The 65,593-nt window shown below is 49.8% G+C and overlaps 3 protein-coding genes and 1 long non-coding RNA gene across 6 annotated transcripts; 1 reads left to right on the top strand and 3 right to left on the bottom strand.

The window, feature by feature from the left end:
- Nucleotides 1–5,686: 5,686 nt before the first annotated feature.
- On the bottom strand, nt 5,687–6,487 carry LOC138439831 (taste receptor type 2 member 134-like). Its single transcript, XM_069588904.1, has one exon. It carries the CDS (start codon nt 6,485–6,487, stop codon nt 5,687–5,689), a length of 801 nt encoding a protein of 266 aa, XP_069445005.1.
- A 31,803-nt stretch (nt 6,488–38,290) lies between these two features.
- On the bottom strand, nt 38,291–40,726 carry LOC138439595 (uncharacterized). The gene is made up of 2 exons (XR_011256779.1): nt 40,646–40,726; nt 38,291–38,374 (listed from the first exon to the last, which is right to left on the bottom strand). It is a non-coding gene; the product is annotated as an uncharacterized lncRNA (long non-coding RNA).
- EPHA1 (EPH receptor A1) lies at nt 39,631–55,266 on the top strand. 2 transcript variants are annotated; one of them, XM_069588627.1, is made up of 18 exons: nt 39,631–39,951; nt 40,955–41,022; nt 45,690–45,971; nt 46,948–47,353; nt 47,591–47,746; nt 48,065–48,409; nt 48,541–48,668; nt 48,915–49,065; nt 49,514–49,610; nt 49,830–49,897; nt 50,652–50,777; nt 51,640–51,825; nt 51,994–52,055; nt 52,180–52,386; nt 52,557–52,706; nt 52,965–53,158; nt 54,695–54,850; nt 54,932–55,266. In XM_069588627.1, exons 1-18 carry the CDS (start codon nt 39,861–39,863, stop codon nt 55,008–55,010), a joined length of 2,952 nt encoding a protein of 983 aa, XP_069444728.1. In that variant the 5' UTR covers nt 39,631–39,860; the 3' UTR covers nt 55,011–55,266. The 2 variants fall into 2 exon arrangements, with proteins under 2 accessions (XP_069444728.1, XP_069444729.1); XM_069588628.1 differs by lacking the exon at nt 40,955–41,022 and having other exon boundaries at nt 39,775–39,951.
- Nucleotides 55,267–55,573: 307 nt separating this feature from the next.
- On the bottom strand, nt 55,574–65,274 carry ZYX (zyxin). Of its 2 annotated transcripts, none has more exons than XM_069588630.1 (10): nt 64,616–65,274; nt 63,821–64,034; nt 63,133–63,332; nt 62,884–62,976; nt 62,284–62,778; nt 57,995–58,115; nt 57,658–57,827; nt 57,352–57,530; nt 56,730–56,850; nt 55,574–56,186 (listed from the first exon to the last, which is right to left on the bottom strand). In XM_069588630.1, exons 2-10 carry the CDS (start codon nt 64,020–64,022, stop codon nt 56,088–56,090), a joined length of 1,680 nt encoding a protein of 559 aa, XP_069444731.1. In that variant the 5' UTR covers nt 64,023–64,034; nt 64,616–65,274; the 3' UTR covers nt 55,574–56,087. The 2 variants fall into 2 exon arrangements, with proteins under 2 accessions (XP_069444731.1, XP_069444730.1); XM_069588629.1 differs by having other exon boundaries at nt 64,182–64,627.
- Nucleotides 65,275–65,593: the final 319 nt, after the last annotated feature.

Genomic DNA, 65,593 nt, shown 5'->3' with positions numbered 1-65,593 from the left:
CGCAGAAGATGTTAAGAAGAGGTGGCAAGAATACACAGAAGAACTATACAAAAACGATCTTCATGACCCAGATAATCACAATGGGGTGATCACTCACCTAGAGCCAGACATCCTGGAATGCAAAGTCAAGTAGGCCTTAGGAAGCATCACTACAAACAAAGCTAGTGGAGGTGATGGAATTTCAGGTGAGCTATTTCAAATCCTAAAAGATTATGCTGTGAAAGTGCTGAACTCAGTATGCCGGCAAATGTGGAAAACTCAGCAGTGGCCACAGGACTGGGAAAGGTCAGCTTTCATTCCAATCCCAAAGAAAGGCAATGCCAAAGAATGCTCAAACTAACCCACAACTGCACTCATCGCACATGTCAGCAAAGTAATGCTCAAAATTCTCCAAGCCAGGCCTCAACAGTACATGAACTGTGAACTTCCAGATGGTCAAGCTGGATTTAGAAAAGGCAGAGGAACTAGAGATCAAATTGCCAACATCCACTGGATCATCAAAAAAGCAAGAGAGTTCCAGAAAAACACCTACTTCTGCTTTCTTGACTACACCAAAGCCCTTGACTGTGTGGATCACAACAAATTGTGGGAAATTCTTAAAGATATGGGCATACCAGACACCTGACCTGTCTCCTGAGAAATCTGTACGCAGGTCAAGAAGCAACAGTTAGAACCGGACATGGAACAACAGACTGGTTCCAAATTGGGAGTATGTCAAGCCTGTATATTGTCACTCTGCTTATTTAATTTATATGCAGAGTATATCATGAGAAATGCTGGGCTGGATGAGGCACAAGCTGGAATCAAGATTGCTGGAAGAAATATCAATAACCTCAGATATGCAGATGACACCACCCTTATGGCAGAAAGCAAAGAAGAACTAAAGAACCTCTTGATGAACGTGAAAGAGGAGAGTGAAAAAGCTGTCTTAAAACTCAACATTCAAAAAACCAAGATCATTGCATCTGGTCCTGTCACTTAATGGCTCCAAAATCACTGCAGATGGTGACTGCTACTGCTAAGTCACTTCAGTCGTGTCCAACTCTGTGCGACCCCATAGATGGCAGCTCACCAGGCTTCGCCGTCCCTGGGATTCTCCAGGCAAGAACACCGGAGTGGGTTGCCATTTCCTTCTCCAATGCATGAAAGTGAAAAGTGAAAGTCATGTCCTTGAAATGTGAGGCTTTGTTTCACCCTTCCTGATTATTTGATATTTCTATGCACATGGTGACTGCAGCCATGAAATTAAAAGATACTTGCTCCTTGGAAAAGCTATGACCAACCTAGACAGCATATAGAAAAGCAGAGACATTACTTTGCCAACAAAGGTCCTTTTAGTCAAGGCTATGGTTTTTCTAGTGGTCATGTATGGATGTGAGGGTTGGACCATAAAGAAAGCTGAGCACCAAAGAATTGATGCTTTTGAACTGTGGTGTTGGAGAAGACTCTTGAGAGTCCCTTGGACTGCAAGGAGATCCAGCCAGTCCATCCTAAAGGAGATCAGTCCTGAATATTCATTGGAAGGACTGATGCTGAAGCTGAAACTCCAACACTTTGGCCACCTGATGTGAAGAACTGACTCGTTGGAAAAGACCCTGATGCTGGGAAAGATTGAAGGCAGGAGGAGAAGGGGACGAAAGAGGATGAGATGGTTGGATGGCATCACCGACTCGATGGAAAAGGGTTTGAGCAAGCTCTGAGAGTTGTTGACGGACTGGGAAGCCTGGTATACTGCAGTCCATGGAGTCGCAAGAGTGGGGCATGAGTTAGTGACTGAACTGAACTGAACTGAACAGTCACTATCTATGGATCTTTGGACTAGTCATTTAATCTCTGTGAGCCCCTATTTCTTCACCTGTAAAATATGGATCACAAATAAACGTGAATATATTATATGCATATATAGGGATGTGTATATGTAAACTATAAATCTCTACACATTCATAAGAAGTAAGTAAGGTGATGATGACAATTGTTATTATAATGACCTCCATCCCATGGTGTGACAAGTAGTCCTAGAAGAATTCAGGAAAGCATCAGGGGTGCAATAGAGGTCCAAGGCACCAAATATTGGACATGTACTTTAATTAGAGGTAGGTGGAATAAGCAAAAGCCACATTTTCAATAGGAATGACATTCAAAGAATTTTTTAAAAAAGCAATCAGGTGAGTGCTTACATACTCAGGTGAGTGTAAGCAGGTTAATATGTCACAGGGAGTAAGGCAAGTGGAAATTCTTCTGGGTCAAACACAGCAATGGTGAAGGCTCATGATCAAGTAACAGGAGAGAGAGGGGGTATTTGATAGTACACTCACCTCCTGACCAGCACCATATCCTACCAGTTCCAAGCACAGAACCCCATCAAGAGAGAAGAGAATGCAGATCACTAGCATCTCTTTCTGGTTCCCAGTTTACCTGGGACAAAGGTCCAGGTGGAATTGTTCTTCAAACACAGAAGCCTTGCTGCAGTGAACACTGTGTTCCTGGGGAAAGCCGAGGTGAGCTTAGGTAACTCATTCACTCTGCCTTTCTGAGAAGATGCAAAACTGCATGGGGTAGAGTTCCCAACTGCTCTCTACCTTGCCACCCACATTCATCTGGGTGGCATTCGGCTGTTTCCTACTGAAACGTGGAGAAATAAAGCAAACTTTGAGCTTATAGCTCTGGAGTCTGACCAGCCACAAACCTCTCAATATGGAAAACTCATATATTTCCCCATCTGCCTCCTACATCTCCGTTGGCTCATATACTGAGAAAGATGCACTGTTATTCTTCAATTCGACTAACAACAATTAGTAAGCATCTCCAATATGCTGTAATGACCCTGTGAAAGGTGCTAGGCTGTAACAATGAGCTCTTAGTAAGTATCTGCCCTGAAAGTGTTTTCATACCCTTATCATAAACCACAAACATTTACTAGGCATATATATATACTAAGTGAGGGTTAAGTTAATCCAAAAGGGTGAATAAGCACTTGTATTTTAATAGACAGTTGTGTTTTATGGCGATTCTTTTGTTGTTTGTGCTTTCTGTTTGTTACACTTTGCTTTCTCATATTCAGACTTTCTTATCTGGTAGAAGTCAAGTCTGAGAACATTGAAATTCTAACAGGCAGTCTTTATATATATGATCATAAGGGTGATAGAGGTAGGAATCCTGAGTAGATTCCCGGAATGGAAAAACAGCTCGGTTCTGTCTCTCAAAGGACAAAAAAGGAGGACACCCAGACTGTGGTTCGAAATGTATGTGTCATCCTATTTCCATCCCAAGAATTCTGAGAGGGATTCAGTAGCAGCCACAGCCCCTTTATGTGGAAGAGCAAAGACATGCCTTGTATGTTGAAAGCACAGAGAGATGACATCAGTAAAGGAGGTGGAAGTGTGAGTATGTCTAGCACAAGGATAAGTTTGGCTACAGCAGAGGATTTCCATAAGGGAATGGTGGCATATCAGGCTGAAAAGGTAGACTGGGGAGAGATTCCAGGTCTTGAAAGTCAGGATGAGATATTAGCCTGTGTCTTTGGTCAAGATGAAGCCACCAAATGTTCATGGGCTCTTATGAACTAGAGCCTAGGAAAGGGAGGATGAGAACATCAACCAATTAAAAAGTCCTGAAATAAGCCCAGTGGACGTGGCATAACTCAAAAGACTGTGAAAATGCTGCAGAACATGGGAGTCACACGACCATCCCCTTCCCACCCAAGATATTTAAGTTCTGGAGCTCTGACCAAGGGAAAGCCACTGTTCCAGGTGACATCGCTGATGCCTCTGTCTTTGCTGCCTCCACTCAGCCCTCTGTGGCTTAAGTTCCAAAATTCAATCCATGCAGTTTGCTATTGCTTTCCCAGCTCACTCATGTTGCTGCTTTTTTTAAAAAGGAAAAGATTTCTTGATGATAGTTCCAGCTTTCCAGTTTCCTGTGTCCAACTTCACCCTTTCTCTGGGAAACCCTTTAAGCTTCTCTCCTGCAATTTAGGGATCTTCTCTTTTAACACCTTAATCTTCTTTTAAGTGAAAACCCCTCACCCTCTTAACTCATCTCTTCTAGCTCCTCTTTCTCTCTCCTTTTGCCGTATTTCAGCCCTTAGCTAGTATTATAATGTCTTGAGGTCTAAGTTTCCCACGGTTCTTGGACAACTTACCATAATGCAATGATTTCTGTTCTGTTATTCCTGTTTTGATAAGCTTGGACATATAAACCTGTTAACCATGTGGGGTGCTTTTCCCAATCTTTTCTTGTCTCTTGATCTCCAAATTTACTTATAGGAAACTCCATCAGTTAAAAAAAACTATGAACACGAATTCCACCATATGCATATTTATTTAATTATATGCTTGTAATACACTGCTCATTGTATTAATATATCATAAAATACATATTAAATTGCAATTAAAAAGATGAGAGTAAAAATATATTGAAGTTGTCATATTTTCCTTTCTCCATCCAGTGGATCATTCTGCACACACTCTGATATGCAAACAACGTAATTTATAGACTGCCATCCTAGACATCAGCATCCGGGGCCAACGTCCTGGTTGAGTGGACAGGAAGAGTAAGATTCTAAAAATTAAGAACTATAGCAAATTCCCTTTGTTTTCCTTTTCTATCTTCTACTGGCCAAGACCTAAAAGCTTTGCCACATCAGACAATTTGCTTTAATTCAACATACAGCAAACACACAGAATCACAGGCAGGGTCTATAGTGGCACAAAACTCATATATGCCCTCAGACTTCAACAGTTCAAAAAAGTTCCTTGAGTGGGACTGATCTTAAGCAGGGCACAAAAGAAAAGAATGGCAAAGAATGACAGAGAAAGGAAAGAAGGAATTTCCAGATGGACCGAGACACCAGGCAGCGGGGAAGAGTCTGTGGGGAGACAGGAAGAAGCTTGGGAGACAGGAAGAAGCTTCCTAGGCTGCAGTAGAGGCACCGAGCTCTGAGAGCAGAGAAGGGAGGCAGAGGGCAGTTGATGTGGACGGGACAACCTATGTCACCATTGAAGTGAAAGTGAAATTGCTCAGTCGTGTCTGACTCTTTGTGACCTCACGGACTATAGCCCACCAGGCTCCTCCATCCATGGAATTCTCCAGGCAAGAGTACTGGAGTGGTTGCCATTTCCTTCTCTAGGGGATCTTCCTGACCCAGGGATTGAACCCAGGTCTCCCACACTGCAGGCAGACGCTTTAACCTCTGCACCACCAGGGAAGCCACCATTTAAAACAACGACAAAACAGAAAAACCCTTTAGGCTGACCACAGGACAACTGAGCACCATCACAGCTCTCTGTAAAGGCGGTGTGGACTGGAGAATGTTATTAGGGCTCCTTGTGTAGAGAGTGAGAGAGGCCTGTGTGGAAATGAGGCCACCATCCTAGTCCAAGCTGGTTCAGGACCCAGGCAAGAGACTAGGAGCAGTGGAAGGGACGGTAGAAACAGAGAGGGATGGAAAAAGAATTAATGGGATACAGAAAGAGTGAGGAAGAAAGAGGGAAATGAAAAAGAGTGAAAGCGCCCAAACCTTGTGCATTCTTGCCACTCAGGGCTTGTTTGGTGATAGTAGCTATTGATACTAATAACTGGAGACAAACTGGTCCTTGTCCAGGGCTCGCCAAAGCTTCTTCTTCAGGGCCTTTCTCAGCTTGGGGATGCTGTGCATCAAGATGCTGGAGTGCAGACAGATGCCTGCTTAGGTCACCACCTCACAGGCCCAGTGCCAGTGTTTCTGGAAGGCTGGGATGTACACAATGATAACCAGGGACAGGAAGTGCAAGGTGTAGAAGATGAGGAAGAAGGCAAGTGACTTCAGGGCCATGGTGTGAGCCCAGGTACTGGGATCACGTGGGCTGAGTCTGTGGTCCTGTATCTGCCCGAGGTGCCGGCGCAGCGAGACCATGAGTGAGAAGGTGGACACCAGAAACAGGAGGAATGGAACCAACCTCATGAGAATTACATGAGGTAGAAAACAGTGCAAATAGACAGCGTGTATGCTACCAGCCAGGGCGTTTCCATGGGAACTCTTGGCAGCCATCATCTGGGCAAGAATTGTATTCCCAGCAGCTGAGGAGATGACAGTCAGACCAGATAAGATCAAGGAGCCCAGCAGCAGCTGGAGAACCAATCGAGAAATCCTCCACTTAATCCAGAAGAAGACGAGGTGAGAGAAGAGGGAGATCTTCGTGCAGTAGAAGACAGCAAGCCAGGCAGTCAGCCAGAAACTGAGGGAGGTGATGAAATCCCAGGGGATGCTGAAATAGTAGATTTTGGAACAAAAGCCAGAGGAGGCCATGAGGTTGTTCAGGAGGGCCATCCCATGCAGACAGAACTGGGAGGCAGCCAGGCAGGCCGCAATCATGTCACTGGAGGGCAAAGTCCGGCTACACGCCCACTCCCCGCTCATCATGGGAAGTATGAAGCCATTCTGCAGCATGGCAACCAATGACTCCAGGAAAAAGGTGACCTTGAAGATCAATGTGGGCGAAGGGGACATCTTCTCCAGGTAGGCTCTGCTCAGACTCAGCTTCTACTCCAGGTACATCCACAGGAGAGCACAGACTTTCTGGCCAAGCCACTCTGTTGAGACCAAATTCAGAGGCTCTCTCCTTGGATTCAGGCAAAAGCAGAGCTGCCAGCAAACATCATCACCCCACCCCATCCCCTCCTCCCATACACCCATCACACTTCCATCCGTCCTCCAGGATTTAAAAAGAGGTTCCCTGAGATTGGCATGCAAATCACTCCTAGCTCAATGACATCCTGTCTGTTTACTGCTGCTGCTGCTGCTGCTAAGTCACTTCAGTCGTGTCCGACTCTGTGTGACTCCATGTCTGTTTGCATAACCTTTATTTGCCTGTTTTTTATCAGAGCCAGATGTAGGGAAATGGTAACCGAATAGAAGCTCCAAGGGTGATTGAGAATATTCGTATTTTGTGCTTTACTTCTCACTATACTATTTCTTCGGAGAAGGCAATGGCACCCCACTCCAGTACTCTTGCCTGGAAAATCCCATGGATGGAGGAGCCTGGTAGGCCACAGTCATGGGGTCGCGAAGAGTCAGACATGACTGAACGACTTCACTTTCACTTTTCACTTTTATGCATTGGGGAAGAAAATGGCAACCCACTCCAGTGTTCTTGCCTGGAGAATCCCAGGGATGGGGGAGCCTGGTAGGCTGCCATCTATGGGGTCGCACAGAGTTGGACACGACTGAAGCAACTTAGCAGTAGCAGCAGCATACTATTTCTTTCCTAACTTTTCCTTAAAAGATGTCCTTATGCTTGTTTTCTTCCCATAACCACAAAACTTCCATGACCCTTCCAAGACCCATCTATATGCACAAGTGGTGGAACACTAAGAAGAGGCTATGTCTCCCCTCCAGTGACTGCTCTTGTGGCCTAAAATTTCACTGGCAGGCTCCACATTGGAGTTCAAGTGGTCTCGACTCAAAACCTGAGTTGCTCTGATGTGTTAACATCAAATCTGTTAGCCATTAACACTTTAGCGTCAATGTGTTTAGAAACCCAAAATCAATCATTTCCTAAGAAGCCTCTGAGGATATGCGAAGGAATAGATACATCATATGGAGAAGGCAGTGGCACCCCCCTCCAGTACTCTGCCTGGAAAATCTCATGGACGGAGGAGCCTGGAAGGCTACGGTCCATGGGATCACTGAGGGTCGGACACGACTTCACTTTCACTTTTCACTTTCCTGCATTGGAGAAGAAAATGGCAACCCACTCCAGTGTTCTTGCCTGGAGAATCCCAGGGACGGAGGAGCCTGGTTAGCTGCCTTCTATGCGGTCGCACAGAGTCGGACACGACTGAAGTGACTTAGCAGCAGCAGATACATCATAATGAGAAGGGAAAGACAGAGGAGGTCAACAGGGAGATGAGATCCAGAGTGGACATCACAATAGGAGCCAGGGGAGCAAGAGCTGGTAGGAAGGTCAGTGGAGCTGAGAACAATGCTCAGAATGAGCCCTCAGGGAGAGATGGCTATCTGTAGGATAAACCACACGCAATAACAATGCTGAAGATAATAACAACCAACTTGTTAGAACATCACCTTGCCATTTATAAAGTGACTTCACGTATGTTACATTTTGCCACCGCCAGCTACACAAAGGGACATTGGTTCAGATCAGCCAACCCAGGGACAGGTAACCATTAAAAAAGATACAGTGGGTTTGCAGCTAAAGTGGATTGTAAAAGGCAAGAATGCCTATGCACGTGAAAAACAAACAAAAACAACAGAGAGGAGGTGCAGGAAAGCAGAGGTATAGGCGGAGAAGCAGGGAAGATTCTGGAGTCAGGGTCTTTCCGCCCCTCCCTGCCCCGCCCTGAGACAACTCATAGCTAATAGCCTTGCTTCCCACTTTACATAGTCTCACTCAAGATTCCACAGGGGAGTGGTCTGTGTGTAAAAGATTTAAAGTAAATAAAACCTTGGTTAACTATTTATAGTGGAGACTTTGGGGGAAAAAGAGATTATGGCACTTGCTCGAAGAGCTGCTTCATTTTTCTCTGAAGATAATCAAAGAGCAGATCATCCAATCTGATCAATGGTTTTGCAGCACAACTTCAGTGACTTGATTTAGTTCTTTGACGGTTTTTCTCAAAGAGAGCAACAATGAGTGGCTTCTGCATGTTTCACAACATTTTGGCTCTTCTCTGAGTCCTTTGGTGAAAGGCCAGCTTCATGATGTCATCGAGAAGCAAGTTGAGGCCATGGCGCACACACCCTGTTGCGGTCACATGTAACCAAGTGTTCCAGGCTTTCTTTCACAGGCAACCTTCATGTGACTTGCACAGTCATTAAAGCTTATGCTTTGTCAAAAACAGTCTTTCCCAAGGCTTCTCCTTTTCTACGTTAAAGACTCTACATAAAATGAATGTTTTCTCCCATTTCAATACTCTTCTATAAGAAGATTGAAAGGATACCATTCTTCAGGTTCCTACTCATCCATCTCTCAGTGTTCCACCAGACATGTCTTAGAGAGGTCCCATGTCTCCAATAAATGGAATATTGCCTACCACATCAGTGAACAAAAGATGTCACTGTCATCAACGATTATAGCCACCAACCGATAACGAGCTGGCGAACCCTGAGAAACTCAGGAAGGAAAAGAATACCTGCCATCTAGCAGTGATCAGAGGAAACTTAGAATATGAAAAACACAGGATACCGGCCCCAGAAGCTGAGGTGCGAATCAAAGGAATGACTTCAGTGAGCCCAGACTCTTGCATCTTCCCGTGTATAGAAAAGCGTTAAATTCCTTAGCGTGAGATATTTTATTTTGTTTAACAATAATCTTTCAATGTTCAAACTACCTGCCCTTTGTTGCAAAACTCCTATATATCCTGCCCCCACCCCTTTCCTCATAGCAGTTCTCTCAGGGTACTTGAGATCCTGCTTCCCACACTTGAAGTCCTAAAAACTCCCACCTAATTAAGCAAAACTCTCGACTTTTAGGTTGCTGTTGTTCAGTCACTCAGTTGTGTCCTACTCTTTACAACCCCATGGACTGCAGCACGCAGGCTTCCCTGTCCGTCACTAGGTTGTGAGTAATTTTGAACCGACATCCCATTCATGGCCTGCCTCCAAAAGAGGCCACAGGTAGAGCAACACTTCAAGCTGTTTTGAGAACCCTTCCATTACACAAAAGTAATCAAAATACCAAGTGCTTCTCACAAGTTTTGGTCATGTTTCTTCCTTCTAAAAGTGTCTCATGCTTGCAAATAAAACTTAAAAATCCCTTCTTATAGCACAGTTGTCAATATTTTTTTTAAGATGATGCCTGAGTCTTCCGTGAAATTATGCTAGTGTCAAACCAGTAACATTGGAAGGTCAGATTCCAAATGGGTGATTCTGAAAAGATCTATTTGCACTTCTTTCATTTTGGTGGTCTACACTTATAAAGGAATTTTTGTGGTTTCTGTTAATTATCTTACATATTTTTTATTTCTTCTTATTACATTCAAATAGCCATTGAGTCATCTTAGAGACATGGGAAAATACACATTTTATTTGGCAAGTTTTTAAGTCTTTGGACCTTTGAATGACTCAGTATGCAAAAACTCCCATATTCTTCCATAGTTTCATCAGGTAATTGATGGTCTATGCCACAGAAGGGTGGAAAAGGAAGGAAATAACAATGCTTTTGATGATGAGACTGCACATAAATATGAAGCTAAATCATGCACAGTTTTAATGCTGTTCATACACAATAAGCTCTAATTTTCTGACCCTACAGCCTTCCTTTTACTCTTCTATTTAGGGAAATAATTTGGGATAAAACATTGGATCTGATAGCAATCCAGTATGAAACAGCATTTTAGCTCTCTGAATGTAATTGGGGAATTTCCAACATCCTCAATTAGCAAAAGGTATAAGCCAATTGGGCTTCCCTGATAGCTCAGTTGGTAAAGAATCCACCTGCAATGCAGGAGACCCCAGTTCGATTCCTGGGTCAGGAAGATCCACTGGAGAAGGGATAGGCTACTCACGCCAGTATTCTTGGCCTTCCCTTGTGGCTCAGCTGGTAAATAATCTGCCTGCAATGCAAGCGACCTGGGTTCAATCCCTAGATTGGAAAGGTCCCCTGGAAAAGGGAAAGGCTACCCACTCCAATATTCTGGACTGGAGAATTCCACGGACTATTTAGTTCATGGGGTAGCAAAGAGTCACACACAGCTAAGCGACTTTCACATTCATAAGCAAGTTAAACATTGCTTAATATTTAGATAAATTTACACAGTTTCCTTTCAAATAAAAGTAACAATTTAAAGTTGTTTTTATGATGATGAGTTTAGCCCACAAGGAAGTGCAGAGTCCAATTTTATTCCAAGTCAAAAATTTTTGAATATTTCTTTCTGTCTCTGCCATTTGAGCAAATTGGAATCAACACAACTAATCTCTTAAGGAATAAATCAATGCTCCTTCCATACTGCCATAAACTTCACTCAAATGTCTACTGGAGAGAGAAATCATGTTCAACAACTTCTAATCTGTGGTTTACAAGCCATGCCTCCCATGGGCTCCAGATAGCAGTGAAAGGGGAAAGGAGAAGTGAGAAGGCAGAGGCACAGTTTCTCATTTTGGAGACAGAACTCCACTGAAAGAAACAAATTTGACACTACAGTTCTAGATCAAAAGTTACTGAAAAGAAAAAGACAGATGGAGTCAATACGTCATCTTTCACTCCCTTCCAAAACTCTTCTAAATTGACTGTAAGAGAATTGTTAAAAAATTATTTTCAAGGCACCAACTCATAATGACAGCACAAACATTTGAGAGGCTGGAAAGTGTAGATGGAAGGGTAAAATAGAGCAGAGCTGAGGAAAGTGAACTCTGCGTAGGCAGAAGGGAAAGTCAAGAAACAAACTTTCACTCAGGATTTTTAGCACCAGGAACCATCAAAGAAAAATGGCAAAAATCAGCAAAAAAAATCAATTTAAGATTCAGATTCTGAGATCACCTCTCCCCTTTGGTGTAATTGGACAACCACTCCCGCCTATCCCAGGAAAACACTGGAGGTATATTTTCTGGGGAGAGTGAAACAGGATCTCTGAGCTGGGTGTATACCAAATACATATGAGGCAAAGATATATCAAAAGCTGGAAATTTTGGTAGAAAAATACTACTCACTTTACAGTGAAAATCAGCAAGCCCCATTCATGAGCTTGGTTCCCAACCAACCTCTCCATCCCTTATTCAACAGAACAGACAATGAGGAGTTTGGGACATCTGGGGAAAGATGGGAGATAAAACTAAAACAAAGAAATAAAGCAGCTACTTGGAGAAAAAAGCAAAGTAAGATAACCCTCCCTCCGCTCCCCAATATCAATATTCCCAGAGAATTAAGAGAAAATGACAAAACCATAAAAAAATAATGCAATGTTGTTTAAAAGAAACACTCAAATTTTTCAAAAATAGAGCTCTTTTTAATTAAAAGCACATCTGAAATGTAAAACTCAGTAGAAAAGTTGGAAAATAAAATCTATTAAGTATCTCAGAAAGTACAGCCAAAAAAATATGTAGCTGAAAAGCAAGAGAACACCAGTCCACAATATCCAATGCCCACGTAATAGGAATTTTTAAAGAGAGAGAGAGAGAGAAATAATAAACGGAGGGCAGCAAACCATCAACAAAATAAGTGAAGAGAAATTCCCAGAACTGAAGAATATGGATCTTCATATTAAAGGATCCACCAAGTATCTAGCACATCATGATAAAATTTCAGAATACTGACAAGATCCTACACACTTTAAAGAGGGAGGAGAACACCAAATCCAGAATATTCGGAATTGAGTGATTTCAGTCTTCTTGAAAGCAATTTTTTAAGATAGAAAGCAATGTAAGAATTGTCTCTAACCTAGGCTCTCTATGTGGATATTCAAGTGCAAGGGCGAAATAAAGACTTTTCTGACAAGCCAAGTCTCAATAAAAATTTACTTTCTCTGGGAACTACTCTTCCAAAGTGAGTGAGCACACTATGGTAAAAGAAGACATGGGATACAGACAATGCAAGATCTGAAATAAGAAAGACATAAACGAGTCACAGGGATGAATGAAGACAGATCTCAAAATGAACACGGAGGCACACCAGGCATGGGGGCATGTCCATGTAGAAGCAGGGCATGAGGCTCCAGGAGAGACTTTCTCAGACAAATAAAATCTTGGAATATCTGATGAGCCCAAAATCGTTGAGAAAGATTTAAACCACTGATAAAGAGTTTGAGAGCAAAAGCAAACAAAACAAGGCAATTACTAGCTGAACAGAAAGCCAGAGGAAAAAATATTGTTAATATACGGTTCCATCATGAATAACATTTACATAAACATGTAAAGAAAACATGTTTCCCCACTCACCACACTTCTGACATTAAATTGAGGCAGTGGGGTGGTGAGAGAGGGTCTCATACCAACCAGTTTTCCAGTCTCCAGTGGTCATCTGGAGATTTTACAGTTGAATTCTGACAGGGACTACTTAAAGCTAGTGCAGACCCAAGGGTTAAGAGTTTAGTCCCACAAGACTGCTCCTCACTTGTCATCTGTACTTCTGACCAGCCAGCTATAAATTAGGGGCTCCCGCACCACCACTTTAGGTTTAATATATGCTCAGCCACTCAATCGTGCCAAACTCTTTGTAACCCCATGGACTGTAGCCCACTAGGCTCCTCTGTTCATGGAATTTTCCCAGCAAGAATACTGGAGTAGGTTGCCATTTCATCCTCCAGGGGATCTTCCCGACCTAGGGATCAAACCCACAACTCCTGCCCTGCAGGTGTATTCTATACATCTGAGCCATCAAGAAATTTGCTTTAACAGCTCACAGGACTTAAGGGAACAGTTAACTTACATTTATGGGTTCATAAAGGATTCAGATGAACACCTAGATGAAAAGCTACATAGGACTGTTAAAAAAAAAAAAGTCATCAGAGTAAAGTTTAAGATCTAATTGAATGAAAGTTTTTTGAAAAAAACTCAAAAAATTGCATTTTTTATTGAACAATGAATCAGACAGCATGCCATCTATTCCAGCAGTAGAAAAAATTTCCACCCAGCGATAGAGAAGTAAAGGTTTCTAAAAGTGGAGAGGAGGAGGAAAAAAGGAAAATTATTAACAGAAAGAATGCATTGTTTCAGGCAAAGTTGCCCTCCTAAGGAAAACACAAGGGGCCCATCCAGTGGAATATCTCATTATTGTTGACCAGGTGATTCCAGGTTGACTGGTTAGAGGTTAAATTTCTGGGAAAGGTTGTAACTGTGGTTAGGTTAGGTACTTAAGTCTTGGTTTGCTGATATAGGGCCTTAACACAATGACTCCATTCGGGACCTGTTTCTTCTTAACAAGATGCGATGCAGACAGCTGCTGAGTGTGGTTGCCCATTGTTCCAGCACACGGGAGGTTCTGTTACGTGGGTTCGTGTGCTCAGTCATATCCCACTCTTTGCAACCCCGTGGACTAGAGCCCACCAGGCTCCTCTGTCCATGGAATTATCCGGGCAAGAACACTGGAATGGGTTGCCATTTCCTTCTCCAGAGGATCTTCCCAATTCAGGGATCAAACTCTCGTCTCTTGCATCCCCTGCATCGGCAGATGGATTCTTCACCCTTGTGTCACCTGAGAATCGCTTTATATGGGTAAGATGGATTAAATCTTTGACCACTGGTGTTTAACTCAATCTTCAGCCCCTCTCCCCTCCCTGAGGTTGGAGATGGAGCTGAAAATTCCAATCTTCTAATCAAGCCTGGGTCTTTCTGGTGACCATTCCCATCCTGAAGCTGGTGCACCTGGTCATTCTCATTAGCATACAGAGTCACTCTTATCACTCTAGAGATGCCAAGGATCTTAGAAACTCCTTTGTCAGGAATTGGGATCAAAGACCATATATGAGAACAAAATATGCTCCTAGCACCCCTAACACTCAGGACATTACAAAGTTTAGGAACCTTGAACAGGGTTTAGGAATCCTGTGTCAGGAACTGCAGGCAGGGACCAAATATGTATTTCTTATCGTGTCACAGACATAATATTTCAAACACTGAAAACTGATCTAGCCAACATCACAAATTATATTGAAAAGTGGGATGAAAGGGTCTGCCATGGAAATGAAAGAGAGAAGGCATTCCATAGTGGAATGAATGCCTGAGACTGAAAAATCAAAAGTAGCAATGCAAACATTTAGTTTAGAGACAAGGACAGAAACACACACATAAACATACATACGCACACATGTGAAAGCAAGTGAAAGTAGTTGCCTTGGGAAAGGGGGAATGGAAGAAGATGGAGCAAGAACCACTATTTTTAAGACAAATTGGTAGAAATCTGGCTCTTTAAATGAGACATACTATTTTGATGAAATTTTAAGGAAAAGTGAGAAAAGGCAATAAGTAGAAGGCTATAAACTAAAACAGCCAATGCTTCTTCCTTGGTTTTTGTAAATGGCAGTGCCTCTTAGAAGCATGGATTCATTTTCCTCTTGCAATTAAGTATTGGACAGCTGTCCTCCATAAACAGGAATTAAAATGATCTAATATTACTCATAATTTTATTAAAATCTTCCAAGTATGTGTTTTTCATAATCTTTTGGAGGCAGAAAGGGTAGAAGTCAATATGAGTCATGTTTCTAACATGGCTTAATCATTTTGCTTCAAAAAAATCATAATCTAAGATTTCCATTTTTCAAATGGTGATTTTTCTCCTGATTTTTTTCTTTCCAACCCCCTTCCATCTTGTGCCTCCTCATGTTCTTAAACACCCCCACCTCCACCATTCAGCACCATTCAACTTCCTGGAGGTGTAGGGTGAAGGGAGTGTTGGTGGCAGAGACTGTGACACACTTCTTGGGATGAGGCCAAAAGGTGCTGACCTATATACCACCATTAGTGGGAATTTGGGGATAAAATAAAGAGACAATAACACACTGTGTTCTTCCAATGTGTTCCCACATGATATGGAAGCTCACATATTTCCTCTTAGATTCAATGGAGAAGAGAAAGAGTTTTTAAAAAAACCATAGCCAAGATATGGAAGCAACCAAAGTGCCCATCAAAGGATGAACAGATAAAGAAAACGTGATATATCTAGTGGAATATTGTTCAGCCATTAAAAAAAAGTTGCAGTCTTCTCTGGTAGTTCAGTGGTTCAGAATCCACCTGCCAATGCAGGGGACACGGGTTCAATCCCTGGTCTGGGAAGATTCTACATGCCGTGGGGCAGCTAAGCCTGTGAGCTCTGAGCCCATGGTCTAACAAAAGAAGCCACTGCAATGAGAAGCCCAGATACCACAGTGAAGACGAGCCCCATCTTGCCACAACTAGAGAAAGCTCAAGCACAACAGCAAAGACCCAGTGCAGCCAAAAATAAAAAAGAATGCTGCCATTGGCAACAACGTGGATGGGCCTAGACAGTACTATGCTAAGTGAACTAACTCAGAGAAAGACAAATATTGTATGATTTCACTTGTGTATAGAATCTAAAAAACCAAAACAAACATAACAAAGTAAAACAAAAGTCATAAGTACAGAGAACAAACATGGGATTGTCGGTGGGGATCGCGAAATAGGTGAGGGAGGTTAATAGGTACAAACTCCCAATTACAAAACAAATGAATCACAAGTATGAAATGTACAGTGCAGGGAATATAGTCAATAATTACATAATATCTTTGTGTAGTGACACATGGTAAGTAGACTTATCATGGTGATCATTTTGAAATGTATAGAAATATTGAATCATTATGTTGTGTACCAGGAACTAACCTAGTGTTGTAAGTCAATTATACTTCAAAAACAAACTCATAGAAGAGATCAGAAGTAGTTACCAGAAGTGGTTGAAAGGTACAGACTTCCAGTGATAAGCTAAACAAATGCTAGGGATCTAAAGTAGAGCACAATAAATACAATGAACACCGCAGTATGTTATACATGAAAGTTAACAGAGTAAATCTGAAGAGTCCTCACCACAGGAAAAAAATTTCTCTATTTCTTTAATTTTATATCTATATGAGATGATGGATGGTCACTAAACTTAATGTGAGAATCACTTCATGAGGTTTTTATGTCAAGACATTATGCTGTATACCTTAAACAAATATTAATACAGTGTTGTGCACAAATTATATCTCAATAAAACTGGAAGATAAAAGGCATTCCCAGTCTTCCAGCTCCTCCTGACATCCCCACAGAAAATTCCCATCACTTTGTCTGCATCTGCAGAAATGAAAGAAAACAAGGGATTTCAGCTGGCAGCCATGATAGCTTCCAGCGGGGTTGGAAGGTAGGGAAGGACTGAAAAATGGTGGCAGGAAGACTGGGTGAGTGCAGAGCCAGTAGGGAATGGGCACCGGTCTCCCAGGCAGGTAGGTTACTGGATTAGATAGTTTTTCCCCATCAGACCAGTAATATAAGTAAGAGGAGCGGGAATTCCTTAGTGGTCCAGTAGTTAGAACTCTGCTTTCACTGCCAAGGGCGAGGTTTCAGAACTAAGATCCTGCAAGCTGCGAGGCCAAAAAAAAAAAAAAAGAGAGAGAGAGAGAGAGAAATATTTTTCTAAATCACAGATTATTAAGTAGGGAGTTCTAGGAAAGCAATATAACCTCAGATTGAACCAACATTCATTGAAAACCTAATTTGTGGCTGGCATTAAGCTAAGCACGTTTGCATACAGCGTTTTCTCATTCAATCTTATTTAAGGATGCCATGTGCACTCCAGATTTTGCTCTTTATTATTAGATACACTGTCTATGCCTTTGTGGGTTTTGTTTTTCTCCCCCTCAGGAAAATATTATGACACTCCTATAACGCTGCCTTTACCCTGGATGGAAAATCAGAAAGCCACGTTGCTTGACATTGTTTCCCATTGCCCAATGGGGCCAGAAGAAACCAGCTCTATCTTACTTGCCATTTTCAGTGACTGAATCTCAAATTTCTGAACCAAGATTGCTGTTTGGAGTAACTAACAAGTGCTTTGTAATCTCCCTGTTTCTCCTCTTCCCCATAATCTTTCTTATTTACCAACAGGGGGCAATGAATAAATATGCCCAAGCAGGCAAACATGAGAGAGAATCTAAGAAACTATCATGACATTCCAAAGAAAGTTACGAAAATAAATGCTCATCTTGACACTCTACAAGTTAAATTAACATAGAGCCAGTTTCTTGTAAAGGGCATATAATTAAGTTTCAGAAGACCTGGGCTTGATTTTACTTCTGTCACTCTCTCAACATGTAACATTGGATTAAATCTCCTCGCTTTCAACCTCAGTGTGTACAATTTAACAATAAATACTCAGCAAGTTTGTGAATTTTAGACCAAGCAATATACCTAAAAATATTTTGTCCATTGCTGAGGCCTGCATATTAGTTATTTAGGAAAACAAGCACAACCCAGAACTAAGGAGGCAGACAAAACAGCAGAAACAAAATGCAAACTCAACTTTTCTACTGTTGTCCTTTTCTGAAGGGAAACCTGTTTTCACAACTTTCCTGTTCCAATGCCTTTCTTCATTAAAAATAAATAAATAAATAAAAAGCCTTTTATGCTTCTTACTAAGGAACAAATCTCAAATCTTGCACGATCTTCTTTGTAAGGTTCTGAAACTGCTGCTTTCCCTCATAACATTCAGCAGCACCTGCTTCATCAAGGCTTCCTAAGGGGTCTCTCTCGTGGAATGGGCATCAAAGACTCAGACAAACTCTCCTCAAAGTTCTCTGCTGGTCTGAGAGTCCCTGTTCCTGACTCTTCTTTCTCTTTCCCAGTCACCGTGGGAGAACTTTTTACCTCTTTCTTTTCCATCAGTCTCTCTGAGAAAATGTCCAACTTTGCCCTCTCTCCAAGAAATGCCTTACAGCGACTCATCAGCACCAATATGCACAAGGAAGATACCTCATTAATCCAAAAATCAATCTGATAATAACAAATTCTGTTCATATTCTGAATCTGACACATGAGGAAGAGTGGGGCAAACTCCTGGAAATCATGAAGGTGCTGCCTTTGTTAGAAGGACAGGAAAGAGGACTTCCCTGGTGCCACAGTAGATGGGAATTCACCTGCCAATGCAGAGTACACAGGTTTGAGTCCTGGTCTGGGAAGATCCCACATGCCCAGGAGCAACTAAGCCTGAGAGCTGCAACTACTGAGCCTGCGTGCTGTAACTACTGTCCATGAGCCCAGGAGGCTATGCTCTGCAACAAGAGAAGCCACTGCAATGAGAAGGCTGCCCACTGCAATGAAGAGCAGCCCCCTCTTGCCACAATTAGAGAAAGCCTGCACACAGCAACAATGACCCACCACAGCCAAAAATAAATATATAAAATTATTTTTTTAAAAAAGGACAGGTAAGAGCAGCTGATCCAGAGGAGGGCTGTCTTTCTGGAGATGGAGGGGAAGCCATGGCTCTGCATTTTCCCAGTGAACAAGAATCAGCTCTGTCCCAGGCTGGGGGTTCCCTGGGAAGGAGAAAAAGTGGAACAGAAAGGGCCATCCTGCAGAGAAGTCACACCTCACACCCCAGCCAACCCGTGAGGGCACCTCAGTTGAAGTGACTTGGGGATTTATCTTTCTGGGAAAAACTGTTCTGACATGTGCATAAGACTGAAAATATAAGGATTCTCTTTACTAGTTTGTTTATAATAGCAAAAATCTGGAGGAAAAAATAAAAGCATAAATGTCTCCATTAAATGACCAGAGATGTTTAGGAAATTTATGCAGGTGTTGACTGTCATGATCTTTGGGGTTACTATTGGTACAGATTGGTTGGGGGCCACAGCGTATCTCATGCAATGAAGAATTTTCCCCATCCATCAAGGATTCTGGGTGTCCTGTCACAGCCTTGTGGGTGAAAAACATCTGAGCCAAAAACTGAATTCCACTACATATAAACACAAATCAATTTTTGCACAATTTTAATATATGATGATTTCTAAGAATGGAACCACCAAATAAACTGAGACACATTGGAACTCTGTTTAGTTTGAATCTTTACCATGAGTCGTTCATCATCTCAGAAAAATCATGAAGTCATTGGCAATGTCATCCAGAGTATTTAATTTAGCATCGAATCACACCCAAATCTGTCTGCACTGGGGACTGTAGCACTCACTTGAGTCTATAAAGAGGTACAGCATCTGTCTACTTGATGATGTCATCTGCTTCAGTGTGCCCAAGTCATTTGCATATCAAAGTATATGTTAATTTATTATACATTGTTTTTCCTTGAATCCTTTTATTACAGTTAGAACATTATATTGCTTTTTAATCTTATATTATATAACATATTACGTATGAATTTCATTTCAGGACAATATGGAGGTGTTCTCCAATATTTTCATAAAAAGGGAGCATTGGTCCAGAGTATCCTTGATATATTACAGAATACTCTGCAATAGTTAAGAGAATTACTACTCTAATGGCAGAGAGTAAAGAGGAACTAAAGAATCTTTTGATGATGGTAAAAGAGAGTGAAAAGGCTGGCTTGAAACTCAACATTCAAAAAACTAAGATCATGGCATCCGGTCCCATCACTTCATGACAAATAGGAGGGGAAAAAGTGGAAGCAATGATAGATTTTCTTTTCTTGGGTTCCAAAGTCACTGCAGACAGTGATTGCACCCATGAAATCAAAAGACGATTGCTCCTTGGAAGGAAAGCTATGACAAAATTAGACGGTGTGTTAAAAAGAAGAGGCATCACTTTGTCGACAAAGTTCTGTACAATTGAAGCTATGGTTTTTCCAGTTGTCATGTATGGATGTGTTGTTGTTATTGTTCGGTTGCTCAGTCATTTCTGATTCTTTGCAACCCCATGGACTGCTGCATACCAGGCTTCCCTGTCCTTCACCATCTCCCCCTGGACAATAAAGAAGGTTGAACACCAAATAATTGATGCTTTCAAACTGTGGTGCTGGAGAACACTCTTGAGAGTCCCTTGGACATCAAGAAGACCAAACCAGTCAATCTTAAAGGAAATCAACCCTGAATATTCATTGGAAGGACTGATGCTGAAGCTGAAGATTCAATATTTTGGCCACTTGATGTGAAAAGCCAACTCAATCGAAAAGACCCTGATGCTGGGAAAGATTCAAGGCAAAAGGAGAAGACAGTGGCAGAGGATGAGATGGTTCGTGTCACTGGCTCAGTGGACATGAATTTGAGCAAACTCTGGGAGATAGTGAAGGACAGGGAAGGCTGGCATGCTACAGTCCGTGGGGTTGCAAAGAGTTGGACATGACTCAGTGACTAAACACACATATACTGATTGGAAAAACTGCTAAGATAGTTGAGTGAAGAAAGTATTTCAAGGAAGTTTATACAGCATGTACAGCTGATACTAATTACACAACCACAATGTGTGGGATGATATATGTATATATAGAGAAAAAAATGCACGGAGGAAACATCTGAAAGTCTATAAAATCAACTGATAATGAGGAGATGGAATCAGGAATGGTAGTCAAGGTGGATTTCCACTTTGTGAAGCTTAAAAGTGTACAGAGAGTGTATGCAGGAGTCCATTACATAATTTAAAACAGCTAAAATTAAAATTTTGTAAAGAATTGCTGGGAAAAAAGCCATGCTTGAGTTCCCAGTGTTGTCAGCCCCATGTGGTTGGCCTAAACTTCAGGGAGGCCAACAGCAGGAGTAGCCTTGGCACAGCTGGGCCACCACCCCAGGAGCCAGCCTCTCATGTGGAGGAACTTCACCCATGCCAGGAAATCTGAAGACTCTGTGGGTCCCTTGGCAATAGTTGGCCGCATCTAGATACCTACATCTTGCATGGAAGACTGGAAAAGAAGACATTTGTCCTGGGTCCCACTCCTAGCCCAGGAGAAGCCCTCCATGGAGCCCAGCACCAGTGGGAAATGGGTGTTCCAATCCAAAGGATTCCCCTCCAGGGAGCATCACTGCATGATCACCATCAGCCATGAAGGAGGCCCTGGCACAGGCCTCCTGGCTTTGCGGCTTTCCACACCAGAGAGTAAGGCCAACTTCATGCAGTCATCAAGAAAGGACTGAGCCAACCTGGGTTCCCTCCCTCTGTTGCATACCAAAATTCAATGAAGCATCAGGAGATCCCAGTCTCATGACAGGAAGGGGACAAGAGCATCCGAGAAGGGTTACAATGAACCCCTGGGCCTTCTGCCATCACCAGAGGGTCAAGGACTCAATGTCCTCCGAGAAAGAAAGTGCGTACCTGATCCCACAGTTGAGTCACTCAGTCATGTCCAACTCTGTGACCCCATGGACTGCAGTATGCCAGGCCTCCCTGTTCATCACCAACTCCCAGAATTTACTCAGCCTCATGTGCATTGAGTCAGTGATGCCATCCAACCACCTCATCCTCTGTCGTCCCCTTCTCCTCCCGCCTTCCATCTTTCCCACCATAAGGGTCTTTTCAAATGAGTCAGTGCTTCGCATCAGGCAGCCAAAGTACTGGAGTTTCAGCCTCAACATCAGCCCCTCCAGTGCCATGTGACTAACTCATAATGCTTGGTGGTCAGCACAAAGGGCCCCCTCTCTAAAGTTCACTGGACTCACTGTACATCCTAAACACAATGGGAAACTTGGAACTCACCTTGTGGAAAGGCAGCTACAGCAGTAGAAGAGTACACTTAGCCCATTGGGAGGAAGATGTTCTAAACATAACAGATCCATCTGCATGCAGGGTAACAGTCATTTCCCCAAGTCCTAGCCGCCTGGAGCATAGATGACACATCGCAGTGGCACTAGGCTCTGTGTGCCCTGCCAGCCTGCTCTGCGGATCTCCACGCCCGGCCCCGTGGGCCTCCACGCCCCCAGACAGCTGTGCAGGGTTCTGCCCCCACAGCTGTCAGGCTCCCTGCTGCTGCCGTCCATCCGGCTGCTGCTCTGCCTGCCCGTGTCCTCACCTCACCACCACACCCTGCAGTTCCCAGGGGAACGGTCCTGCCTCCAAGGAGCAGCACGCTCTTAACTTCAACCTTCAACCTTAGACATGCTTTAAACAGATAGTTCAGGGCCAGAACACCTGAGAAAGCTTTCCTGATGGCAAGACCAGAGTGCTACGAGAGCTCACACACCTCTACCCTCTCCAAACCCCTCTGCCCTCCAAGCATCCAGTTAGGTGACATTCTTTACGGATTCTTAATTTTTTATGCACGAGTTCCCAGAACCTAGCCATCACTAACAGACTTTTCTCATAAATAAGATTCCCGGTGTCTACACAGAGAGACAAGCATTAAATGTGATTTAGAGTGTGAGCGCTGGTGTCAGATCAACTGAGTTTGAAGATCATCTTTACCATTACTTAGCTTGAGTCAGTTAATTTCCTGGATTTCAGCTTCCTCGTTTCTAAATGTGCACACCACGCAAGTTTCGTTGAAACATTAAACGGCAACATATATGAAGTGGTTAGCACAGTCCTGGTTCATATAAGACTTCTGTCCCAGGGTCACCTGGAGAAAGAGCTATGAAGCCCCCACTGCAACTGTCCAACGCAGTGATGCACATTTTAGAGACCTGTATTCTGATGTAGGGGCTTCTCTGATGGCTCAGTGGTAAAGAACCCACCCGGCAATGCAGGAGATGAGGGTTGGATCCCTGAGTTGGAAAGATCCCCTGGAGGAGGAAATGACAACCCTCTCCAATATTCTTGCCATCGCCAGAGATGCATGGTGGGCTACAGTTCGTGGGGTCGCAAAGAGTCAGACACAACTGAGTGACTAAACAACAATAACATTCGGATATATTATCTCATTTCTTTAACACTGTTTTCTTATCTCTTAAGGCTTCCTTGGAGAGTAGGATTTCTGAAGTTCTGCTGGACTTTTACTTTGTTTTGGGGACCTTCGAATAAAGAATATTCATAGAATTGTGGAGTTTAGTATCCCGAAAGTGTTAGAGTGGTATTTATTCCCAAAGCTCCTCACAGACTAAATGGCTCTGAGGGGCCTTCAGAGATCACGTGGTCCTGCTGCTGACATCAGGTGCATGCATGCTAAGTTGCTTCAGTTGTGTCTGACTTTTTATGACCCCATGGACTGTAGCCTGCCAGTCTCCTCTGTCCATGGGATTCTTCAAGCAAAGAGTGCTGGAGTGGGTTTCCATGCCTTCTTCCAGGGGATCTTCCTGGCCTGGGGATCAAATATTGGTTTCTTATGTCTCCTGCATTGGCAGGTGGGTTCTTTACCACCAGCGCCAAATGGGAAGCCCCTGACTTCAGATAAGATCTCATTATCCCTACTTGAAGCCAAGAGAGCTCAAGAGACAGGCCTAGAGTCTCAGAGTAGAAGACAGAAAGAAGTCAGGATCAACCCCCCAAAATTAGGACATTTGGTCACTTCCATTGTATATGAGTGTCCATGGTTCTTGGTATCAAACCCTCAATGCTCTAAGAAAAAAGTGAAAGTTGCTCAGTCACGTCCAACTGTTTGCAACCCCATGGACTGCAGCCCACCAGTCTCCTCTGTCCATGGAATTCTCTAGGCAATAATTCTGGATTGGGTAGCCATTCCCTTCTTCATGGGATCTTCCCAACCCAGGGATCAAATCTGTATCTCCCTCATTGCAGGCAGATTCTTTACCATCTGAGCCACCGGGGAAGCCCAAGAACCAAGGGCATTTCTGTATGAAAACGATGCCTGTTCACTGTTGTCACCACAGGCCAGTTAATACAATTAGATGCTTCCTCAAGGGAATGGTAATTACAATAATAACAGGTTAGTACCATTTTCCTATTGGCTTTCTTTCTAATTTTGAGAATCACAAAATGACAGTGAGGTACGTATTTCAATCTGGAAAGGTGACGAAGGAAGAGGAAACAAAAACAAATCCTCACCAGGAAGCAAAAGACAAGTGAAGGACCGAGTTAACTGTGGCGCCTCTCAGGACGAATCCCTGCTTTAGGCAGAAGGCCAGACTTACAGGGAGGCTGCGGAGCCCAGCCCGAGGGAGCAAGCTGGACAACAAAGGAGCAGGAAGACTTAGCTTTTGTTTCTGGCCCAGCTGGATGGCTGAGGGACGTAAACTCACTGCCTCATAGCAAAGCAGGAGCAGGAACAGGATACATTAGCGAAAATTACAGCATGCGGCTGCAATCTCCACTCACTTCATTCTCCTACCAGGATCCTGGCAGCAGAGCAAACAAAAGGCAGGTCTGCTCCTGGGCACCTGCCTTTGGCACCCTCTCCTCTGAGAAAACTGAGGTCTGAATCCAAAGCCCCATAAGACAACTTTACTTCCACAGAGCCTCTCTGGGGAGACAGAGAAGGCGGCTGCAATCCCCACCACAGCTCACTGCACAGCCTCACAAATGCCCCCTTGAAGTATCTGGGCCGTTTTTAACCAGCGTTCTGCCCCAGAAGGATCACTGATTAACAATTCTTAGGGGAAATAAATAGGCTCTGGGTAATAAGATAAAACCTAACCTTTCTTCTCTTCTTTGTGCTTAGTCTGGTTTCACGTGCTCACAGGGGGCCAAGTGCAGAGGGCTTCAGACCAGAGTTCCTCCTGCTGAATGGCTATGCCAACACCTCAGCTAGGTGGTTTCAAAGTCCAAGATGGCGGCTGGGGCCCGTGTGCAAAGTCTGCTCACGGCACTGCAATCCAAGATGGCGGCTGAGGGCCGTGTACAGAGAGGCTGCTCACGGCACTGCAATCCAAGATGGCGGCTGAGGGCCGCGTACAGCGAAGCCGCTCAGAGCACTGCCATCTGGAGCCCTGAGCAGTACCACTACACTGGACGGAGGAGAACTCTGCCCGCTTCCCTCCCTTCCCTTCTCCACTGAGGAAACCCATATAAAGCAGCCCCACCCACCAGCCTGTAAGGGGAGCGTGTGTACTCTAAAGCAGAACTCACATCTTTCCATTTTTGATCGGAAGCTAAACTTTCCTTTGCCTTGGAACCAAACTTGGCCTCATTTTATCAGCTCAAGAGACACCAGAGAAGAGAAACTTTGTTGGGAATGACGCAGGAGGGTAACAGAAGGTGCTGCCACATCTCTGCTTGCTCTTTTGTTCTCTCTCAAGCCCCTTTTTCCCAAGGCTTCTCGGTCGCCACCGCCAGTCCGGTTTTTTGGTTTCTCCCACTAGCATACCCCACTTAGCCAAACAAAATCCCAGCTAATGACTCTTGGTCCAGCTATGGTTCTGCACCCAATTCCTATGTGTTTTTTCCCACACCACCAAGCGACTCCTCAACTCTGGTTGAATGTCCCACAATTCAGGTGAATGTAGACACTATTTAGCCAGGGCCAGCATCAGATTCCACAGGGTAAGGGCTCATTCCCTCCAGACCACACCCCCCACTCCAACTTCAAACACCTGTAGCAAGTCTATAGAGCAGAGGCTTCCACAACCTCCTCCTCAGGTTGGATTAACTTGCTAGACCGGCTCAGAGACTCGGGGAAAGAATTTATTAATTAGTTTCCTGGTTTATTATAAAAAGATACAATTCAAGAACAGAAATCAGCATTTCCATTACCTCTCCAGGCACCACTCTCCCAGAATCTCCAAGTGTTCACCAGCTCAGAAGCTCTCCAGACTCCATCCTTTTGGGTTTTTATGGAGGCTTCATTACCTACTCGGTCTTCCCAGGTTGCGGTTGTTGTTGTTCTATTGCTCAGTCGTGTCCAACTCTTTGCGACCCCATGGACTGCAGCACGCCAGGCCTCCCCGTCCTTCAACATCTCCCAGAACTCATTCAAATTCATGACCATTGAGTCAGTGATGCCATTCAACCATCTCATCCTCTGTTATCCCCTTCTCCTCCTGCCTTCAATCTTTCCCAGCATCAGGGAGTCAGTTGAGTCTGTTCTTTGTATCAGGTGGCCAAAATATTGGAACTTCAGGTTCAGCATCAGTCCTTACAATGAATATTCCAGGTTGATTTCCTTTGGATTGACTGCTTTGATCTCCTTACAGTCCAAGGGACTCGCAAGAGTCTTCTCCAACACCACAGTTCAAAAGCATCAACTCTTTGGCACTCAGCCTTCTTTACAGTCGAAGTGGAGCTAATGGTAAAGAACTTGCCTGCAAATGCAGGAGGTGTAAGAGATGCAGGCTTGAATCTAGGTCAGGAAGATCCCCTGGAGACGGAAATGGCAACCCACTCCAGTATTCTTGCCTGGAGAATCCCATGAATACAGGAGCCTGGCAGGTTGCAGTCCATGGAGTTGCAGAGAGTCAGACATAACTGAAGCAACATAACACACACATTACATAGGCTCGATAAAGGACAGACATGCTATGGACCTAACAGAAGCAGAAGGTATTAAGAAGAGGTGGCAAGAAATCACAGAAGAACTGTACAAAAAAGATCTTCATGACCCAGATATCACAATGGGGTGATCACCCACCTAGAGCCAGACATCCTGGCATGTGAAGTCAAGTGGGCCTTAGGAAGCACCACTACGAACAAAGCTAGTGGAGGTGATGGAATTTCAGTTGAGTTATTTCAAATCCTAAAAGATGATGCTGTGAAAGTGCTGCACTAAATATGCCGGCAAATTTGGAAAACTCAGCAGTGGCCACAGGACTGGAAAAGGTCAGTTTTCATTCCAATCCCAAAGAAAGGCAATGCCAAAGAATACTCAAACTACTGCACAATTGCACTCATCTCACATGCTAGTAAAGTAATGCTCAAAATTCTCCAAGCCAGGTTTCAACAGTACATGAACCGTGAACTTCCAGGTGTTCCAGATGAATTTAGAAAAGGCAGAGGAACCAGAGATCAAATTGCCAGCATCCACTGGATCATGGTAAAAGCAAGAGAGTTCCAGAAAAACATCTACTTCTGCTTTATTGACTATGCCAAAGCCTTTGACTGTGTGGATCACAATAAACTGTGGAAAATTCTGAAAGAGATGGGAATACCAGACCACCTGACCTGCCTCTTAAGAAACCTATATGCAGGTCAGGAAACAACAGTTAGAACTGGACATGGAACAACAGACTGGTTCCAAATAGGGTAAGGAGTATGTCAAGGCTGCTCCTGCTTACTTATATTGTCACCCTGCTTATTTAACTTACATGCAGAGTACATCATGAGAAATGCTGGGCTGGAAGAAGCACGAGCTGGAATCAAGATTGCCGGGAGAAATATCAATAACCTCAGATACGCAGATAACACCATCCGTATGGCAGAGAGAAAAGAACTAAAGAGCCTCTTGATGGAAGTGAAAGAGGAGATGAAAAAGTTGGCTTAAAGCTCAACATTCAGAAAACTAAGATCATGGCATCTGATCTCGTCACTTCATGGGAGATAGATGGGGAAACAGGGGAAACAGTGAAGACTTTATTTTGGGGGGCTCCAAAATAACCGCAGATGGTGACTGCAGCCATGAAATTAAAAGATGCTTATTCCTTGGAAGGAAAGTTATGACCAACCTAGACAGCATATTAAAAAGCAGAGATGTTACTTTGCCAACAAAGGTCCATCTAGTCAAAGCTATGGTTTTTCCAGTGGTCATGTATGGATGTGAGAGTTGGACCATAAAGGAGGCTGACTATCAAAGAATTGATGCTTTCAGACTGTGGTATTGAAGAAGACTCTTGAGAGTCCCTTGGACTGCAAAGAGATCCAACCAGTCCATCCTAAAGGAAATCAGTCCTGAACATTCATTGGAAGGACTGATGTTGAAGCTGAAGCTCCAATACTTTGGCCCCCCTGATGTGAAGAACTGATTCATTTGAAAAGACCCTGATGCTGGGAAAGAATGAGGGCAGGAGAAGGGGACGACAGAGGATGAGATGGTTGGTTGGCATCATCGACTCAATGGACATTAGTTTGAGTAAACTGTGGGAGCTGGTGATGTACAGGGAGGCTTGGCATGCTGCGGTCCATGGGGTAGCAAAGAGTCGGACACGACTGAGCGACCAAATTGACTAACTACATAGTCATGATTGATTAAGTTGTGGGTTATCAATGACTAATCCAATAACCAGCCCCTCCCTTCTTCCCAGAGATTGGGATGGGACTGTAAATTCCTGCCTTCTGATCACTAGATGGGTTCTCCTGGCAACCACCTCCTCCCCTCCCCGACCATGAGACTACCCTGGGGGCTTTTCACCAGTTGTCTCATTAACATAACAAAGACATGTAAGTCACCCTCTGCATAAGAAATTCCAAGAGTTTTAGAAGCTTGCCAGAAGCAGGGACAAAGACCAAATGAATATTTCTTATTAAATTACAATATCACACTGATTTATCACCATTATCTCTAAAGCATTTAACCTGGATGGGGGGGAGAAGGAGGAGAAGAGCAGGCATTCATTCTAGCACACGTACTTGCACACTGAGATATGTTTTTTAATCAAAAATATGCCCCTATCAATGATTATACAGTTGACCCTTAAATAACCTGAGTTTGAACTGCCCAGATGCCCTTACACGTTGATTTCTTTTTTACAATGAGTATGTACTACAGTCGCAAAGAGTCGGACACGACTGAGCAACTTTCACTTTCACTTTCACAGCACTACACCATCTGAGGTTGGTTGAATTCTCGGGTGCAGAATCGCAGGTATGTAGATCCAATTATAAAGTTATATTTGGACTTTTTGAGTGCATGGTGGGTTGGTGCCACTTAACCCTCGTGTTGTCCAAGGGTCAACTGTATATCAGTTGGTAAACTTCCCTCACTTTGCTGTTGTTCCACTGGTGAAACATCACTCATACATCCTTTCTGCTCACTGCATAAGTCTGAACCTTATTCTTCCCAGGACCATTGTCTCTAATTCTCTGCTCCCTCTGTAGTCTTACCTCCATTAGCCACCAGAGCTCAAAACCCTGTCTGATCACGTGGCTCTTATGTACAGAACTTTGCTGCCTCTGTTTATACAGAGAAGAAAGTTCAAACTCTGTAAGCTGTTCACCAAGCCAACACCATCCTGCCTTCCTGAGCTTGAATCCCGTTTCTCCCTCCTCACCCCAGCCCAGCACATCACAACGCATCGCGGGCCATTTCCTGGACAGAATATCATTTTCCCATACTGTACACTTATCCAGCTGCTGCCTGCCTGGACCTGAAACACCCTTGCTACACACCTGACTCTCCCCAACACAACCCATCAACACCCTGCCTCAAGCCCTCCCATCTCTTCCTAGGACTAAGACCAAGCCTCCTAACTTGACCCTGATTCTGCCTTTGGCCCTCCTCCTGAACCACACCCTTATCTAGTCTCTGCACATGGCCCAGAGTGACTCCTTGAAAAGGTGAGCCACAATGTTTATCTCCCTTAAAGGGAACCCTCCCACACTGATGGTGAGAATGCAAGTTGGTACAACAATTATGGAGAACAGGGGCCTGGAAAATCCCATGGACAGAGGAGCCTGGTGGGCTGCAGCCCATGGGGTCGCAAAGAGTCGGACATGACTGAGCAACTTCCCTTTCACTTTTCACTTTCATGCAATGGAGAAGGAAATGGCAACCCACTCCAATGCTCTTGCCTGGAGAATCCCAGGGACGGGGGAGCCTGGTGGGCTGCCGTCTATGGGGTCGCACAGAGTCGGACATGACTGAAGCGACTTAGCAGCAGTAGCAGTATGAAGATTTCTTTAAAAACTAAAAATAGAACTACCATATGATCCGGGCTTCCCAGGTGGCGCTAGTGGTAAAGAACCTGCCTGCCAATGACTTAAGAGATGCAGGTTCGATCCCTGGTTCAGGAAGATCCCCTGGAGCAGGGCACTGCAACCCACTCCAGTATTCTTGCCTGGAGAATCCCATGGACAGAGGAGCCTGGTGGGCTAGAGTCTATAGGGTCTCGAAGAGTTGGACACGACTGAAGTGACTTAGCACAGCACCGCATGATCCAGCAATCCCACTCCTAGGCATGTATCCGGAAAAAACTATAATCCAAAAATATATATGCAGGACTTCCCTGCTGGTCCAGTGGCTAAGACTCTGCTCCCAGGACAGGGGGACCGGGCTTGATTCCTGGTCATGGAGCTAGATCCCACTTACCACAACTAAAGTCATTGCCACATGCCACAGCTAAGACCTGACACAGCCAAATAAATAAGAAAAGAAAAGAAATCGTGCCTACCTTTAAAACACACACACACACAAAGATACATTCAGCCCTGTGTTCACAGTGGGCTTCCCAGATGGCACTACTGGTAAAGCACCCACCTGCCAATAAAGGAGACGTAAGAGATGTGAGTTCAATCCCTGGTTGGTAAGATCCCCTGGAAGAGGGGATGGCAAACTACTCCTGTATTCTTGCCTAGAGAATGCTATGGACAGAGAAGCCTGGAGGGCTACAGTCCATAGGGTCGCAAAGAGTCGGACACACCGGAAGTGACTTAGCACACACGCCTGTGCATCGCAGCACTATTCACAGCAGCCAAGACACAGATACAGCCTAAATGCCCATCAGCAGAGGAATGGAGTAAGAAACTGCGGCACACAGCCATGAGGGAGTGTTATTCAGCCGTGGAAGAGCTACATAATGCCGTTTGCAGCAACACTATTTTGTGCGAGTTGCCTTTCCTTCCCATCTGGATCTATCTGGTACATTCCCTCCCCTCCTTCAATTCTCTGTCCCAAACTCACTTATCAATATGAAATCAAGACTTTCTGGTATAACACCTATCCCCTTACCCTGTTTTAATTTTTCTCTGAGAGTTTCTTACTATCTAAAAAACATATATAGTTCATTATATGTGTGCAATATGGCTTCTCCCCCTAGAATGTGAGCTCAGTGAGGGCAGGGCAGAGTTGGTTGTTTCTTTTTCCTTGTTTACAGGCGTATCCCCAGCACCTAAAGCGATGTCTTGCTCGTTACAGGAGCTCCATAAATTGTGACTGAGTGAATGAACAAAGTGCCCTATTGAAGTCACACTACCAGCCCCAACGCAAAGGCCACTCTTTCCCCATATTATTCCTGTCAACATCAACATTGTGTATTCTATGGCTGTTTGCTTCTGTCTCCACCTTAGGGCTTAAGGGAGCTGCCTCCCACTTGGGGGCACCACCCCCCAAAATTAAAAAACACACAGAGAGGTTCTCCTAGAAGGTAAAGGAGCCATATGCGTGTAAGGAAACTGAGTCTTAAAGAGGTTAGGGAAAAGGCACACACACCCCTCCTTGCCTTACGCCTGGGAGGCAGAATGCCAAAATTCTCCTCTAGGTCAATCTGGACCTCAGTTCAGTTAAGTTGCTCAGTCGTGTCTGACTCCTTGCAACCCCAAGGACTGCAGTATGCCAGGCCTCCCTGTCCATCACCAACTCCCACAGTTTACTCAAACTCATATGCATCGAGTCAGTGATGCCATCCAACCATCTCATCCTCTGTCGTCCCCTTCTCCTCCCACCTTCAATCTTTCCCAGCATCAAGGTCTTTTCAAATGAGTCAGTTCTTTGCATCAGGTGGCCAAAGTATTGGAGTTTCAGCTTCACCATCAGTCCCTCTAATGAACACTCAGGACTGATTTCCTTTAGGATTGAGTGGTTGGAGCTCCTTGCAGTCCAAGGGACTCTCAAGAGTCTCCTCCAACACCGTAAGTTCAAAAGCATCAATTCTTCAGCACTCAGCTTTCCTTATAGTCCAACTCTCACATCTATACATGACTATCGGAAAAACCATAGCTTTGACTAGAAGGACCTTTGTTGGCAAAGTAATGTCTCTACTTTTTAACATGCTGTCTAGGTTGGTCATAACTTTTCTTCCAAGGACCAAGCGTCTTTTATTTCTGGACCTAAAGTGTACTAACTAAACATCCCATAGTCTGGATCTAAACATCCTTTCCAGTAACCCTCAAGTGCCTGTCAAAAGGAATTTTCAAATTTAAGCACCTAGGATAATGAGCACAGCTCTTTGGTCTCACAAATGGCACTTTCCAAGAATTATTTTAAAAGAAAGAAAGAAGGGACGGAGGGAGGAGTGGCAGAAAGAAAGAAAAGGAAAAGAAACCATGCTGCCACTTTGGCTTAGTAGGTCCTCAGTCTTGCTTCAGAGACTCAGTCCAGAGACGGCAGCTTCGCAGTAAGAAGGTGAAAGCAGGCTAAAGCCTCTCTCCCCGCTTTTATCAACAGACACTTGCAGATAATGGTCTTTCCTTCTTCCCAGCCAGTATCTCCTAGACAATTTGGTTTCTGCTCTTTTGTGTGTCTTGAACTGAAGCCTGAAAGTAAGACCAGCCCCTCATCACACCACTGCTAGCCCCTCCCTTTCTTTCTTTCCCGGCTGGGTCTTACCTTCCCTCCTCTTAGAGGCCATCATTACCGGCGTAATTCGGACAAGCTAAGAAAGCTACTTTCTAGCCTAAAGCCTACCCATTATCATTATCATAATAATTACAACTTTTAAAAACATCACTGTCACTTTCATGTCACGTTGATGAATATTCCCAGGACGTTCTAAGATTTTATAAACAGTAATTATCTGTTGATCGCATACTTGAAGATACAGAGGCAGTTACCCACTTTCCTCACCAGGTGGCGCTCATATTTTATGGCCTGGGGTCTGGGTACCGTCCAAACTCAGCGATGTATTTGGAGAAGTGTGCATTAACTTTTTATAACAGAGGAGGTTGGTAACTGTACCGTTCAAACATGTATGCTTCTGTGTGCATACATTTCCAACAGTAACTTCATAACTAGAACTTGTTAGAAGATGTTATAGATTGTCCTATTAGAATCCCTCTATTAAGAACTTCATCAAAGCAAAATTTAAAAGGAATCAAATTTGCGCTCAATTAACAGGCCCCATACTTATCAAATACTTCTTTTATAAGACAACAATAAGTATTGCCTCCAGGCCACAGGATCAATAAGTGAAAAGCATAAGAGTGGGTTTTGACTATCTACAGCCCACTCTGGAGGTTAGTTCCCCAGAACTCCCAGCCTAGGCTAAAAGTAAAAATGGAAGTTTTGCAAATCAACTCTGTTAACCAAATCTGATGATTTCTTTCGACCTTCTCCCTCCTACTAGCTTTCTCTTCCCTTCCTGCAGTCTAACTTGCAGACATTTTTTGACAAGGACCAACCCTATCTCTCTTCTCTCAGGGGATTCTGGTTTAACACTTGTCTCAACTTGTTCTTATTAAATTTCTGACATGCCCCAGTTCACTGAAACTCATTTGTTCTCTTCCTTCGCTCCCTCCCTCCTACCTGCCCAAGCATTCACGCAGAATATTAACTTCTGAGGTCAACAACACCAGTTTCTCAGGCAGTCAAGCCAACAAGGTAAGGTAGAAGCACCACCGTTTCTCATGAGACACACGTACTTATGAGTATACAAGGAATTCTGAGTCAGGGCCCCTTCGTATGACTGACCCCTCCACAAGTTCCTGTCATTGCTCCAGTAGCCAAAGGAAATAATAGGATGGTTGTGAATTGCTTTTATTTTTACTTTGGAGTGAGATCAGCTAAGAATGGGAATGAAGAAGGTGTGGTCAAGCTTGTACCTAAGTATGCACTTGGATGGAATGTATAACCCCATGAGAATTCCCATTTCACCCACTTTGTCTCTCCCAACAGCACCAGAAACAATCTGACTTCCTTCTTGGTGGCTGCTACTATCCATTCTTCAAGTTTGCGCTTCTCTGTGGCCCTTGCTGCAATACAATGGAGGCTCACAGCTTCTCCACCACCTTCTTTCCTCCAAAACAAACAGAATGCTTTGGAGGATGTTAACATTGCAAAGAGAGATAGGATTTTTTTTTTTTCCTAAGTGCAGGGAGAATTGTGACATAGCCGGAAAGTATTAGAGTGGTATTTATTCCCATAGCACCTCACAGTCTAAATGGCTCAAGAGCAATTTCTCCTAGGTCTTTATTCTTCTCTTGCCTCTTCTTGAGATCTGAACTTCAGCCAACCATTCTTATTAATCCAGGGACTGACACTACTCAGACTCTTCCATCCTCCAGCAGACTTATCCTTTGATTCTCCCAAGTCTGTCTTGCAAATAACCCTGTATTTTTTGTTGTTGTTTTAGTCACTAAGTCATGTCCAACTCTTTTGCGACCCCATGGACTGCAGCCCACCAGGCTTCTTTACCCATGGAGTTTCCTAGGCAAGAATGCTAGAGAGCATTGCCATTTCTGAACCAGGGGATCTTCCCAACCCAAGGATCAAACCTGTATCTTCTGCATTGGCAGGTGGATTCTTTACCACTGAGCCACCAAGAACCCTGTAAAGGAGGACACAAAATTGGAAAGGAAGTATCCTTAAGTTACATGGTGCCAGGAAAAAACTTTTGTGTGCTATATCATATTTATACTCTCATTTATCATGGGGTAGAGAAGGAAATGGCAACCCACTCCAGTGTTCTTGCCTGGAGAATCCCAGGGACGGGGGAGCCGTCCATGGGGTCGCACAGAGTCGGACACGACTGAAGCGACTTAGCAGCAGCAGCGGCAGTTTAGAACCAACATCATGATCACCATTTCTTCCATTTTGTAGATGAGGAAGTTGAGGCTCAGGAAAGCTAGACGATTTGCCCAAGATCACACGACTATAAGGGTTTCCCTGGTGGCTCAGTGGTAAAGAATCTACCTGCCAATGCAGGAGACACAAGAGACCGGGGTTCGATCCCTGGGCCAGGAAGATCCCCTGGAGGAGGACTTGGCAACCCACTCCAGTATTTTTGCCTGGAGAATCCCATGGACAGAGGAGCCTGGCGGGCTACAGACCATAAGGTCAGAAAGAGCTGGACAAGACTGAAGGGACTGAGCCGCACAGCATGGGACTATGACGCGACAATATTAGAACTTTCTAGTAGACAGCTGTGCTCCTGGCATCCCAGAGAAAACTTCAAACTGCCTTTATCTCGAAACAGTCCTACTTCTGGTACAAAGAGCTGCAGCTCCTTAAACAACGTCGGGTGTTTTCCTCTTGGCAACATGACAAGGAAGAAGGGAGGGGTCAGGGGTGGGTAGGAGGCAGAGGGGGTGACTGGGCCAGTGGTATTGCTCACAGACCACTTCTGCATGTATTTAATCAATTAAGGAGCCATGAGGCTAGTAAAACTTCTTCTTCGTAAGCGGAAGTACCTTCTGGGCAGATTAAGCCTCTCTCTGAGACACCCAGACAAGCCGGATAAACACTGGGAGTTGCCCAGTGTTCAAGTGTAGTACTTTAACCACAAGTCAAGAGGTCTTCAAAAATAAGATGTTCTTGATACATGAATACCACACAGCAAGAGGAATGAACCAGCACACAACCACATGAAGAAATCTCACAAACAGCAGAGGAAATGAAAGAACTCAGACACCAAAGAATACATATCAGATGGCTCCACTGTATGAAGCTGGCAACAGGCAGACCTAATCCGCAGTGTTCTCAGGGGTGGAGTGGGGGATGGAGGAAAGTAAAGCAATTTAGGGGTCCCCTACTTTCTTTGCTTCTGGAAACCCTGAGTAGAGGCCACGGGCCCCAGAGTCAGGCAGAACTAGGTTCAAATCCTAGCTCTGCAACTGAGTGATTTTAAACAAGTAACTTAAATCTCAGCGCCTCGGGTTTTTGCCTCTATAAAATGGAACTAATAATACCTTCCTCAAAGGGTTGGTGTGAGAAGTAAATGAAATAATGTATGTGAAATGCCCTGGCAGCATGCGTAGGTGCTGTAATAAATGGTAATGATGATTATCCTGCCTCTGTTACCTGATGGTAAAGCAGGATCAGAGAACAGATGGGGAAGAGCCCAGACACAAGCAAAGGGAAGAGCCGAACTAGCCTGGTGATCAAAGATGTGCAGAATCTGCTCGAATGCCACACAGAGAGGGCTGTTTGTTCCCTTTCCTACTGCCCACACGGTCTGCGGATCCGGCTGCCGACAAGCGCAGGCCAGCCCCTTGCAACCAAAACAAAAGCTGCTTTGGCCCCATCGGCGCTGGCCCTTGCTAGGGACCTGATCCTAATCTGATAAACCAACTTGTACTGATGCTGTCACAGTGGTTGCTGGCAGCTCACTGGGTTCCCCTCGTGGTTAAACTGCATGTTATCCAGAGCATTATGGATGTCCAAGGCCTTGACCCAGGCTGGGTGGATCTCACCGAATGCCAATGTCCCCAAGGAGCCAGATGAGCTGGTATGCAGGGAACAACTTCAACAGGATGGTGTTAAGGTTGGGCTGTAAGACAGAAGCCAGGGCACACAAGTCCAAGGCTGTAGGGACATGCAGACTTTCCGTCCTGATTGCAGAATGAGAACAGAGCCAGATAACTTGGGTTCCCTTCACCTGAGAGAAGGGACAGGAATCCCTCTGGGAAGGCCTAATCACTAAAAGGCCTACAGCTCGCAGGAGAACAGAGGAGGGGAACGCCTGCATGTTGCATTGTTAGCTGACATCACAGGGTATCCGTACAGGAGAAGCATACTGCTGATACACATAACACACACGCCACACTGAAGGGAGCAAACCAGACTCTGGAGACTACGTGAAACTTCAAATCAGGCAAAAGAGAAAGCCTGGAGCCAGAGGTGGGCCTGACTGCAAAGGGCACGGATGTTTTCAGGTGAAGAAAGTGTTCTGGAACTTGACTGAGCCAGGGCTTACCAGGGTATGCGCATTTGTCAGAACCCATTGACCTGTCCTCTCAGGTTGGGTGTGATTTATGCAAAGCATCCTGCAATAAAGTCGCTTTTAAAAGAAAAGAAAAATTGATGTCTTAGTCATTGTGGTTGTTCCACTCTGGGAATAACCTGGGAGGCCGGTAAGAGAAGGTCAGCCAAGTCCTGGCCCTCTGTCATTCTCCAAGCCCAGTAATGTTTGCTCAGCACCTTCCAGTTAGCAAAGTACTTTCTCCTCTTAGGATCATCACATCCACCCTAGGAGGTGGGAATGGTTAATTGCATTTTGTAGCTAAGGAAACAGAGACACATAAGGCTGAACGAGCTGGCGTTCATCTTCTGACTCTATGTCCCATCGTCTTTCCTGGAAATGGTCTCAGAGATCATCTGGGTCTAAGAAAACTAAGGTCCAGAGAGTGGAAATGACTCCAAAAAGCTGCACTGTTAGTTAAGGACAGAGGCCAAAACTGAAGGCGTGCCTCCTCCCACAACAAAGGGAATGAGGAACCGTGATGTTGGGGTTCATCCTGAATGCAGCTGGACGTGGGCTTTCCTTCCCCCTCTTCAACACTTCCCAGACTCTGTCCAGAGAAACAGTCTGACCACAAAAGCCAGGTTCCTCTGGACTCCACCTCTCCCTGCGTGGGCAGCCCCCACCCCACCCCCCTTGAGTCCCAAGGGTCTTGTAACTTTAATGAACCACACCACGGAGCACATGCATGACCTCACCGCAGTCTGGCTTATTTCCTAGCACGATTGTCCAAAGTTTGCTCCATTTCCCCCCTCTGTTGGCTATGCACCCTTCGTCCATTCCTCCCCGCTGAAATCACAAAGCTCTGAGCCTTTGGAGCCTGCAGGAGCCTCCCCCTCTTTCCCAAAGTCCTTTACTTTAGAAAGAGGCCCCTGGTGCAGAGCCTGCGTATCCTATGGCTCCCTCTGTGTATATATCCTAAAAGCACGTGTATGTGCTGGGTTGAGGGGTGGAGTGGCCACGGGAGCAGGAGACTAGAGGGAGGTATATGATGGTGTGGCCACAGGGGCAAGACTTGAATTTGAGCAAATTCCAGGAGATAGTGAAGGACAGAGGAGCCCAGCATGCTGCAGTCGCAAAGAGTCGGATACGGATACAACTTAGTGACTGAACGACAACAACAAAACCATAGAGAAAACATCTTGGGTGAACAAGAAACAATTGATGGTGGGTAACTCTGGGGTCCAGAACGGGAGGGTGGGAAGAGAGAGGATTCTACTTTCCGTTTTGTTTCTTTTCTGTTCCATGTGAATTTTCCAACCAGTGTACTTGGATTCCATTTATTTATTTATGCCAATGAGGCTAGCCTGGGCCAGGAAATTATGAGCCATTTTCCTCCTGTCCTTATCTGTATGTAAAAAAAGAAACATGAGAAGGATTAGTTTTTTGAAACAAAATAAGCACCTAAAACGCACCACCTCCCTTCCCCCACGATGACCAAAACATGCAACAATTCAAACGATAGAAAAACCATGAATGAGTCAGCCAGATGAGATGGAGCCAGAGAAGGCTGCAGGAAGCGGAGGCCCCAGTCATGGACTGACCACCGGTCCTCAGTGGGCAATCACTCCCTTTGGAGCTACTGTCACCCCTAATGTGTGCCTCCCATCTGTCACTTTAGCCATCTCTGCTCTTGCTTTATGCCCCAGCCCCTGCAAACACTCCTCAGACAATAGTTTGTTTAGAGCAAGGATTCTTCTTTGAAGCTTTCAGAGCTTGTTCGCAAGCAGAGTGGAAACTGAAGAAACATGTATTGAATATACTGGGAGGCACTCTCCAACAGGGGCTTCCCAGGTGGCTCAGTGGTAAAGAAATCGCCTGCCAATGGAGGAGATGAGGGTTTGATCCCTGGGTCGGGAAGATCCCTTGGAGAAGGAAATGACAACCCGCTCCAGTATTCTTGCCTGGGAAACCCCATGGACAGAGGAGCCTGGCAAACTACAGTCCGAGGGGTCGCAAAGAGTGGGACACGATTGAGCAACTAAAACAACAAAGTCTCCAACAGGGGCGAGGGCCGTTTGTCTACACCAGTAGCTCCTGTTACCACTTGCGTTCAGAAGCCCTCACCAGTTTCTCCCATCGCTCTGTAAAGTGCGCACTAATGTGCAAACTCCTTCACGCGTTTACCAAGATCTTCCCTGCCTGGGCCCACACCTGCCTTTCCCGCCTGGTTCCCAGGACGATAGTCCTGAGCCCAGCAGTCAGACTGGTCCCTTACCACTCCCAGAGGCACCTTGAGGCTCCCTGCCCTCGGGCCTTCGCTCACGCCTTGCCCAATCTCTGCCACCCAGAAAACCCAGCTCACCCAAGTCTCCTCCCTCAAGACTCACCTACCAAGCCCCCGCCCGGACTTGCTTCCAACCGACCTCGCCTTACATGATGGTCACCTAAGCCTCCCCGATGGGAACATCAAGACGTGTCTCTTTACCCTGCTTTCCCCCTCCCGGTGTCTATTACAGCGCTGGGCCCTGAAGAAAGGGAGAAGGGAGGGGACACCAGGGTGTAGATAGGCCAAAGGCCGGTTGGAGACAGGGATGGGTTTAGGGTCCAAAGGAGCACGAAGCCAAGTCGATTCCCAATCCCACCCACTAGGCGGCGCCCGCTGTCTCGTTCCGGTCAAGGCGCCTCCGGTTTTTTTGAAGTTTATGGCCTGTTTTACAAGTTTCCTTCCTGCCCTCCTGTCCCTTTAAGAAGGTGATCCAGGTGAGGCCGGGACTCCGCCCCGGGCGTTGGCCCCTCCCCCTCCCCGCCCCCGCCCGGCCGGCCGGGCTAGCCTAGTTCTCGCGACCTGGCCCCGCCGTCCGGGCCGCGGTCCCAGGTCCCGGCCCAGCGCCATGGAGCGGCGCTGGCCCCTGGGGCTCGGGCTGCTGCTGCTGCTGCTGCTGCTCTGCGCCCCGCTGCCCCCGGGGGCGCGCGCCGTGGAAGGTACAGACCCCCGCCCCGCCCCGCCCGCCCCCTCCTCCTCCGGGAGCCGGCATTCCAGAGAGGCCCTCTCCTCGAGGCCCCTCTCCAGTGCTCTTGTTTTGCCCGGCTGCCAGGCGATCGACTGGCCAGGCCAGTCTTTGGCCTTTAACCCCAAACAGCTGCTTTCCCGGGTCACTCACCCCATTCCGTTCTGGCCAGCAGTTTGCTCCTGGTTGGGGTGGGGGTGGAGAGTGAGTTTCTGCTGAAAGCAACCTCCCACCCCAGCAATCTTGGGGACTCTCCATTCCCAAGCACTCCCAGCCTCAGGCTCCCAACCCAGAGATCTGAACCTTCGGAAGTCGGAGGTGGAAGTCCCCTTATGCCATCTTAAGCCCGGGGACAGAGGGACCTGCAGTTGGGGGTGGGTGAGGTGCAGGGGCTCCCGGCTGCAGAGGTCAAGCCTGTCCTGTGGACACTTGCATGCTCTGTGATCCTGCTATCCCCGCTTCCCGGACTCTTGGCTGTGCCTGTACCCCACTCCACCACCTCAGTTACAGGCAGGCCAGGCCCTTTGCCAAGGGGAGGCAGCTCCCCCACCCAGGATGCCGCTCCAGAGTCCCCTGTCCACATTCTACCCACCCACTCAACAATCCCCAGCAGCCAAGCTCCTCTCTTGTCCATCCGCCCCTCCATTTCTACACCTGACGGTCCCTACCGAGTGAGAGGCTGTCCAGCCTCGCTGGGACTGCTCTTCCTGCCGTTGACTTTGGCCAAAGGTTCAGCCCTCCAACCCTTGCCCCACTCTGCCTTTCTCCCTTCACACTTGGGAGGAAGACAGACTAAGCGCCGGAGCTCTTCTTCAGTCCTCCTTCCGGGGAGGTTCTCCTCCCCTAAACCTCAGGAGCTTACAGCTGTGAGGGTACAGGATGCTGAAGCTTCAGGGCTGTGGGCCCAGGAGAAGGAATGTGAGTTGCACATGTGGGGCCCCCCCAGAGATGACAGCCCCCTTTCTCTCCACCTTCAGTCACTCTAATGGATACTAGCAAGGCACAGGAAGAGCTGGGCTGGCTCCTGGATCCCCCAGAGGATGGGGTGAGTGTCAGGGGGCATCTGGGGTGGCTAAAGGCTGACGGCCACTGGGAAATGGGATGGTGAGGTGGGTGGAGGAGCGGAGAAAAGAGCTGGAAAAACTGGAAGTGTCTCCTCTGGGAGGGGGAGGGGAGGGGAGGTGAGTCAGAGCCTCCTGAATGGGACTGGTGGGGGGGGGGGGGGGTCAGGCTTCACCCCATGGGGAAAGCTTCATTGCCTGGCTCCTCCTCTCCCTGCCCCAGCGAGGAAGGGCTCAATACTTGCAAGGACTTGGAGGAAGATGAGAGCGACAGCCCCCCTAGGAAAAGAATGGACCATCCCTGGGATGGTTGGGGGCTGAGACCCAAACACAGAAGAGTGTCTTCAATCTGGGGTCCATCCATCCCAGTGGAGTTGCGCAGATAGGTTTCAGGGGGTCAGGGGCCCCCATCAAAGAGTATTCAGAGTTAGGTAGCTGTATGTGGACTTTTTTTTTTTTTGGTCTGGAAAAGGAGAGCCAGAGTTTTCATCACCTTCTTCAAAGCATCTATGACTCTCTCAAAGTTAAAAGCTGCCCCATTAGAGAGCCTTTGGCCCTTCCGTTCTCCCCAGCCCAGGTACACCATGCATTCTAAGTTGTTGGATATTCCAAAGACCCAGTGAGCAGGGGAAAGATCCTGTGAGTCCCAGAGTGAAGCTGCCACTCAGCAGAGCTGGGCCTGGGACCACAGGAGTCTCCGCAAGCGCCACAGCCTCCAGGACTCTGGCCTCAGGCCTCTTCCCTCTGAACCTGGACTCTGTTCTCTGGGTGTCCCTTTTTCTTTCCTACAGCAGTAGGAATCCAGCCTCCATTTCTGGCGTTGGGATTACTTGGTTTCTTTCCCTCTGGATCACAGGGTCCTGGCTCCACTCTGGGCTCTCCCGTGGAGTGGCCTGTAATTAGAATTAATAGACTAAATCATAAGGTATCCTACAGGAGGGGCTGCTCGGAAAATCCTGGAGTAGGCCAGTTCTAATAGGTGCCGCATCTCATAAACCAGCTCACCACTCCACAGTGAGGGCTGCAGGGCCGTCTGCAGGCTCCCAGGGGCTACCCCTGCCACTCCCCACCCAAATAAGTCTCCCCTAACTGGGCTGGAGTGGAAGCAAGGCCCTTTTTGCAGCTCAGGCTAAACAGCTTTGTACTAGCAAGGCAAGAAGACAGCAGCAGGCACATTTCCACTGTCTGCTGTGTCCCTTCCATCCCTCCCCGTCTTTTCAAAACACACACACACACATTCAGATTCAGCCTCCCCAGAGCAGACCTATGTAGCAGCCAGCAACCAGAGTGATAAGTGAAAGGATCCTTGCTGTGGATCCCAGGCAGCTGCTTCTCCCACATCTGTCACTGCTGGAACCAAGGGAAGCGAGTTACAGCTGCAAACATCTGCTTCTCTTGGCTCCAGCTGCAGGCCTGGCAGTCTAGCTAATGAGCTGTGCGTTAACCACCCACCACCTTTCCACCTGACCTCCACCCTAAGCCTTCCACTCCGGCTTCCCCATCACAGCTCCCTAAGAACAGGCCCTTGCTGCCTGCCGTCGCTGTAGCTGGGATACCCCTTGTTCTATCTTTGAACCCCCTACCCTAATACAAAAAATACGTGCCTCACAGCGACGTATACTTCTGCGCCTGCACCACACCACCCCGAACTTTTAAGTTCATGGCACTTTTCCTCACCTTTTCCAACACTGCAAGTAGTAATTAAAATCCTCGGGAAAGTGAGCTTGCTATGGGCCTCAGTCTCTTCTTTATACAATAAGGGGGTTGCAGCCAAAATATCAATGAAATAATTTATAGAATTTGAGTGCTTCTTAAAAATTCATCTAGCAGAGAATATGCTTAAGAATGGCTGAGAATTCTTTTGAAAAAGAAGAATAATGAAATAGAAAACTTGTCCTACCAGATATCAGAACATACTATACATCAGTTATAATTAAAACACTTGGTATTGCACAAGAATATTCAGGTCAATGCAACAGAATAGAAAGTCCCCAAACAAACCTGCATACTTGAGATTTTAGTCTGTGATAACATTGGAATTGCAAATCAATGTGCAAGGTATAGCCTAGTTGATAAACTGACAATTCAGTGTCCCTAATTTTTAAAGGAAGAAAGTAAAGTTACATCTTCACACTATGTGCTCGGTCGCTCAGTGTCCGACTCTTTGCTGCCCCATGGACTGTAGCCCGCCAGGCTCCTCTGTCCCTAGAATTTTCCAGGCAAGAATACTGGAGTAGGTTGCCATTCCCTTCTCCAGGGGATCTTCCCAACCCAGGGATCGAACCCACGTCTCCTACATCTCCTGCATTGGCAGGTGGGTTCTTTACCACTAGCCCTACCTGGGAAGCCCACTATACACAAAAAAATAAATTCTAGGAAGCTTAAATCTAAACCAAAAACCAAACCTATAAGAAAGAGAAATGTAGAAGATCTTTATAATTTGGGATGGGAGAGCTTCCCAAGCAAAATATTTACATAACACTGAAAAAGGAAAGAAGAAAAAAATGTTATTGTGTAAAAAAATTTAAAGACATCATTAGCAAAATTAAATGGTATGATGGAGAAAATATATGAAATATACATTTCAAACAAATGGATAGTATCTGTAATGTAGAAAAAAAAAAAAAGCTTATCCAGCTGGATACTGAAAGGATTCGAAAGATGACAGTAGAATATTGGGCAAAGTTATGAAAACATAACTGCATAAAAAGACCCATAGACAGTGAGCAAAAGAAAAATGCCACAACCTCCTCCCCAAAGAAAGGTAAATTAAAATGGCCAGAAGCTGTTTTGTCCATGAGATTGGCCAAAAGTAAAAAGCTCATTAATGTCCAGTGTTAATGAAGTTTTGAGAAAATGGACCTCCTGCACTGTGGACGTGTAAGTTGATAAAGCCTCTGTGAAGGACAATTTGGATATATAGTAGTTCTATAGAAATCATATAAATCTAAACATATTTACTTAACATTTTTTTTAAAAAGCTAGAAGTTACCTAAATATCCAACAATAGGTAAATAATTATATAAATTATGGTGCATCCATACAATGAGATACTATTTTATGAATTGCTGAAAAGAATTAGGTAGATCTATAAACTGTTGCCAGAGAAGGCAATGGCAACCACTCCAATGCTCTTGCCTGGAAAATCCCATGGACGGAGGAGCCTGGTAGGCTATAGTCCATGGGGTTGCTAAGAATCAGCATGACTGAGCAACATCACTTTCACTTTTCACTTTCATGCATTGGAGAAGGAAATGGCAACCCACTCCAGTGTTCCTGCCTGGAGAATCCCAGGGACGGGGGAGCCTGGTGGGCTGCTGTCTATGGGGTCACACAGAGTTGGACACGACTGAAGCGACTTAGCAGCAGCAGCAGCAGCACACACTGTTGTGGATATCTTTCAAAGACTGTTTGTTAAAAGCAAAAAGTAGGTTATAAAATGAAATGTATATGTTTAAAAAACCATGAAAAACATGCGCAGGAGAAAACATTCAAGTATTTCTCTAGAAGCACTGAAAATTATCTGGGAAGCTTTATTCCAGGTTGTTAAGAATGGGTGGATGGGCGAGAAGAATTTCACTTTTTATTTTATGTAGGTTTTTATTCTTTGGCTTTTTGTAATAAGCACATAGAAACATGATGATTAAGAGCATAAACTCTGGAGCCTAGAATCCCTGGGTGCACCTCCCGGCTGCTCCTCTTAATAGCTGATGCCTTGAGCAAGTAAGTCCTTTAACTGAACTGTTACTCAGCTTCTTCATCCAAAATGCTTAAAAGAGTGACTGGCCCTTGATGAGCACTGTATTAGTGCTGGCCATCATTATTATTACTAAGATTAAACATGTTTTTAATGTTAAAGAGTTAAGCAATGTGAACTGGATGATGTCTAGGAGTCCAACCAGCTCTTTCCATTGTTGATTTTGATAGTGGCCATAACTGGAAGGAACATTGGAGAGGATGAGATTCCCTCATATAGAAGAGTTCTATGCTTACTCTTGCCCTCCAGAAGTCAGGAGCCTTCATGTCATATGTAGTCTCCCCTCCTCTGAACAAATAGGCAGAAAGAGTCTGTGAGTGAGCTTTTGCTACCAAAATCTGCCTTTGGGGTATCTGACAGCTTTGCTGATGAAATAGGTGAAAATGGTACTCATACTCTTAGAGTTGGAGTGGGCTCACTGAAGGGTCCAGGGCCGGCCAGGATTGTTGAGGAGGTGTTGTCTTGCACATGTGCTAAGCCGCTTCAGTCATGTCTGACTCTTTTCAACCCTTTGGACCATAGTCCGCCAGGCTTTTCTGTCCCTGGGATTTTCCAAGCAAGTATACTGGAGTGGTTGTCATGCCCTCCTCCAGGGGATCTTCCTGACCCAGGAATTGAACCTGCATCTCTTGCATCTCCTGCATTGGCAGGAGAGTTCTTTACCACTAGCACCGCCTAGGAAGCCCATTGTCTTGCTTATGCTATATCCAAATAAGTCCCCAATCTTAAGCAGTTACCCTACTATCCTGGTGCTTGGGGGTTGAGAGAGAGCAGGACAAGAAGTGTGAACCTGTACAACTCTGACACCAGCTTCCTTGCCTCCACTCTAGAAAGTGAGTATCTGGGGAGTAGGTGTTGACGACTTGGGGGCTGACTCTGATTTTCCTCTCACAGTGGAGTGAGGTGCAGCAGATACTGAACGGGACACCCCTGTACATGTACCAGGACTGCCCCGTGGAAGAAGGCAGAGATACTGACCACTGGCTTCGCACCAATTGGATCTACCGGGGAGAGGAGGCCTCACGCGTCCACGTGGAGTTGCAGTTTACCGTGCGGGACTGCAAGAGTTTCCCCGGGGAAGCAGGGCCTTTGGGCTGCAAGGAGACCTTCAACCTCCTGTACATGGAGAGTGACCAGGACGTGGGCATTCAGCTCCGGCGGCCCCTGTTCCAGAAGGTGCTCCTGCCCCTCGTGGCCATTTCAGCCCTGATGCTCATCCTTGCCCCACTCCCTTCCATGACCCTGTTCTGCTCAGAGAGAGAGAAGGTGGCAAAAACGGGAAGAGGGTGTAGGTGTGGAATAACAAAAAGAACATGGGACTAGAAATCAGAAGGGCTGGATTCGAGTACCTTTTCAGTTGTGTCCCGACACAGGGAGTGTCACTTAACCTCTCTGAGCTTTTCCTTGTCTTGAAATGGTGATAAAAATATTTTATTATTATTAATGAGTGCCAGCCTCATCTATTTTAGAGGCCTTTATGAGCATCCATTGAGATAAGAGCATGGCATGGTGGGGGCAGGGGAGAGGTATTTGGACTTTTTACATCGGTGCTCACCGCAGCTGTGTGTGACACGCCCATAAGTGTACCTAGAGGAGTTGTGTAAGAAGACAGTTCTCTGCAGGCCACTCTCTAATCTTTTCCCTTTCTTTCCTACCCAAGAAAACATACTGGAATGCAAAAGAAAAGGGAGCATATTATTACAGGATGTACTCTCATGTTTTTTTCCAAAGAGCAGCTGTTGTAAAGTTGGTTATTAGTAAGAAATGAACAATGACGCACTTTATAACTGATCACTTCATTGCCACTGAGGTTGGGAACACCTGTGAATGGTGGGAAGTAGCAGAGCTATAGCGTCCTAAAGCCTGGGTTCTAGGCTGGTTCTAGGCTACCACCAGGTGGTAGCTGGTGATTTTATCCATGTTTCCTTCTTCTTCTCTTGGCCTTAATTTCTTCATCTGTCACGTGGGGAGGTGATCCATTCCACCTTGCAGGATTAATGCACATGAAAATGCTTGGTTCAGTAGCTGCCACATGATCAGCCTTCCGTTGATGGCTGAACAAATTGTGAAGTGTCAAGCAAGCAGTCCCTTCTGCGATGTGGGAGTGAAGCACAACTTTGCCTTGTTCCCTCATCCCCTGCCTCCTTCCCAGGTAACCACGGTGGCTGCCGACCAGAGCTTCACCGTCCGAGACCTCGCATCCAGAGCCGTGAAGATGAACGTGGAGCGCTGCTCCTTGGGCCGCCTGACCCGCCGAGGCCTCTACCTTGCCTTCCACAACCCGGGTGCCTGCGTGGCCCTGGTGTCCGTCCGGGTCTTCTACCAACGCTGCCCTGAGACTGTGCATGGCTTGGCCCGATTCCCCGACACTCTGCCAGGACCTGGGGGGTTGGCCGAAGTGGCAGGGACCTGCCTGCCCCACGCGCACATCAGCCCTGGCCCCTCGGGTGCGCCCCTCATGCACTGCAGCCCTGATGGCGAGTGGTTGGTACCGGTGGGGCGGTGCCACTGTGAGCCTGGGTATGAGGAGGGCAGCAGCGATGCTGAAGAATGCCTTGGTAAGAAGACTTGAGGAGGTGGGGAGAACCTGCAGGGGTGCCTTGTGGGAGGGAATCCCGGATGCCAAGGGCCAGAAGGAAGCCGACGCTCCATCTCAGTTGACTTTTACACTGAGTGTTCAACGGCCCTAGGGAGACATGTGCCGGGGTATTTCTAGCACAAAGGATTGGAGGGAGGGATATGATTCTGCCTGTAAAATGCTGGACAATCTTGGCTCTGTGGCATTCTCTCTCCAGCCTGCCCGAGCGGCTCCTATCGGAGTGATGTGGATGCGCCCCAGTGTCTCAAGTGCCCCCAACATAGCACAGCCGAGGCTGAAGGGGCCACAGAATGTGCCTGTGAGAGTGGGCACTACCGAGCTCTTGGGGAGGGGCCCCATGCTGCATGCACACGTGAGTCGGGGCCAGGGCCTGGCTGTCTGTGAGGGGGTACAGGACTGTGGCTAAGCCTGTGTTGGAGTCAGAACTTTCCAGAACCTATAAGATACTGGGACCATCCAGGGTGCCAGCCACTTAATGCCCTCAGCCCGCACCCCTGCTCTCCTAGGAGAGCACAGAGGTGCAGTTAAGCTACCTTTTCCTCACTAGGAATCAAATCTGGCAGGAACTTCGGAGGACTTTGAGAATCAGGGTGTTGGGAGGAGGCTGTGAGCCAGCAGCTTGGGGAGAGAGCAACGCTGGCCCCTCCTGATGGCCTGTCTTTTCTCATAGGTCCCCCCTCAACCCCCCGAAATCTGAGCTTCTCCATTTCAGGGACTCAGCTCTCCCTGCGCTGGGAACCCCCAGCAGACCTGGGGGAACGCGAAGATATCAGATACAATGTGGAGTGTTCTCAGTGTCAGGGAGCAGCACTGGACGGAGGGCCCTGCCAGCCCTGCGGGGCAGGTGTGCGCTTCTCTGCAGGACCTAGCGGGCTGACCGCATCCTCAGTGCGTGTGGACGGCCTCGACCCCCACGCCAACTACACCTTCAATGTGGAAGCCCAGAATGGCGTGTCGGGGTTGGGTGCCTCCAAGCCTGCCAGCGCCTCACTCAGCATCAACATGGGGTCTGCAGGTGAGGGGCCTGTGGGCCAGCAAGGCCTGGAGAAGATGGGGAGTAGGGGGAGCATAGGACCATGGGGACAAGTTGATGGGTGAGAAGCCAACAGAAGCTACTTAAGTGATTTCCTCCCTCTGAACTTGCAGAGTCCCTGTCAGGCTTGTCCCTGAGACTGGTGAAGAAGGCACCCCGGCAGCTGGAGCTGACCTGGGCAGGGTCTCGGCCCCGCAGCCCCGGGGGCAACCTCAGCTACGAGCTGCACGTGCTGAACCAGGTGAGAATGCAACTAAACGTCTCCAGTGTCCGTGCCTGGTCGCACCTGACATTTCCTAGCCTGGGGTGCAGGATGGGAGAAGACAGCCCGCAGTGACCTGTGTGGCTGTCTCAGGGCAGAATCCCGTCAAGAGCCCTGCCCTGACCATTCCCCAGCCTCCCCTCCCGCATGTTCCCAGGACTGCCCATCTCCTCCACCAGGTCTGGTGTGGCACGGCCCAGATAACATGAGCACCCCCATCTGCAGGACGAAGAGCGGTACCAGATGGTTCTAGAGCCCAGAGTCCTGCTGACAGAACTGCAGCCCGACACCACATATATCGTCAGAGTCCGCATGGTGACCCCTCTGGGCCCCGGCCCCTTCTCCGCTGACCATGAGTTTCGGACCAGCCCACCAGGTCAGTGGGTTATTCTGTGTTCTGTCCCAGACACACACGCACCTGTCATCCCCCTGAGGCTTCTCAGACCCTGTTCCGGTTAGTGACCTCCTTTCTGTATACACACACGCACGCACGCACGCACGCACACACACGCACACACAGAAGCTTCCTGGGTGGACAGCTCCATACAGACTCACACCACACCTCTTTCTCAGACATACATCCTAATGCCATATACTGCCGGCCGGCATCGGTCCAGTCTCCTAACCTCTCAGGTCAGGGGCCACTGGGTGGCAGCCCAAGCTGATGGTCCCTGGATGGGGCCCTTCTCACAGGCTTTCTCACCCACACCCATACCCATCTCCCTGGTTGGGGGATGCATACCCCCCTGCATGTGCCCTTTTAACCTCCATCATTCCTGGGGGCCCTAAGCAGCCCCCGACGTCTTCACCCCTTGTGCCTGCAGTTTCCAGTGTCCTGACTGGAGGCGAGATCGTGGCCATCATCTTCGGGCTGCTGCTGGGCGTAGCTCTGCTGCTCGGGATGCTGGTCTTCCGTTCCAGGTGTTTCTCCTGTGCCCCCAATTCCCCTCCCCACCCTGGGTCCCCTGTGCCCAGGCAGAAGCTCCTGAATGCAGTCCCAACAGCCTTCCCATCCCCTAGTCCCAAAACTCCTGTGTCCCCTCCCACCCCCTGTTATTTCTGGGGAGGGCTCAGCCAAAGAGCATTTGGGCCTCTGAGGTGGTCCTGGACCCCTGAAGACCCTGGTCCCCACCCCGACAGGAGAACTCAGCGGCAACGGCACCAGAGGCAGCAGAGGCAGCGAGATCGTGTCGCTGATGGGGACCGAGGTGAGCCGGGAGCACCTGTGTGCACACATTTGTGTGAGCATTTGTGTTGGGAGGTGCTCCTAGGACGGGACCCAGGGACCCAGATTTGCTAGCGCAGCTCTGGGGGCATGAGTGGGCTCTGCTGTCTCCGGGGCTGTGGTGTTTCACTCCTTAATTAACTTTGGTTAATTAACTCTGTACTAATAGTCCCCCAGAGGCTCCGTGCAATTACCTGTGAGCTGTCAGAGCTACCGTACGGAAATGCCCAGGTCTGGGCCGCCTTCCTTGCCCTGCCTGGCCGGGTCTGTGGGCTGAGGCCGGGAGGGAGGAAAAGGCTCCTTCCAGGCATGTGGGCTTCTCACTGGTCACCTCGTTAGGTACCTCACCAAAGGGGGAGTCTGGGGCCCATCCAGGTCACGGGGCAGGAGCCAGGCTTGTCTGGGAATGTGAATGAGCTGTGAGTGACCGGAGCGGGGTGGTGAGCTGTGGGGAGGAGGGAGGCAAGGACTTAGGGTCAAGGATCCTCGGGAAGATTGGGTCACTCGAGGCCGGGAACACGTTTCATGTCTGGCTTCCTGCCTGCTGCTCTGGTCCCTGGGAGGCGAGGACACACAAGCTTTGCATGCAGACACAGGAGGAGTGACTGGGCTGTGGAGGCTTAATTGCTGAGGGAGGAGACTCTCTTTCACTTCACTGTCTTTCACTGCTGGCCCCTCCTGAACCAGTACCCCTGAGCCCCTGGAGTTGGGCTGAGTCCACCCTTTTCTGCCTGCAGAGGACAAGCTATGGCTAAAGCCTTACGTTGACCTCCAGGCGTATGAAGACCCTGCCCAGGGAGCCCTGGACTTCACCCAGGAGCTCGACCCAGCCTGGCTGGTCGTGGACACCGTCATAGGGGAAGGTGAGCTCTGTGGTCCCCTCTGTGTGGCAGCGCAGAGCTGCCAGCAGGCCTCTTCCTTCCAGCCCTTCCCTGCGCAGCCCAGCTGGCCCCTCCTCTGGCCCAGGAGCTCCCAGATGAGTCTCCTCCCCATTGTACCCTGTGTCCTGAAACCACCGTGTTCACGTTGTAACCCCCTTATCAGGTGTCCTGGAGCAGCCCCCACCTCCTGCACCATCTGTCTCTGTGATTGTGGAATTTCTGATCAAGAGCATTAGACACATCATCTCTGTCAAGAGAGAGGGTCACTGTGCCCAGGCTCAGGCTCTTCTCAGAAGGTTCCCAAATGTGGGAGGGACTCAGGGCCTCCCGCATTCCACCCCACCAGGGGCCCAGTGTCCTTGGGCTGCCCTGATCCCTTGGGTCACCAGGGGAAATGGATCTGAACAGAGAACAAAGCTCGGCAGTGTCTTGGCCGATTGTGTAGCCAAGCTGGCCGAATTGTGCCTGGAGGAGCTTGCGGAAGAGAGGCGGCAGTGGTCAGCTTCCCCAGTCACTTGTGTACTGACCCTGACCAGCCTGCCCTTCGTGAACACAGTCCAGCCCCACTGCACGGTACCCCCGTGCCCAGTGTCTCCTGAGCACCGGAACTGTGCTAGGTGGAGAGGCAGCGCTAAATAGTTTACAGGGCTGCCCTCCTGTTTCAGGCTCCCGCCCGGCCCTGGGAAGTACAGCCCAGCCCTGTCTCAGGGAGGAGGGTACACCATGGTTCTGATCCTCTGGGCCAGAGAAGAAAAGGGAACTGGAGGACTGGGGAGGTCGCTGCCTGTCCCCCTCGGGAGCCTGACAGTGTATCCGGCCGCGACCCTGTTTTCTTGCCACCCAGGAGAGTTTGGGGAAGTGTATCGGGGGTCCCTGAGACTCCCCAGCCAGGATTGCAAGATTGTGGCTATTAAGACCTTGAAAGACACATCTCCCGATGGCCAGTGGTGGAACTTCCTTCGAGAGGCGACTATCATGGGCCAGTTCAACCACCCGCACATTCTGCACCTGGAAGGCGTGGTCACAAAGAGTATGAGGGGTGGGGTCCAAGAGAGCTGCAGGGGCCAGGGGAGGGGGTGGGAGAGGAGGGCTGAGACCACTGGAAGTGGAGGGCGGCTGTGCTCTCAGAGGCAGGAAGTCTGGTTCTGGGTGCAGAAGGGGTGGAGGCTGCTGGGGTGATGTGTGCTTTGTGTCTCAGGAAAACCCATCATGATCATCACAGAGTTTATGGAGAATGGAGCCTTGGATGCCTTCCTAAGGGTGAGGAGGGTACAGGGCCAGCTGGGAAAGGGGACTGGCCACAGAGCCCCGCCCAGGCACGGACCCCGGTTCTGGGAAGAGGAGACCCGGCCCAGCCCCTGACTTCGCCCACTCCCTGCCGCAGGAGCGGGAGGACCAGCTAGTGCCTGGGCAGCTGGTGGCCATGCTGCAGGGCATAGCATCCGGCATGAACTACCTCAGTGACCACAATTATGTCCACCGGGACCTGGCCGCCAGGAACATCTTGGTGAGTCAGAACCTGTGCTGCAAGGTGTCTGACTTTGGCCTGACCCGCCTCCTGGACAACTTCGATGGCACCTATGAAACCCAGGTTAGAGCCTTATGCGCCTATCGCATACACAGTCACACCCACAACTACACGCTGTACGCACAGCAGTCAGTGCATACAGGGCACAAGAGGCATGGTCACGGGGACACGGTAGCCTCCCATGCCCTTCAGTGCTGGGACTCCTCAGCTTTCTGCCCCACGTGCCCTGTTAGGGAGGGAAGATCCCCATCCGTTGGACAGCCCCCGAAGCCATCGCCCACCGGATCTTCACCACGGCCAGCGACGTGTGGAGCTTTGGGATCGTGATGTGGGAGGTGCTCAGCTTCGGGGACAAGCCCTATGGGGAGATGAGCAATCAGGAGGTGAGCCTGGTGTTTCTCACACCTCCCGTCCTCTCCCCAGATCCTCCACGGCCCTTTCCTACAAATACCCTGATTTTTTCTTTCTCACCCTTTATCTGCATTCCTATCCTCTCTGGTCCCCTTCACCTCATGCCCTGCTGTCTTGACCACGCCCACTCTGGTCAGAGGGTTCAGAGGCTCTGTGGCAATGATCTTATGTGCACAGAGGTATTCCTCCTGGGCTGCCAGGCTAGCTTCCTGCCCTCCTCCTCGCTGTAGGTAATGAAGAGCATTGAGGATGGGTACCGGCTGCCGCCGCCCATGGACTGCCCTGCCCCCCTCTATGAACTCATGAAGAACTGCTGGGCCTATGACCGTGCCCGCCGGCCCCCCTTCCACCGCCTGAAGGCACAGCTGGAGCATCTGCAGGCCAACCCCCACTCCCTGCGAACCATTGCCAACTTTGATCCCAGGTAACCACGCTGGGTGGGGAGCGTAGGTCTGGGAGAATGGAAACGGGCATCAGCCACATGCACCGAGCGCCGGGCCTGTGGAGCTCCCAAGAATCAGGCATAGAGGCAGGATTCCAGTCTGCACTTTCGAGAAGAGTCTGCTCTGATGGAGGAGGTACAGTGTCTCAGCCTTGATAGCTCTAGTTTGATGGAGATTTCCCTGGTGGCTCAAGTGGCAAAGAATCTGCCTGCCAATGCAGGAAACCTGGGTTCGATCCCTGGGTTGGGGGTATCCCATGCAGGAGGGCATGGCAATCCACTCCAGTATTCTTGCCTGGAGAATCCCCAGGGACAGAGGAGCCTGGTGGGCTACAGTCCACAGGGTTGCAAAGAGTCGGATGTGACTGAGCGACCAAGCGCAGCACAGGAAGCAAGCACACTGAGAAAGTTTATGCAAGTGGCTGCCAACCTGCTACCTGCTCCAGGGGGCTTGGTCCCTGAGAATGGGGAAGGGAAGACAGAGAAACCGACAAGAGCCAGTGGGGGGCTGCGTGTCCTGACTGAGAGAAGCAACCTTGTGGGGTCTGGGAAGGCTCCCAGGTCATGTCGACAGCAAGGGTTGGGGAGCTAAGGGTGTGTCAGCTGCAAATAATGCAGGGTGCAGAGAAGTTTGGACTTGATCCTGACCAATTTTTTTTTTTAACTGTCCATGGGAGGGACATGGTCAGAAATGTATTTTACCGAAAACAGTGCCAGAATAGAGGATCGACTGGTTGCAGGGGTGAGATGGGAGAAACAGGCAGGGCTTCAAATGCTTTATCGGGTAAAGCAACTCTGGTGTGCTGGCCTCTGTATCAGACCGCCATATATAACCTTGTTTCTGGGAGAAAACGTGCTCCCAGTTCCAACTTTTGAAACTATCTTTTTAGAGCACAACTCCCTCGTGCACTGGAGACCGCATGTGCTAATCTTTCTGGAATGTTGGATATTTTCCCCCCAGCAGATTTACTTTGCTAATGGTTTTTGGCCCCAGCTGGCTTCAGAACAGGAACACTCATTGTATTGTGGGGGTCAGAGTGCAAGAATAACAGACAAGGTTGGAGGTGGCAAGCTGGGGGCTGCTCCCAGAACTCCCGGGGGCCACCCTGAGAAAAGGCAAGGCTACATCCACCTTCCGGGGCCTCTGTTCTCCACCTCCTGCTTCCTCTCAACCTGGATACTTGATCCTCGCGTCTTAACCGGCCCCCATCAGTTGCCCAGAGCTGGCCACTGGAGTGCTGGTGGGCCGGTGGTCCCTTGTCTGGACCTCCAAACTGCCTCTTGTCCCCAGGTCTGTCAGTGCCACACGACTGTCAGCCTGCCTTGTAGCTGTTGCCAGGCAACAGGCCAGGAAATGAGTTGAGAGACAATGCCCGGGCTAACCCGCAAAGTCTATATAATCTGTGTCAGACACCCAGCTTGCAGACCGGCCGCACAGGCACGGAGGCTGAGCCCGTTTCAGGAAAGCCCTGCATCTCCCATTGCGTGCAACTAAGGGGTCCCCCCCACACCCCGCAGGGTGACCCTTCGCCTGCCCAGCTTGAGCGGCTCCGATGGGATCCCCTACCGGAGTGTGGCCGAGTGGCTGGAGTCCATCCGAATGAAGCGCTATGCCCTGCACTTCCGCTCCGCCGGGCTGGACACCATGGAGTGCGTGCTGGACCTGACGGCCGAGTGAGGACGCTGGGGCCAGGCAGGGCGGGGCCGCTGGGAATGGAGCCCCGGCACTCACCCAGCCCCTCTCCTTGCCCACAGGGACCTGGTGCAGATGGGGATCACGCTCCCGGGCCACCAGAAGCGCATTCTTTACAGTATTCAGGGCTTCAAGGACTGAGCCTTCCCCTCCCCTTCCCTGTCCTCAGGGAGCAAGGATGGGACCCAGGTCCCTCGACCCACCAGACACAGGACGTCAGTGCTGCTCCTGCTTGCTTCCCGAGGAACTGCCTCTGAAGCTCTCTGAAGTCTCTTTGTTTTAAAAAGGGAGGTTGGGTAGAAGTAAAAAAGTGAATTGTGGGAGTTGGGGGAGGGCGTAATATATATTATATACATATACATATATATTTTTGTAAATAAACAGAAACTTCACCCCAGGTTTTTGTGTGTTTTTTTTTTAATCCCCCTGTCTCCTCCATCTCAGGCTTCCCAGGTGGCTCAGTGGTAAAGAATCCACCTGTCAATGCAGGAGACATGGGTTCAACCCCTGGATCTGGGAGATCCCCCTGGAGGAGGGCATGGCAACTCACTCCAGTGTTCTTGCCTGGAGAATCCCATGGACAGAGGAGCCTGGCAGGCTACAGTTCATGGGGTCACAGAGTCAGCAGACATGACTGAGCGATTAAACATCTCCTCCATCTCATCCTCAAGGGCTGGAGGTACAAAAGAGTCAACTACTAAGCCTTCTGGAAAACACTGTCTTTTATTTGTAGCTGTAGCCACAACCTGGCAGCACAGGGGCTGGGGCTGGGGGGATGGTGGGGGGAATGTCCAGGCTGGTGAGCCCAGCCCAGCCTTCCAGAAGGTCGAGTGTGGGTGTCTCCTGGCCCTTAGCAAGCAGAGGCCGGAGCTGCTCGAGGGCAGGCTGAGGGCGTCGGCGCAGCGGTGCAAGCAGCAGTGTTCAGCCAGGTGGCCCCTCAGGCGGGGCTACCTGGACGATGGTGGGTGGTCCCTGCAGGACTGGACCCCAGGGCTGGGACTCTGCAGCCCCAAGGCCACAGAGGGGCCCTGGATCAGGGCACAAAGGAGACTAGGGTGGGGTTTGGTATGGAGGGAGGGGCTGGACGTCAAAAAATAACTGTGGGGAGGGTGAAGGGGATGTGGTCTCAACGTGGGCGGTCCGCTGATGGGGGAATGGGCTGTCCGCTGATGGGGGAATGGGCTTGTGGTCTGAGAAGGGGGCCAGTCCTCACTCAGTCTAGGCTCTGGCGGTGTGGCATTTCCGGCAGAGCACGTGGCCATCCAAGGGGAAGCAGCCGTTGTCATCTGCCTCAATGGAGAGGGGCTTCCCACAGTCCTGGGAGGAGCAAAGAGAGCGTGCTGGCTGGGAAGCCCCCCACCCACACGCCCCACCTCCATCTTTACATTGGGAGGCCAGATGCTTCAAGGCTCAGCCCTGCTCTCTGCATTGGCCCAGCCACAGCCGCCCCCCCATTCCTATCCCCACCTCTCTCACCCCCAGTTTTGTACCTGAGGACTCTCCCCTAGGATGGGCAGTGGTTGCTTCCAGTGGGGTGTCTCCCACCTGCCTCACCTCTCTTCCAACTCCTTTAACGTCGCAGAGACCCCCAACCTCCCATGACAAAGCTGCACCCTTCCCTCCCCGTGGGTCGGCCCCCTCTCCTTGCTGTATCAGTCAGTGACCTCACGGAGAAGCCCACACCGCCATCCTGAAGCCAAGGACGCATCTTTGTGGGGCAGGTGTGGGCGCCTCCACTGCCCACCCTCAAAATTGCAGCACCCGGGTCCTGCAAGCCAGCACCGTCCACCGCCTGACCCGTGAGCAGTGTCCCACCAACCTCCCACCCCTGGGGGGTTCGGGGCGGGGGGTGCAGCCGACCTCGCACTTGTAGCACTTCATGTGGAAGTTCTTGTCCAGAGCGACCACGCGCACAGTCTCCTCGCGCCCAGGCTCCGGCATGATGGGCTCCGAGCACACAGAGCATCGCGGGGCGTATTGCCTGCGGGGCGGAAGGCCAGTGTGTCAGGTGGGGGCGCCGGGTGCTGACCTCCACCCAAGCGCAGGGAAATGAGACGGCAGGCCACTTTCCCGTCCTTTGGTTCCATCATGGGAACCTTGCCGCTGGCCTCAGAAAGCAGCTACCTTGTAAACACCGTTTCTAAGAGGAAACCCCAAGCTCCAAACAGCTGATCTCCAAAGGCAGAATGCAGCCTGCGTGTGAAATGAAGTCACTCGGGCCCAGAGCTGAACGCAAGACCACACCCGAAAGAAACCTCGGAGAGTGAGCCCTGGGCTGGGGAAGGGGACAAGCCGGCAGGCCAAAGGCCACTGGACAGCCAAGTCCAGATGAACCGGTCCCTGCTATCCACAGACAGGAGGTGGGGACAGCAAGCAAGCCCCAGAGATTGAAGAGCGGTCTTGGGGTCAGGGGCAGCCTGGCTCCCAGACAAATCGTTGCTGGTACCCAGAGAAGGGCCCGGAGGTGGGCGGGGGTCCTCACTTGTGGTAGTCGGGGACGCAGTGGGGCCTGTTGGCCTGGTCCACAATGAAGGAGGTGCCCTCCAGGGGGCAGGCGCAGACCACACAGGTGAAGCACTGCGGGTGGTAGGCCTTGCCTGTGGCCCTCAGCATGCGGTCAGTGATCGGCTGCCCACAGGTGCTGCACTTCTCCAGGGTGTCCTGCGGACGGGGTGGGCAGCAGCTGGAGGTGGGCCGGGAACCGGCACCCCAGGGCCAGCTGTCTGCCCCGTGCCGGCCGCAACCCTGGCTGAGCCCCCTGCCCTGCACCCCTGACGCCGGGACTCACGGTGTAGCAGCCCTCGCAGTACGGAGCCCCCTCCAGGCTGTAGAACTGCTGGCCCTGGAGCTGCTGCTCACACTGGCGGCAGGTAAAGCAGGTGATGTGGAAGAGCTGCCCCAGAGCGCGGACCGCGGGCTGCGAACGTGCCAGCGGCTGGTGACACCGGCCACAGGACTCTGGGAAGGCCGGAGAGGATGGAGACGAAACAGGAGAGATGGCAAAAAAAAGAAAAGAGCTCGTGAGGGGTCAGCTGGCATCAGACAGACAGGGCCGGGAGCCGCAGGCCTGGGAACAGCCCGGAAACGGAGGGGCCGTCGCTCCAGGCGGGGTGGTGGGCTCTCACCATTGACAGGCACGCTCTGCTTCTGAGGATGCTCCATGTCCTGCATCAGCTTCTGCGTCAGCTGCTCCAGCTCCTCCACCTCTTTCAGTGTCAGAGGCCCCGGGGCCCCAGCGGGGCGCACCTGAAATCCCAGCACTTTCTTCATGCCCTCTCTCCCTCTCAAGGGGCACCGCCCTCCAAGAACCCACCCCAGCTGGCTTCTCTGCTTTCTCCCCGAAAAGGATGGATCCCACCCCCTGCTCCGTCTCCTGGTTTCCAGATACTCAGGTTGGTGGGACCCCCAAAAGCTCCTCAACCTCCCTCCCCGACCCCCCAAGCACCACACAAATCAAGGGACGAGGATGAACCTGCCACCCGCTTTGCCCGAAGACACAGACAGGCTGGAACGACTGAGCGGACGGAGGCCACGCACACAGCAGCTCAGGTCACAGAAGCACCAAGCACGCCAGGCCACGCGTCAACCCCACAGAGCATGCTGGGACACGGCCCCCACGGAGAGACCGGCGCGCGGTGGCAGGTGAGGCCCACGCACACACACCTACCCGTCCCGCCGGCTGCCCGGCAGCCCCTGTCAGCGTGAGGGTACAACACAGCGGGAGTCAGGTTAGACCCCAGCGCCCAGCTCCCACGCAGATGCCCCAGGGCCCCTCCCTCGAGGGGCGTTCCTGGACCACCTGGCTGACCCCAGGCCCTCCCCAGGAGGCTTCAGAGAAGGGCCACTCTCCAGTGGCCCCTCTCCGGCCAGTCCGCCTCTCCTGTTCAGGGGGGTCCTGAGACAGCTGCAGATTGGGGGTGGGGGTGAAGTTGGGGGGTCAGCAGTGCCAGTAACCCCGAGACATCCCGGGAGGAGGCCCCACGGGGGCTGTCCGACCTGTGCCAGCATCTCCATGACATGGTCCCCCAGGAATGCTGCGTTGGTCTCCACTGCTAAGTCCACCCAGGACTGTGGCCCCACCACTGAACGCTCTACCTGCCAATGCCTTTCGTCCCTAACACGGGGAACCTCAAAGCCACCCAGTTCCCTCTTCCCGTGGTCACCTTGCCCGCAGCCCTGGCTCCACCACGCTCACACCTGTCTGCATCAAGAGCTGCATCCGCTATAGACGTTCCAGCTTCAGCCATTTTCCCTTGCCTCCTCCTGTCTTTAACTGACCCTGGGAGTCTCCTGCAAGCCCCTTCTTCTACGTAAGCGTCACCTTTTCTGCTCCCAGTCTTCCCCTCCCAGCATCTTGGGGACAGAGGAAGACGACACAGCCAGCCACTTAGATGCCTCTTCCATTCCTTGGAATATCAGCTCCCCTTGGGTATCCATGCTCCTCCACGACACAATCCAGCCGCTGTTTCCCTCTCTGCCTGGCAGCACCGATGTCCCAGGTTTGACATGCACGGCACTCACGCCTCTTCAACTCCAACAGCTCCAAACGTCCCTCCGGCTCAGTTACCTTCCACCGTGGGACCCCTCGGATCTGAGATTTACTGGTCGCCACCTCCAAGACCCTGGGCTCCACCTCCCAACCATCACTTCCTCCCTGTTTCCCATTCTCACCTCCTGAAGGAACCTGCTCGGAAAAGCCTTGGCGCCTCTGATTCCCAACCCTCTCCCACATGCCTTCTGCATCCGCTCCTTCCGTCTGGCCTCCCCGCAGGCCCAGTTCCCTTGACCATTGATTTCCACAAGGCTCTCACAGCTACCCTTGCCACCAGTCGGCTACCGTTGCTTATCTAGTCCGATCTCAATCAACCCTGGGCCCACGCCACCGCCCGCTTCCTGTTTCTGCCTCCCAGCTGCAGAAAGTAGGTGGGGAGACGACCGCAGAGGGAGTTCACCAAACACTGCGGGGCCCTCCGCACCCTCCATCCAGGCGGGCTGGCTGGCATTTGGCTGCTGCGGGTTCCCACTCTCGCCTGCCCCAGAGCAACTGTTTCAAACCTTTCCATCGCCTCCAGCCCCCCGCGGCCTTGCCCCCTCGCTCTCAGATGACCTCACCTCCTACGTGACCCAGGAGCTGGAAGCTGGCCAGCCCGAGCTCCCTCATCACAAAAGCCTGCTTGAGGCCACTGCATCCACTGTCTCTGGGCTGGAAATGCCCCGAGGGTGGAGCTGGCACCAACAGTGCGCCCAGCTCTCAGGGACCCCCAACCCGTCTCTTCCATAGGCTTCTTCCTCCTGGTTCACACACACACCTGAGTCTTCCTCCCCTAATGTCACACACACACACACACACACACACACACACGCATGCACACGCACGCACACACATCTTCCCAAGGTGTTTCCCTGCCAACCTCTAAGAACAGGCTACTTGGGCAACTCCCAAGCTTCTCACCACCCACTCACTCCTTCACTGCCCCTCAAAAGGACACAGCTTCTGAATTCTGAATCGTCCAATCTCTGGCCTTACTTTAGCCCTCATCCCCCTCGGGGCCCCACTGATGGGGTTCCTCGGCCACCGTTCTCTTTCGGAGATGCCCCCGACTCGTGACTCTCCTCCTCCTCCTTCCATTCTTCCCACTCCTCCCAGGCGCACAGGAGCATCACCCAGGTTTCTTCCCAGCCCGCCGGTGTGAGCGCCCCCAGGCTGCACTTATCACCGCACACAACCGCCCACATGACCGGCACGCATTCACACACCTCACCCTGACCCTCTCCTGCCACCCGTACCCCCATTTCTGACTGAATGACAGTTCCAGCTGAAAGGAGATCCTCCTGGAACCCATTGCTCAACATGCTGACAGCCAGACCCTCCCCTTCCCGTCCACACCATTTCCCCTTCTGGACTTCTCTATTTTGTCAGCAACGCTGCCATTCCCCAACACATCCGGGTGTTTTTTTTTTTTCTTTTTAACTCCTCTCCCATCCTCTTCCAACTCCTTATCAGCTAGTAAGCCTGGAGGTGCTTCCTTTGTAAGAGCTCTCTGATCTGGGCCATATTTTTCATTTCTGCCAATGTTACCATCACCCAGGAGTGCACCCCCACGCATCACTGACCTCCTGCATCTAGTCCACACCTCTGCCGGAAAAACTTTCCCCAAAACCTCCAGGACGCAGCAGTACCTCTACCCAGACAACACTCCCGCCTCTCCAGGACCCCCAGGCTTCCTGGGTGCACTATTTCATCTCCGCTGGCCCCTCAAGTCCCCACCTACCTCTCTAAGTACAGCTCTACAATTTCCCCCGGGGGGCCTTCCACTTTCTGTCCTCCAGACACCCCTGGTGTATCTGTGCCCTTGAGTTTTGCTCATGCAGTTCCCACTAGAATGCCCTTCCCTCTCCTCTCTGGATTCTTAAATCCCACCATCATTAAAGGCACACCAGCACCCTGATGTCTTTTCCTAACATGCCAGCCTCCACACTGGCTCCTTGTTTGGAGTTCCTGTAACAACCGAATTCTGCAAAACTCATTGGCACTTGGCATCTCTTGCCTTGCGCGCGCGCACACACACACACACACACACACACACACACACACAGAAATCCATGCTCTCAGTTAATTCCATGGTTGTTTGGACCAGGTATCTGACAAGATCCCTTAAACCCAGAAGATCAGTCTCCTGAATGGCAAGGCAGGAATGGTCAGATAGGAGTGTTAACTTTTCTACCTTGAGCATTCATGTGCTCAATGCAGACCCCCAGCAACAGCTCTGGCTCAGGTAATCCTTATCACCATCGTGAAGGTAGATAGGGAACTGAGGCTCAAAGTTCACCTAACTTGCCTGGGGTCTTGGGAGCGAGGAATTCTGTTACAGGTCCACTGACTCCCTTCGGCTCAAGCTCTCCGAGGTCTCCTCCCTCCCGAGTACAGAGCACAGTGCCTGGCACTGAGCAGTCACTGGCTGCCTCAGCCAGTGTTTACCAGCGTTTACTGCCAGTGGCTCTTATCACCAGATGGGCCCTCGGGCAGGGAAAGCAGAGATTAACTCAAGAATCCAAGAAAGGGGAAGATCTGAAGTTGGACTGCTGATGATCTCATCCTTCTCTTTAACTTTCTGGGGCAGGGCAAAGGAAAAGGTGCACCAAATCCTCCCCCTAACTCAAGAGTCTGTGCTGCGCACCTCACTCCCAGTCAGGCCCCACCCAGCCTCAGACCCTGCCAGGCTCTCCCCCAACCGAAGCACTTTCTCCACCATCCAACCCTAGAGGTTGAAAACGATCCCACCACCCCACACCCCACTCAGGCTCAGGATCCTAGCCTTAGCCCAGCCTCCAGCCCCCAGGGCTCAGTCCGGCCTTCCTGCCTGCCCGGCCTCCAGCCCCTGGGGAATCAGCCCAGTCTCCCTGCATCCCTCACCTGGTTTTGGTTTTGAGTCGGTGGGGGCACTGGGTGCTGCTTCTCCTGCACTTGGGGCTTCTCCTTCTGCTGAGCATAAGTAACGCTGGGGGGCTGAGGGGAACCTCTGCCAGTGGAAGAGGGAGCTTCAGGGGGCCCCAGCTTCTGATGGGGCTGGGACCCGGGTCCACCTGGGGCTCCAGGGCTGAACTTGGAAGCCACAGGGGTAAACTTGGGAGTCACCGGAGAAAACTTAGGGGCTGGAGATGGGGCTAGGGGCCCCCGAGGCTGGGTGGTGGCCAAAGGCACAGGCTGGGGAGGGGCCTGGGGTTTGGCCTGGGGCTGGGACTGGACATGGAACTGTGTCTGGCTCTGAGGTTGAGCCTGAGACACAGGCTGGGAGCTAGAAGGGGACTTCCAGGGAGGCAGGGGTGCTGTGCCCCCAGTTGCAGGCTTAGTATTGGACTTGGAAATGAATGGAGTGGTGACCGGCGGGGGTACATATCCAGATGACACCTGCAAAGGGAGGCAGAGGGGAGAGAAGTGCCTTAGAGGAGGCTGTGGGGTTCCAGCCCCAGCCCTTCCTCCCTGGCCTGCCTCCCCTGCTCTCCAGCCCCTTACCCGGGCTTTGAAGGGATCGTTCTTGGTCATGTCATCCAGGAGCGAAGACAGGGAGTCGATCTCCAGATCAATACTGCTCACCTTCTCCCTGGGCTAGAGGGGCAGGGGTCAGAGCGCCCCATCCCAGTTCCCCACAGCCACCCCGCCCTCCCGGAGGGCAGAGATGCCGCCAAAGTCGACGGAAAAGGACCCTCCTTCTTCTTCCCTGGGGATGTGATCGCTTTGGCTGCCCCTCCCGGGCCTCCGTACCTGCGATGGGAACTGGGTGGGGGCCTCGGGACCTCCCTCCTCCACTAGCGGGGGCGGTGGGGAAGGGAAGATCTCCTCCTCCAAAGGCGCGGGGGGAAACGGTTCGTCGATCGGGGGCGGCGGAGGTGGGAAGGCACCTCCCAGGGCGCCCTCGGCGTCGTCTGCCTCCCCGACCACCGGAGGAGGCGGTAAGGGAAAGTCTGGGGTTGGAAGGAGAAGGAGGGCGGTCAGCAGGGGCCCCTCGACCCTTCGTCAGGTTCCCCTCCTTTAAGAAGCGGTTCTAACCCCTAACCTCTAACCCAAGAAGTCTCTCGAGGGTTCCGGAACGCACAGGAAAGAAAGTAAAGGGGTTGGTGGGGGGAGTGCTTGCAGGGCGCCCTGAGAGCCCCGGGTCAGGAAAGGAGGGGTGCATCTCCCGTTTCACTTCGGAAAACGGACCCAGAGGGGAACATTCGTGCCCCACATTCCCGCCTCCCACCCCCAGGCGGGGGGACTTGGAACTGTCCCAGGAGCCCTGGCTCCCAGCCACGAGCTCCGCGATGAGCTAAGAACATCTGCTCGGGACTGGGTGTCTGCGCCCAGCCCCCTCCGCCGCAACCTTTCCAGACATCCCCCGAATTCCCGAAACCCCTCCCCCCCACTTAGGCCGGCGCCCGCCGAGGTCCAGCCCCCAAGCTCGGCCACCTACCTTCTGGGGGCGGCGGGGGGATCTCGCCCACCCGGCCCATCTGTGCGCGCTGGGCCCCAGCGGCCGCAGGCGGCTCGCCGTCGCCGGGCCGGAAAGGATTCACTTTGGGCTTCGGGGCCACCACCGGGGCGAACTTCTTCTGCGGGGCGTAAAACACCGGAGCCGAGACGGAGATCGCGCGAGGCGGGCGGGGGGCCGCCATGGCCAGGCCGGGCTGCGGGGGGCGGGGGTGCCGGGGTTACGCAGCGCCGAGCCGGGCTGAGGACCGAGCCCCCCGCCCCCGGCGCCCCGGCCCGGCTCCCCTCGGCGCCCCGGCTCCCCGACCCCGTGGGCGGCCGCCGGGCGGCTCCCCGCGCCTCACCGCGGGCCGGAGCGTGCGCGCCGCGTCTGCCAGGGTCCGCCTCGCAGCCGAGTCCGCGGACTCTGCGTCCCGGTCCAGCCGGGCGGGGAGGGACGCAGGGAAGACGGAGGGAGGGAGAGGGCGGGGAGAGCGCGGCGCGCAGACCATACAAGGAGCGGCCCGGAGAGGGGGCGGGGAGAGGCGGGGAGGCGGCCGCGGCGGGAAACTCCCCCAGGAAGGGGCCCTGCTCCGGCCCCCGGCCGCGGGCTTCGCCTAGGTCCTCCCGCCCCGCTCTCACCCCCCGACCTGGCCCCCTCCCCTCCCGGCGGGCACCTCCGCCCCCGCCGCCCCGGCCGGGCGCAGACCACCCCCTCCCCAAACACAGGCCTCTGATGTCATTTCCTGACTTGCCCTCCTTCCCCGCCCGACCCGCGGGTGCCCGAGATCTGACTCACCGTCCCTACTCCGGGCTAAGCCGGCGGAGGTCGGGCGGCTGCCCCAGAGGTGCCCAAGCGGCCCGGAGGCGCCTCCGCCCCGACCCGGCCCCCTCCTCGCCTTGCCTACCGTTACCTGCCACCTCCAGCTGTTCCTCCGCCAGCCCCGCGCCCCAAATCCCCTCCGGCTTAGCCCAGACAGGCAGGACTGGGATGGGACTGGCCTTCTAGGTGGACGGGGAGAGGCGTTCTCCCTGCCTTCTTCGTCCGCCCCCCACCCCGACCCCAGGCCCTCTGTGACCTGGGGTAGGGGTGGGGGGCGGGTGAGTGCGCACCTCAGTGATCCTCTGGGGGATCCTAACTTCACATCCCGGACAGCTACTTAAGGCTTCTAGGAATTCGCATCACCCGCGCCCCCGCCATCGGATCGGAGTCGAGGCGGGCGAGGCAGGCCGTGGAGGTGGGGGGAGCGGGGCGGAGGCGCGGGCGGCCCCCGCACACTTGGGGCTGGGAGGACTGACGTGGACGCGGGCGACTCCTCTTCGCCGGTTCTTCAGCGCTCACCAGGGCTGATCCTCTAGGAAGCTGCGCGAGGTGGGGGCGCCCTCGGGGGATTCGCAGACTGCGCTCGGTGGAGCCCCCCATTGGTCCGACGGGATTTCTCAGCCTTCTTGTGCCCCAGGTCCTAGGAAGGGACAGACCTGGGTTCCTTCTTTTTTTTTTTTTTTTCAACTGAACGTGGAAACTAAACCAAGTCGCCAACTGAATTCTACCACACTCACTACCTGCAAACTGGGGATTCGCGAGGCGCTTTGGCTTGCGAGTCCAGTGCCTCACCCTGGACTGTGTGTTCCCAGCCTTTACTGCCATCTAAGGCAGTCCCCGTTTGCACACGCTACTCAGTATTTACAGTCCCTGGCCCTCTGAATCGGCTACACCCTACTGGCAGCCAGCCTCTGGGCTACACTCTAGAGATTGTCCAGACTCACCCCTTACATA

This window comes from Ovis canadensis, chromosome 4, assembly GCF_042477335.2.
Source record: "Ovis canadensis isolate MfBH-ARS-UI-01 breed Bighorn chromosome 4, ARS-UI_OviCan_v2, whole genome shotgun sequence".
In the NCBI taxonomy this organism is placed as follows: Eukaryota; Metazoa; Chordata; class Mammalia; order Artiodactyla; family Bovidae; genus Ovis; species Ovis canadensis.
Note: the sequence above shows the minus strand (reverse complement) of the source record. Positions and strands in the feature narration are given on the sequence as shown.

Bases quoted from the DNA above. Each gene is read 5' to 3' on its own strand.
- LOC138439831 (XM_069588904.1), bottom strand. From the start codon at position 6,487: ATGTCCCCTTCGCCCACATTGATCTTCAAGGTCACCTTTTTCCTGGAG.
- EPHA1 (XM_069588627.1), top strand. From the start codon at position 39,861: ATGGAGCGGCGCTGGCCCCTGGGGCTCGGGCTGCTGCTGCTGCTGCTG. The intron at 41,023-45,689 runs GTGAGTGTCAGG...TTCCTCTCACAG, and splicing joins TGGATCCCCCAGAGGATGGG to TGGAGTGAGGTGCAGCAGAT. The intron at 49,066-49,513 runs GTCAGTGGGTTA...TTGTGCCTGCAG, and splicing joins GTTTCGGACCAGCCCACCAG to TTTCCAGTGTCCTGACTGGA.
- ZYX (XM_069588629.1), bottom strand. From the start codon at position 64,328: ATGGTCTGCGCGCCGCGCTCTCCCCGCCCTCTCCCTCCCTCCGTCTTC. The intron at 63,333-63,820 runs GTAGGTGGCCGA...TTCCAACCCCAG, and splicing joins CCCCCCGCCGCCCCCAGAAG to ACTTTCCCTTACCGCCTCCT. The intron at 56,851-57,351 runs GTGAGGACCCCC...TCCGCCCCGCAG, and splicing joins TGCGTCCCCGACTACCACAA to GCAATACGCCCCGCGATGCT.